Source organism: Diadema antillarum, unplaced genomic scaffold, assembly GCF_040938485.1.
Source record: "Diadema antillarum isolate AM-2024a unplaced genomic scaffold, OU_Dant_1.0 seq00000678_RagTag, whole genome shotgun sequence".
Taxonomy (NCBI): Eukaryota; Metazoa; Echinodermata; class Echinoidea; order Diadematoida; family Diadematidae; genus Diadema; species Diadema antillarum.
Window position 1 is genome coordinate 200,562 of NW_027271583.1, and position 72,089 is coordinate 272,650.

Consider the following 72,089-nt stretch of genomic DNA (forward strand, 5'->3'; position numbering starts at 1 on the left):
CTTTTGATACCATCCACTCTCCTACATACACTGTATGGTTGTGGGTGTCCAACACATTGACACCCTAATGTTTTTTCAATAGATACTTTAATAGAAATAGAATATGCCACAATTTGCCTGAAATTTTACTCACAAAAGAAAATGGGTGCTGTTCATTATTCCGAAGGTACATGTGTATGTTATTCTGGAGGTTTGTTAATCCAAAACACACAAATTCCCTATACCAGAGGTTCGTTAATCCAAAAATGAAAATGGGTTGTTAATCCGAATGTTGTAAGCCAGGGTAATGATGACACTGACAGTCTCCAGTTGACGTTGCATAGATTTTATTGAACAAATCAAACAGTCTCAGTCTGCCGATACATGTATAAACTCCGTTACTCCGTATTATCCTCATGCGTACATCCAATGCGCCGGGATTACTAGACTCTATACAGAATAACAAATATAGTCGAACTTTTGATTATTCGACATCAAAGAGCTCGCAGAGACTATGTCCACGTCCATTTGCCTCACAAGTCAAAGTCAAAGTCCAGAATCAATTAATCTGCGTCATCTTATCTCATGAAAATAAAAGTTACGTTGTGCCCTTGCCACCACACGCACACTGCGCCATTGGCATGGACACAACGCGCCTCAATGCATTGACGCAACAATAACATACCGCATATTCCATTTACCACACGAACATTTGTGGCATTATTCCGAAGGTTCATGACTGTAAAAGTGAAAATTTTTGCGGTGTTGAAATTTTCGCGCATTTCGCGCAACCAGAAGCTAGTGCGAAAATAAACGCATGCAAATATTTTTGCGTGCCACATGTTCCAGTAGTTGACATCCTGATTCGCGGAATTAAAAACATGCAAAACTCTTCTTACCCAGCCAAGCGCGAAAATAAGTCGCGTAAAAATATTCAAAATACAGTATTCCGCAGGTTCGTTAATCTGAAAATGAAAGAGGGTTTGCTATTCCGCAGGCTTGTGATCCAAAACCTGAAATATGGTTTGTTATTCCGAAGGTTCATTAATCCGAAAATGAAATAGGGTTCATTATTTCGAAGGTTGGTTGATTTGAAATGAAATAGGGTCCAAACGAACCTTTGGAATAAAAACAAGCTTTGCTTCATTTTCTGATTAACGAACCTTCAGAATAATAAACCTTATTTCATTTTCGGATTAATAAACTTTCGAACGGGAATAGCAAACCTTATCACATTTTCGTATTAATGAACCTTCGGATAACGAATCTTCCGAATATCATCGAACCTTAATTCACAAGTGCTCATTAAAATGCAATTTGCGATACTGGTACATGCTCCAGATAACTGCTTTTGAACGATGTATGGGTTGTTATTTTGACGCACTAGGTTGTGCGGCATTACGCTGTACTTTTGAAACCAACATCCCTACCCTCCACTGACAATATGTGTGAAATGCAAACTACCAATGCGGCAATTCTTCTTCTTCTTTAATCTTCAAAGGGCTATATAATGCAGATGAATATGACTTGTGTGCACGATAAAAGGAGGGGTGTGGGCTTAATTACAAGGTTGTGATTTTAAGGTGGGTCATTAAAAGTTCCTAGAACTGTCAAGTGAGTCTGCACAAACTAAAATTACAGAGCTTGGAAGTTTGCTCCACTCAGCTCAGGTATGGATCTCTGGGCAAATGCCAAATTTGTCGACGTTGCCCTAAATAAATTATTTAAATTATTTCATAAATATGATCAGGAAGTAGGGCCTGACTTGGGTTTAATAAAAAAATGCACAAGAGGACATAGTAAAAAATTATATATTTTTCGATCACAAACCACTACAAGAAGAAATTCTTGTTTACATGCGCATCAGGAAACCATGGAATAGTTTACCTAGAAATTTAATAGATGCACCCAGTGTCTTCAGCTTTGAAATTGGTTTGGATAATCTCTGGAAAATGAACCCATAAATTTAAGTTTGATGCCACGCCACCTGGTCACTACCCAGCTCATCTTAAGGACTGAACCTGATCTGATACAGAGGCTCAGCCTGCGTTCAGAATCTTCCATAGGTATCCATACATATTTTGTAGGTAGGTACATTGTAGGTAAATAGGGCAATTGTGCACAATTGCCACCAATGCTTTTCCAATGGCAATGGTGCTATGCATTGTACACAGCTGCACAAAGCACCGAGCTGCTTACCACGCGTACTTGCATACATTGCACATTATACATACCTACACTTGCTCAGTCACGAGCAATAATTACAATGTACACTCTTTTTATGGACAAATATGTCTTCAAAAACTTTTGTCGTTTGACGTACAGTGTGTATAGACTCCTCGCTATTTAAACACGCAGGTGTTTTCCGAAATGAACACGTCTCTTTGCGTGCACTAGTAACGTAGAACGTCGGGTTACTTTGCGAGAATTGACTGGGAAAAGCAAAATTATGAAGCTGGTGCATGGCCTGATTTTCGTTGCAAATTTTCGTATTGTGAATGTTGTTGCGGAGCAAGGGAGGAGCGCTAGCGCAAGTGTGTTCAACTCCTGTCTGTCTATGCAATTGTGAGTGCCAGCTACATCATGTGTAATGTTCGTTAACGGGTGGCAAGTCGGTACGTGTACATCCATGTGTTTTCATGTTTAATCACTCCCCAAATGATCGGTTTTCTTTGTAAATTAAGCAGAGAATGCGATAGCCATGGAAAATCTGACATGCATGATTTCTTAAAGTGTTTAATATGCGATAAAATGTGGGTGGAAATTAGATTAGATATCTAGAGAAAAATATTTACCCGTTTATATGGGGAGAGGAGAGGCAACCGATTATCGGGTATTTTAATTTTAATGTGCATTGCATGATTGGAACTGACTCTGACATTTAACTACCCAATTCAACGGAGTACCCGTTTAAGCGATACCCGATTACAGTACGCTGAGAGTACATGTACATGTATGTATTTTTACGGTATCATTGTTGTGTCGAACAGACATTGTCCATCCACCTACGGCCTACGGGAGCTATATGTACGACTACGTACAGTGTATGTACGAACTGCACTGCGACCAGCCCGAAACAACGCGAAGCGCTTGCAATTGCAGTAACTGTGTAGAAGGAGCGCCCACGGTTAACACTGACTACCACTAGCTAGATTTATAGCATCAACTAATCTGCATGAAATATACTGATATACGATTACCTTTTCGGGCTTTTTTTCGCCAGAATTTTCGACTTCTGCCACAGATCACGCGACCAATTAGGTGCACATAGTCAGTCAACTACGGTCCGCACATGAATGCAACATTCGACGCGTCAATCGTTTCTTTGCTTTTTGTTATGCTTCCGGGAAGCGAACGGGAATTTACCAGTCCGACTCTGTCGGTCACCAATGAATATGGTATCTTCTAGCAATTCAACGAAAAGAAAAATTTTCGCAAGGATACACTCAGGGTGATCAATAAATGAATACAGGTGTACCGGTACTTGTATACCATTTACTAGAGTATAGCCTAGCTTATACGGCCTAGGCCTATCTACAATTTTTATTACATACAGATAACATGATTTAGGAATCAAATTCTTGTACGCTTACTCCCCACCCTTTTACAACGAAAGGTTTTTAACTCTGGCAAATCCGTATAATCACACTTTTGTGTGAAAAAGGTAGAATTATTCACACCCTTTCTTTCATTTCTATTCTTGAAATTTACTGAGCATTTTAAAAGGGCAGGTATTGACCTTTTGAGTGGTGTATAGGCAGATTTTTGAAATTACTGCATGTATGGTAACGGTATAAGCTAAAAAACAAACAAACAAACAAACAAACAAACAAACACACACACACACACACACACACACACACAAACACAACATACGATGCGACTTTGATAAACAATAATTTTAATGTCAGATGAACTTTGAACGACAAATTTTCTACTTGTCTTTTATACCTTTGACATGACTGGGATAATAGGCCCTACTAAGTAGTTTTTATCTTCCAACCAAAATGCACTTTGTAGAGGAATTCATACCCAATAGGCCCTATCTGCAGCTATTAATTTCTTTTGGGGGGGGGGGGACAAACTGCCTTTTGAACTGATTTTGTCATATTTTCTCGGTACACGTGGTTCAGTGAACAGTGTCCAGGCATTAACATTGATATTTTATATATTTTTCTCCCGACCTGCGTATCTCAATATAACTACACATATATTTTTTACAAATGACTTAAATAATCTATATCAAATATAATAGCTATAAAAACCCTCGAATAATATATTATTTACTCATTATTTATCTAGCGATCCACGTCCCACAAGCTTTGCTTTTTAGTGGATCACTATTTTCCATAATCGAATTTATTTTTCGCACGTCCACGAAGTATATTATGTATTATTGTATATATATATATATATATATATATATATATATATATATAAACATATGTTGTTATATACATGTAATTTCTCTCGGATATTACATGAATCTTTTGCAAATGTTCGAACAATATCATTTCATGACATGTATACTTTGTACTATGTTTCTTGATTTTCGTTGAATGGAAATAAACTATGATTGAATTGAAAAAATTGAATTGAATTTTTAATTATTTTTTCCCTTCATTTATCTTTGTATCTTTGGTACGGTTTTGTGATGCGGTCAGGGATTCCAGTATATTTATGAGATGTGAGCCCAGTACTGAAGGTCGCATTTCTTGAATAATATTCTTTTAATATAAAGTACAAAGTACAGGATATATATTTTATGAATCTAGGATCCATTATGTACAGCTCGAAGGATTCTGAATTTCCACAAGTCATTTCGTCACTTTTTGTTATGAATGAACAAGTGCACAATTACTACACTCGGCAGTCTTCTTCTTACCACCTGCCATCCATTAGAACCAATTTTAAACACAATACACTTGCTTTCGCTGGACCAAAATATTGGAATTCTTTTAGACTATTCTCTTCAACAAACCATAAGCCTCAAAACATTCAAATACAAATTAAAACTAAGTCTTTTGAGTAAATATGTTACGATGTAACTAGTTTTTTATAATCCTATACCAAATATCTGGACACTTTTATCCAATAAGGTAATCTTATATCATTTTTTATATGGTATATCATTCATGTGGAATTCCTATTCATTCTAATTCCATTGTTTATTTTTCTCTTTCTTTTTTTTTCTTTTTTCTTCCTCCTCTCTCCCCCTTTGGTTCTCACTTTATTTCCTCTGTTTCTCTCGTTCTCTCCCTCTCTTTCTCTTTCATTTTTGCTATCTTTAAGATGTATAAATGTATAAGTTATGTAAATATGTTTCAGGAGTCTGTATATATGTTATATTCTCAATCACTCTGTACATATTATGAATATTACTCGTTGAATGGTGACCTACAAATTTTACAAGCTATGCTTTTAGTTGGGTCACCCCATTTCCGTTTTGAATAGTAACTCTACAGTTATTCTGTTAATTCATGCTGTTATATTACTGTAATATTATGTGTCAACATGTAATCATCAATGCAATGCAATGTAAATACAAATGTAAAAATGCAATGTAAAATGGAATGCAATGTAAATGGAAATGAAATGAATAAATTCAATTCAATTCAATTCAATTCAATTCAATATCACAAATCTGTTTTTACTGAGCGAAGGTATGTGTGTGTGTGTGTGTTTGTGTATTGTTCGTATTGCACAGCTGCAAGAATACACTCCTCAGCAACACCTACCCACTAAAGTCGAATATACAACAATTAGGCGTTTTCAAATCAGCCCGATGTTTCGAAACAGCGCGCTATTTTCTGACTTGGGAAATTGGAAAATATCTCGAGCTTGGATTTTTATCGGGCTGATGTGAAAACGCCTATTGAGACTTGCAGACACTCTAGGCGTACATTGTAGATAGAGGGTTTTATTAGAGGCTCTGCACTGAACAAGGCGAGTTGTCGGAGCAAGTAACTGATGATGAAATTGTGACATTGTTTTCTTCACACAAAGAGCAGTCGGTATAGGGAAGTGACTCACCTCTCTGGTATCAGGCAGTAAAACAAGGAGGTTGAAGAAAGTTACAAAGCAGTGGTCAGTGTTGACAAGCGATTTAATTTACCTTGTATATGGGATTATTATATTGGCGGCCTTATTTATGGACATTACAGCGGCGTGGACGTCAAGTGGTGTCCGTTGACAAGCCACGGGAGAGAATTATTTGTTCCAATACTAAGAGTTTGTATCCGCGGTAAGTTTGGCGAGCAGAGGCTCGCAAATAATCATTAGAGAGTTAGCTGAAATAGGCCTAGTGTACATGACAGAGAAAAATACTGTAGCATAATGATTGTTTGAGGAGGAGAACCAGCGGAGGGGATCAATGACCCACAGAGAGAGGCGGAGAGATCGGAACGGAGAGAGAGAGATTGTGGAAGAGAGAGAAACAGAGAAAAAATTGAGCTGTTACATGTTTTTCATGATATTTCGACCTTATACATCATTATATGAAAATTGCACATTAAACGGGTTGTATATAAAGCTGCTTATAAAGGAACATTTTTGAAAATGATGCACATTGATTTTGGTGTTGTTTTTTTTATATATCTTGCAGTGTCAATGTAGTTCTGTTGATAAGATGAATAAAATAGATACATGCACTTATTCTTGCATAAGGGGAATCATCATTACCTTATTTTCTACAAAGTACTGTAAAAGGCTTTGATTTATCAACCAGATTAACTCCATGTATTTTGAACTATGTTTTAGTGGTAGTCAAAACAAAGAAATACTTAAAAATCTGTATTATGATTCTACTTTATCTTATGAATTCAACTACTAAGATCTAAAAAGAAACATTAGAACATAAAAGAACATAAAAGAAAACAAAGATTGTAGTTAAGCAGAGTTAGAGAGAGAGGGGGGGGGGGGGGGGGTAGGGGGTCTTTCGTTCGAACTCTTGAACCCCTCCCCCCCTCCCCCGTCTTTTCTGATTTTCTTCATTTATTTTAGTATCTTCGATACAGTTTTGTGATGCAGTCAGGGATATTCCATTTTTCTATTATTTACAAGTGTGAGCCCTATAGTGAAGGTCTCATTTCTTACATTGTGTTTTAATATCATAAATGTGTTTTCTGTAATTTAGGCCCCTATACATAAATAAGAATTCCCATGAATGATCAAGAAGGTAGTCGCTTATCAACGCTGACCATGGCTTTGTAACTATCTTTAATCCCATTGTTTTACCGTCTGACACCAGAGCCAGAGAGGTGAGTCACAGCTTGCTGCATACGGATGGCTCCTTGTGGGGATAGTTTCATCAGAGTGACTTGCTCAACGACTTGTCCACGTGAAACCTCTTCGAATAAAACCTTCGAATACGCCATGTACGACTTGTGTGCCTCATGTCTCATCTTTCTTCGTATGACTTGTTCGATATGTGATGAGATGTTGTTCTAGTTTTCAAGCCTTACTACCGTTTAGCTAGATCATCTTTCATCACCAAAATCATATGCATGTATACATACCTCTTGAATACAATCATACATGTAATTGTGTAGGGCATATACAGTAGTCTTTAAATATTCATACCCCACGCACGTGCCTATTACGCACGTGACGTACACCTACTCATACACACCTATGCACACACTTAAATTATATCGTTGAGTTGAGCGTTGACACGTTGACAAGTTTTTCCCGGGGTTCAATAATTTATTGTAAATGATTATAAGAAAGAGAATCTCTGTGTTCTTCTTACAAAGGCCACCATTGCTCCTTGGTTTGAGTATACTCTGATGAATTTAGGAGTCTCAGAATAATATTACGTTCCTTCCTTGCAATTTGTTTCAATTAAAAGCATTGTTCTTTCTACTATATGAATCTAGTGCATTCGATTAAAATGTTTCGTGGTTTCTGGTATTCCACATCTTTCACATAACCCGGCATCATGCTTCTTTAATAATAAAAACTATATCTATTATAATTTAAGCAGTGCAAAATTGTCGCACTGTTCTTTTGATTTTCGGATGTCACTGATACATAATTCAATGTATGCATTTTAGAGGGGAGATTGTTTCTTCCCATCTCTTTTGGCATTTCTGATGTGATGTAAACTGATATTTGACCCACTTTTATCTAAGTTGTTTTGAGCATCAACTTGATTGTGTGTTAAGGCTTGTTTGGCCGTTCTATTACAAAGTCATTTGGCTTGATCTCGCATAGCAAACAGCGGCTACAGGGCAACAAAAGAGTTCGGAAAGTCAAATTTTTCTTGAAGATTCTTGTATCTCTTGCTCTTTTCTTCTTCTTCTTCTTCTTCTTCTTCTTCTTCTGGTTAAATCTGTTTCATTCGTCTAGATGAAGATTCTTGCAGACTGTGTTATTTAATACAGTTTATCTACAGATAATCATTTTGCAAGCACATAGATAGCAAATAATAAATGAAGAACAAAGACTGTCCAGCCACTGTTCAACCGTCAGCCGCTTACGGAATGCTCCCACAGATGGCGCTGTAACAATTTATGAGGAAAGGGAAATCTAGTTCCTTGAAACTGTTCTCGAAAAAGAACGAATGACGATACCATTCAGTTCTCGAGTATGGTATCCAGAGGATCCAGAGGGGACACCCTCTTTATTTATTTTTTTGTTGTTGGTCAAAACAAAAGAAATAAAAAGAAAAAAAGGGGGCACGTGCGACCCTTTAATTTTGTAAAGGTGCCTCCCCTTTACGAAATTCCTATAGATCCGCCCCTGGTATCCGATAGGAATGTGGTTGGGTGGCTCTCGTCATCTGGGTAACCTGTATGATATTATAGTCCTGTGCCGAAAGATAAGCAAGATTATTGTGTACTTTTTTTCTTTCTTTTTTTTTTACTTATGTAGATTATTGTGTACTTTGTACATCAAGGTTAGCCTGTGATTTTCTCTGCGCTGTTGCAGAGTGGTCCAATCAAGTTTTTGCAGCATTTTAGTGAAATTTGAGGTATCATGGTAGCGATTCAGACCGGATCTCGCAGCTCTTCTTTGGACCATTTCCACTTTGTGGATATATAAGGTTCTTAGGAGTTAGATGTCCGTCTCTTGTCTCTTTTAAGCGTATAGGCACCTATATATAGAATATATTTGTTGAATAATTACATGTAGTCTTCGCTGAAATTTAACCAATATGATATCATAATGTTTGCATATCTTTGATCTTCCTGCCACAATTTGCCTGCCCCCCTCCCCGTTCTTTTAAGTGTATCTTAAAATATACATTAAAAAAATCTCAAATAGAATGGCCCCTGCTGCACGGCTTTTTCATTTTCTCTCTTAGAATTTCATGTTTTGTGTTTTTTTTTCTCTCTTTCTCAGTGTGTTGATTTTTTGTACATTGTTATTGTAATCCAATGCAATGTTATTGTTCTCACCTCGTTCTTTGCATTTGAATGAGAATTTGGAAATAAATGAAATAAAATGAAGTTGGGTCCCCAACAGAGGAAACATACTTTATTGGTCGAACTTACGTTTTGTTAGCTGTGGCTTTGACATCAGAGGATATTATGCGAAGATTGCGTCTTAGAAATGCAAGAACTTTTATAATTGGCACTGTCGACAGTATTATTGATGTTATATGTACACTTCAGATCAGAAGTGATGGTTACACCCAAATTTACTTCACGGATTCATTAGGTTCAAGAGGGACGTTGTTTAGATTATATACATGTTTAATATACATGATTTGTTACGAATGACATCGGAGATTATTGTCATTATTACTATCATCATTAGCATCATTCGAGGTAATTGAATAAGTAGCAGCACCTATATCATCGCTATTTTGACAAACTTCAAGGGGCACGCCCCTACCCAGCCCGACCACAGCTCATTAGTACGACAGGGCTGTGTATTAACTCATACCCTAATCTCGTTGAGTATCTTGTGTCATTTTGATGGTGGGGGACCCAAATAAACAAACAACAAACAAACATGCATGTTTGTTTGCTTATTTGTTCGCTTTTGTTTTGTTTTCCCTATCATCAATATTGATGTGGAAACACTTCAAAACAGGCACATTAACATTTTTGGTCATTCTGTGCATAACTGAATTTAATTTTGAATTGAATTCATTTTCCACAATCATCGCATTACGTTGAAAGCAACAATAGTAAAAACTGGTCACAGAAAACAAAGAAAATAGCAATACATGATAAGTGGATGGATCACTTTAAAAAAAATCAGTTAAAAATTGACATAGTACAAACAATAACAGATGCCAGTGATGCAACGAATCCACAGCAATTGACTCAGCTGGTGTACATCAAGCGCGCATCAAAATATCAATGACAAAGAAGAAATATATTGAATCTATAGAGGGGTTTTTTTTCTGCGTTTTCATCAAACTGTCAATCTTGCTGTTGTTTTTCCAATGCGCGTGACAGGTGCGGGATCCTTATACTTTGGAATACCGATTCACCACACTCCTCCTCAGTTGGAACGATAGCTCAATGGTTAGACCATTTAGATACAAGAGAGCTTGTATACCTCCACCGTGGAGCTGCTGAGAGATGACTGGACTGATCCCATCCAACGGGTGACACAACATTTTGCTCCTGCAGAGATTATTGTCCGCAAGTTTCTCCAAGGACTTAGGGAAAGGGTTTCAGGGTTGTAATATATGGTTTTAGGTTTAGTTTGATATTAGGTTTAGGGCTATAGGGTTGTGAATAGTGTTTCAGTTTAGTTCGGTTATAGGTAGAATTTATACTTGGCTCAGCATGCAGATATTTCATGGAGCAATATTGTCCCAGGAGCAAGTGTCATGGACGAATCCTACAACGAAATACTTGGATTTATCACGATCTTTCAGCCCAAGTCTATCGGGTGTACATTTCTGGTGCAACAGCTCGTCTACGGTACGGTTAAAGGGCGCCAGCTAGTGATATTAGCGCTCTACAATTACAATCATGTGATATTCTAGTTGGAGTATAATACCACCCGTGCAGGTATACCACAATATCTGTGAGACTATTGTAGTCGCGCGATGTCGACTACTATAAAGTGTGCACTCTGAGTATCAATTCTCACCCCCACCGACCTGATTTAAGAAAGGTAAAAACGTATCTGTGTATTCTGTCATCGTTTCATCTCATGTCATCTGAAAATGATGCAGGCACCAATGTACTTACTGCGGTGTATAGATAGGTGTCCCGTCAAGCGCAATAAGGCATAGAAACATGTACGTATGATAGACCCTTTGCACCTTCATGGTATTTATAAGAAACAATTGCATTTAGCATGTTTTCACTTTTTTTTTAAATCTATGGACTTACTGTATTACGTATACGTAGATAATGATTTTGACATTTCTTATTTACAGAAGTTGGACTTTTGAATATCTTCTGTTTTTAATGTATCATGTGCTGCCAAGTATCGATTGAACTTGCTGGTGTGCTCCTTGAAGCAAGCGGTATTGGAACCAGGGAGGTGGAAGACATTCCTGGTAGAACCATCTTTGCCTTGTACAGCTTTATGCCTTTGTTGAAATAGCGGCACGCAGTTTACTTCCAGTCTCATCCATTGGTTTCCTGTCCTAAGTATAGATGTTCTACTTTGACGCATTATAATAATATTCTTATCCAATATGCTTATCCGGACATTGTATCTGGTCGTCGGGGATATGATCCGTGGACACTGCGTCTGGCTTCACGGATCCCCTCCGCAGGAGAGCGATAACGTTGAATTGAATTGAATCGAATTGAATTGAATTGAATTGAATTGAAACGTCAAATGAATGAATAAATAAATAAAAATAAAAGATTCCTCCGGACAGATTTTCTGTCTAATCCGGACAGCGCTTGGAAAGGAGAGGTAGGATATTCAGCGAATATGTGGTGTAAACATCTAAATAAATGTTCGAATAATTCTAAATTCGCCTCCAGCTTTTCCTTTCGTCTATTCCTGTAATCACTGATGGAACATGACGACCAGCGAATGTATGCTTTTAATCTTTATATTGCTCTTTGGGGGTAAATATTTCAGAAAAATTCCCAAGATCCATATAGCCGTGAGATCGAAACCCGCAGTTCAGAAGTATTGCCTTGATTAAATGATAAAATATTGCGTAATGTTTGATTAAAAATATCGAAAGAAGATTACAACGTAAATAATGTTACTTCTTGGATCAATACTTGACACCGACGAAGTACCCCCTGTTTTTGTTTTTTTGTTTTTCGTATGAGAAGGAAGTTTTCGCCAAACACTGAGGAAAGGCGCCTATAACTATATGAAGTAAGACTGTTCAAACTGACGAACACAATGAGACCATACCACAAGTTTGGCCTTTACCCTGTCCGACGTGAGTGGTGTGATAACGCAGGTATGACAACTTCCCATTGGTATCGTGAATTCTTTATGCAGCCGCCAAGACATAGTGACCTTTGCAATCGATGTTGATTCTTCAGCTCATAAGGATGGCAGGGTTCTCTATCATTATCGAAACTATAGGGGACCAAACTATCGGTGCTCGTATATAGACCCGCGCGGAAATCGGCTTATCTCTCCCAAGACCTTCTTCTTCTGGTTGTTCATTAATGAAGTCCTCTGGGTTTCCCATTCTTCAAACACGAGTAAGTTCCATTAACTCGGATCGTCACTCCAAGTTGCGGTTCCTGTTGATGTTGTGAGTTTTCTGTGTAGGTCGCAACGAAGGTAAAAATGTACAGCTGCTGACTGTATTACCCAGGAAGTAACTTGTCGATGCGATGTTCGCAGGGAAAGCGGGAAAAGTTTCGCTTTGTAGGCGGCACTCATACGTCGAAAGGTATGATTTATGATAAACTCTCCTAAACTTCTCTTCACTGAAGAGACCAATTCATCATTCATATATTGAGGAACACTCAGACATTTCGTTGGCTTCTCTTTATTTGACTTCTCCGTATTTCGTTTCTTCCAGGTTGCAAGAGCAGGTATTATCCACCGCGACAGAGTTATTGGAGTTCTAGAGAAGTGGGTTTCGAGAAGCATGCATGCAGTTGGTTCGTTGCAGTAATGAATGAAACAGTGAGCCAGTAGGCCCTACCTCCACGCACGGCTGTCAGACATTACTCCTGCATTTCGACCCAAGCTACTCGCCATGGCACGTGAGTATGTTGTGAAATAGCTCTATGCCACGTCCAACAATAACGAATGTGCCAGTTTATCATGACTTCCCGACATGGGTTATGTTCCTATCGCATCACCTGATCGTAATCGGCGACATGTTTCCTTTGCTTTGTTTCTCTGTTCCTTGTTTTTTTTTTCTCTGCGTGTTTGTAGTGATTTCGAGGGCTACTGCAGCTGCTGCAGACGAGTGATTCATATAGCCGAGCGGACTTACGTCCCTAAATATATCCCACACAGATGATATTGTAGATCTAGACCACTAATAGTATTGATGTCAGAAAGAAAAGTCATAATAATGTTATACTGCTTATATTGTCAATGTTGTACAGTGTGTACTTCTGATTGACAGAAGACAACATGAGAATATGTGCTATCTAAGTTCGTATGCAGGTAAAAAACTAAATGGAATATGTCATCATAAACATACATATGATATAAATATATATATATATATATATATATATAACTATATAACTATATAACTATATATATATATATATATATATATATATATATATATACATATACGCATATACAGTGTGCATAAAATTTTTCACTTATACGTAGTATATTTGATCAGTTTTACTGATATGTTACTCTAATTCTGTCTGGTATATAGCTTTCAATACAATAGCGGATGTCAGTGGTGAATGTAATATGATTCATTGCCAAGGTCTAAAAGTACATACACTACAAAAATTTACCGCTACGTTAGAGCAATTTTAATGGTCAATATATATATGTATATATATATATTATAGGAGATAGAATTTAGTTCGGGAGAAACAACTATGCTAAAGCTTTATTTAAAAAGTAAAGTAAAGTAAAGTAAAGTATCTACATTATGGTATTAAGTTATGGATATCATATATATATATATGTATATATATATATATATATATATATATATATATAATTATAGATATATGAATGATATCAATATGATGAAATAAAAATGGGGTTATTCTGTGAGCGAGGAATTCACATCGTTTCTCCTGTCCTACTGTTGCAGTCTTTGATGATTTTGGGATCGCGTCGGCCCCGGACTGTCGAGGCCCCGACTGGACGATCTTCATCCACAGTTCCCTGATCCCAGCGGTATGAGGCTAAACAGAAATTTGCAATCAAGCATTAACAATTTAGCATTAGTGGAAGTAGTAGATAGAGTTCTTGGGTGGATTGGATAACACTCCTGCTTTTTATATCGAATACAAATATTACCTGTTTTCATTGTATAATCTGCTGTTTATTATGTAATCATGTTGTCATTTATATATCATACTATCATTACAGACATTTATTCCAAAAAACGAATGCTGAAAAAATATCTACAAAATAAGCTCTACAAGAAGTTGTAGTGGTAACAGCAGCGGTGGTTAGCAGTAACATATCGAAGTAAGCCACTGGAAATAGATCCTGACACCTCCGCAACCTTAGATGCATCATTGTCCTTTATTACGTAATCAAGTTCCATGGCTTAACAAAGCAGAATTTTGTGACATTCGTTTCAAACCAATTTAAAGGAGAAACTGCATAGTCAAGTCTTAATCATTATGAGCGTCGTACACTGCTCTGCCTGTGTTAATTGCCTGCGAGCCTTGAGCTGAATGGTAGAAAGTTGTCCCACAGACATTATTTCTGAAGCTTATCATGAATAAAGATAACTTTATCACCTTGTGTTTTGTTTTCTCCGACAAAATTACCTCACGTTCCATTGTTGCGTCATCACAGACGGTGATGTCATTGTAATCTTCCTCTATCATGTCAAAGAGGCGAGTAGATCTATGAATAACATAGATTATGTGTTAGATATTACGTTTAAATTGTGTACCTGCCTTGCAAACGTCACTTCCGCAGTTGCTGATCGTACTTATTCTGAGCTTCTTCGGAAAGCGATACAACTTCCGGTTACGTTCTCTCTTCGGAATCAAGCAACTGGCCGTCATACTGTGAGTCAATCCCAGATCCTACATAGCTCCTGTCTCCAACCCCTTCTAATATCTGGTATCCCCCTTTACTTCTAGTATTTGGTATCGAAACGAGACGTCTCATGCATCTTATCTGTTCAAAAAGTAACATAATGATTGTTAGATAATGATCTTTGCGGCATTTTATTGTTTCTGTAATCATTTTTTCCTGTTCATCTTTTTCCCTCAAAAGCGCATAATAGACCTTGCCAAAGGTATTGTGCCCTATGTCAGAACGGTAATAATAACAGTAATAATGATACTACTACTACTACTTCTACTCCTCCTCCTCCTCCTCCTCCTCCTACTACTACTACTACTACTAATACTACTACTAATAATAATGATAATTACAATAACAACAATAATGATATTGTGGAACTGTCTCTTTACTTCATTCATCAAGGATTTAAATTACGTTGGATATCGCTGTATTATAGTGAACTCCACAATAAATATGACATGTCTTCTAACTGCCCTTACGATAAATAAGAATTGTTGCTATCCGTGACAATAAGCGTCACGTGACCAAACCAAAACCATTCTGATTAAAGATAAGGGATTGATGAGTCAAATACTGACAGCAGGTTACACTGGTTCCCAGACCCCATGACTGGCAAACTGTTCGAGCAAATTACAGACAAAACAAAACAAACAAAAATCAAGAGACAATGAAAACCCTCATTACTTATTAACCTTTGATACAATCTATTACACTATACACATGCATTTTTGTTCCTCTCTATAGTTTATTTGGAATGTTTTGTGTGGTACACATGTGTTTTTTGTTCTTGTAAACTTCATTTACAATATTTCAAGTATCAAAAAAAATATTTTTGACGTCGAAGTGAATTTGAACACATACATTGAAAACTGGAGTAAACTTAACAATGTTCATGTCAAATTGAAAAGAGAGAACTCCAATCAAAGAGCGATGGATAAAAACGAAACAAGGTGAACTTAGCGAAACCAAGGCAGGTAAACCTTGGCCAAATAGAGCCAAAAAGTCAAAGCAGCAAACTTGATTGCTGCATTCAGAGACGAAGAGTACTACATGTAAGATGTACATAACAATTAATAGAGCATGAGAAAGGGAGGGAGGTGAGTTAGATATAGCTGGCTAGACAGCTGGTAGTATGATTATATGAATGTAAATGTGTACTTGCCGTGTTTATGTTTGCTTATTATTGTTTGTTTGCCTTTTCACTGAAGTCCGATAAACCTGCTCGACGACCACGACCATCGATGGTCACATGCCCTCGCATTCGGCGCCACGGCGTCGGTTATCTTGACCCTGTTCTCCGGGGGATACACAAACCTCTACCTGCCGGACGAAACAGAAGTTGTCGAAACATGGTTAAAAAGTAAGATATAGAGAGCAGAAAGATACACTATTATGTTTGATACATTTGTTGTTCGTCCTCTGAAGCGAGAGAAGAAGGGTTTTTTTTTCACGATTTTTCAAGGCGAATGTCATTTTAATCTATCAATCTATCTTTCTATCTCTCTGCCTATCTGTATATTTGTTGCTGTCTCTCTGTGTTTCTATGATATGTATATGATTATATTGATATACATTGATATATACATGTATGTCATATATGTATATATATATATATAATATATATATGTATATATATATATATAATATATATATATATATAATATATATATATATATATATATATATATATATATATAATATATATATATATATATATATATATATATATATATAGCGGCCACTCTTTTCATCTCCCTTGGTGACCGTCATTGACAGGCTTGACTGCATTATGTGACCGTGAAACCACAAAACGAACACAAAGTCGCACACACTGATTTTGCGTGAGGACTGAAAATAGGTGAAATGGGTCAACCTAGCCGATCTTGACTTTTGCATATTTTCTGAAAGGGCAAGTCTTCTATACATTATGCTAAAATTTGGGACCATAAAAAGGGCTGGAAAGTGTGTTTTATAGCAGCTTATCTCGAACATTTTTGGTAGAATACTGCGGTAATTAGATGTGTCTTTAGAGTCCAATTTTCATTTCTGAGAAACCTTGTACACATTCTTTACTTTCAACTCTAATAACTTTTGAAAGGATGACGCTACTGCTTTAAAAGTTGGCATTAATTATTGACAGAGTGTGTTAATAAGGAATGGCCAATTTCAGTTCAATTTGATAATCCCTTCATTGTTGTTACTCCGGTGGTTTACTTCCTGTTTTTGTCCCATTCATCGCACAGGCAGCATGGCTTGGTAAAGATTATGCGGTTCAATACACACTGTACTTCAGAGCCTCTTTTGTCAGTTCACACTTTTCCTGAGTGTGTGCTTTCTTTCCAATATTTACATAGGTTAGGAGCATCCATTTGAATTGATTTATACATCATTTTAGAACTTAGAGTCTGCTTTTTCAGAATCTGCCCTTAACTAAAAATCCATGTCTGGCGACTTTTTGTGTGTTTTGTGGTGCAGGGTCACACACACACACACACACACACACACACATATATATATATATATATAATGAAGATAAAGAGAGATATATTCGAGAATAGTGACCGCGTTGTAAGCTTGTATCATCTATTACGCGAATGTTAATTTGCATCCCTGTGCATGTCTTCTTTTATAGTTCTGCTTGGGGCGATCGCAACGTTCGAAGTCGGTACCGTACTCTTCCCCTTCTTCGCCTGCATCACCTCTCCCAACCTCTTCATTGGTTCGCTCCTCGGGTTCATGTACGTCGCCGTCTGGTGAGTGATTTTTCAGACAAGAAAGTGTGCATATTTAAACTAGATATAAACAGTAAAGCGTATAGCCATAGTTTACGATGTAGATGAGGTAGATATCCTTCAGATGTTTCCAGAAAAAAAAAAACAAGTCTATTCAAATTTGATCTTCATTTGACTTATTGTTTGTTTGTTCTAGATATCCTTTGACCAAGGGTCTTTTAACCCGCAATCTGATAATATCGATAAGAGAAGAAATGATAGTGCGTCGAAATTTCATGTTAATGATGGCTCTTGACCCTTTAGTTGGAAATGTGAATGGCATATTTCAGTGGTCTGCTTTTATTGGATGTTCAAAGGTCCATATTGACTATGATAACACAGCCTCGTGACAACGAGTGTCCAAAGTTCAGTGTAGACGTATAATTAATTTCTCATTACTGGTTGTTCATAATAGACAAGCTATACTTTGCCCATCAGTTTCAGTTTCTCGTGCTGAAGTTCACCGTTCTTATTTGTGCTTACAAAAAGCTAATCTATACTCAACGCTATAGCTGAGAGAATTTTCCATGACCTTTGGGAAAAGTGATGATTCTTTCGCGAATTCCTTGTCTTTCATCATCATTATCATCATCATCATCGCATGTTTTGATGCATAAAGATAACATATTTATTTTTATATGTTTGTTGCTTTTCTGTTAGGTTCTCGGTGTTGCTGTCAACCATGGTTTTATGTCCAAACCTGGACGCAGGGGTAAGGGGCTCAATATTATATAACGGGACGTATTCACATTTGCATTTGTTTCCTGGAACCCTATTTCCTGTATATTACAGTTTTTAAATTTTATTTGTTAATATTATTTTTGGGGGTTTAGTACACGAATTACATCATTGTGAAGTGAAATATGTAAGTAAATGTTCTGCAGAACATTTACTCAGTACGAATACGAATGACCTCTTCTGCTCATACGCAAAGTATGGAACTGCGAAGTGGCTTTCTTGTTCCATGGCGGGTCACTTTGAAAACAAGTCCAATGATACGGTAATGAGATATTTACCATTCGAGGACATACAGTCGGGTAAGTTTCATCACAAGACCTTTGTCAACCAGTCATAAGTAATAGCGCTATATGAAACTATCCATTGAGACTTGAGTGTAAGACCGGTGCAGTCTCAGTAATTCAGTTCAGTTCAGTTTAGTTCAATTCAATTCAATTCAATTCAATTCAATTCAATTCAATTCAATTCAATTCAATTCAATTCAGTTCAATTCAATTAAATATTTCGAGAATTAGTATACGGTTTCAGATACTTAAAACAGTGGTATGAAGATCAGTGTTACCAAATTCAACCATCTGCTAATCCGTTTACACCAAGTATTCTCCAGGCACAAAGCTTGATATAAAAAAGTATGTCGGTATTGTATTATGTTATAGTTACCTAAGATTCTGAATTCACTGTAGATATTTTTAGGCAGTTATATCTTTCATTATGGAGTAGTCATGTGCTTGTTTATAAGCATTTAAATGATTCTGAATTATCACATAATAAATTTGTAATTTTGTGTCATCATGATTAGATACACAAATAGAATTAAATGAAATCTAATTACTTATGACTGGTTGACAAAGGTCTTTGTGATGAAACTTACCCGACTGTATATCCTCGAATGGTAAATATCTCATTACCGTATCATTGGACTTGTTCTCAAAGTGACCCAGCCATGGAACAAGAAAGCCATTTTGCAGTTCAATACTTTGCGTATGAGCAGAAAAGGTCATTCGTATTAACAGGAATGTTTTTTTTTTTAATTTCTAAATTCACTTTGAAAAGCATCTGTGATATCATGATTATTCTTTATAAATGCTTCTTGCCAGCACACCCACCTGGCAGGAAAAGCATGTATTTGGCAATATCAATGGAAAGCGATTGATAATACATTCAATGCAAAAATGATGAAATGGATGCTTTCCAAAATGTTAACTGATCATTCTGGCCATTATTGGTCTCCGCAAGTTCGTTCTTTGTTTGAACGGGATTGATAAATCCCATTGTTACGTAAAAATAATGCATTATGTCCCTCTGAAAACGACTGAAGTGCCCCTAATCAACTGAGAAAAAAAAAGAAAGGTCACAGCTCGTACCAATGTGCCCATGAGCTCACTCCGAGCTGGCTTATTGGATTGAGTGCATATTTCAGTAATCCACAAGAAAGTAAGTTCCGGAAATACTTTTCTCTTTATTGCGTTGGTCCTCGTCGTTTGACGTTTTAGAGTAAAACCGTTTCTACTAAACAAAACTCTACAACGCCCTTTCTCTTAAAAAGCAAACAAACAAACAAACAAAACGCAAAAACCCCGCAGATACATTCTCCTATTGTTCTACTACTATTCACCATTTCGACTTCAACTTCATAGCACTTCTTCAGCAACAACAAACAACAAGACACTAACTATCATGTAATACTACTTTTGTATCAATGGAGGTCTATCCACAGCGCATCTTTTCTGTCCTTCTATTTATTCTTAAAAATGTATTAGACTATCTCTCTTACTCCTTGTCACTCTAATATAGTCAATATTTGTTGTAGTTGTTGTTTTTTTCTTCTCCTACCTCGCCTTGATTGTTTTCTTTATCATGTATTATGACGTCATCATCTCTCTGTCTTCCGTGGCACCGCTCCATGATACCAGGGGTTCCCCTACGAGTCGGTGGTCCTCCAGCTACCAGTTCTCGTCTTCACATTCCTGCTGATGTTGAGGTTCCTCTACTACCTCGTTGTGTCCATCATACGAAGGGTTAAAGGAGTGAAGCTGACGGTGAGTGTATACTGGTATATTTCTGCAAAGCGGCTGTAAAGGCGTCTAGTATAATAGCCGACATTGCAATTTCTAAGTCTCCGTGATAATCTTATTGTTTGGTACTTTTGTCATAAAAGAAACAATTACAACTACAACATATACACACACACACTCACACACACACGCACACACACACACACGCACACACATAAAAATGAATAACAATCGCATTTTACTTTACTTCCAACAAAACGCCAGTGCATGCATGCTCCAGCTTGCGTTGTTAATGTAAAGCTTATGAAACGTCTTTTCATTTTATAGTATTTCATTGAATTCTCTTTATATTCATTAATCATATTTGATAAAAATAATATTGTCCACGAACATTGAGTCAATTGATATTAAAACAACAACAACAACAACAACTTTCAATGTCTGCCTATAGAGCGACGAGAAGTTGATGAAATCATATCAAGCTCAACACGTGATGACGCTCCTTCGACCACCGCAGCCAGAGAGGTGAGACGATATAGTAATGTGACGTCAGAACTCAAGTAGACACCCCCCAAAATGCTTTGTTCTCACCTCCACTTGTAATTATAAACAGTAAAACCTGTCAAAGGCATCCACCAAAAGGAGATGAAAAAAAGTAGCCGTTACAGACAGGTGGCCGCCATAGATAGGATCGTTTAACGTGCCTTTTCTCTCTGGGAGGGGGTTGTAATTAGTGCTCCTATTCGGCGGGTGGTTGCTATTGACAGGTGACCGCTGAGATAGGTTTGACCGTATGCAACTCGGCTAACTTCATTAGAGGCAATGACCATGCACCAAAGTCCATAGCCACTGATATTACGGAATTGAGTTTTTTCCAGCTGTCTTGATTTGTATCTCCGTTTTTGATTTGTAGTCTTGGGAAAAGTAATCCAGTGTAGTAAGTCAAACCAAACTGACGTCTACTGCAAACGATACAAAGAAATTCTCATGATTAGAGTGCAGACAGTTCGGTCCATCTTCTTTTTTTACCAATTATCACTATCAAATCAATAGACATTAAACGATATGGGGGCGGGTCTAGGGTAATAACCCTCTGGGCAATTACCCCGGACCCCTCCCCTGACCCCAACCTTAATTCGACTCCTGAACATAATCCTAACCCTTACCCAAACTCTAACCCTAAACCTAACCCTAACCCTAATCTTTACTCTAAACTTATCACTACAACCAGTATTTAGCCGGGGGGGGGGGGGGGGGGGGTAATTGCCCTCGGGGGTAATTGCCCTGGTACGACGGGCGCAGGCTGACACGGTACAGTGACTCCTAACCCTCAGTATACTGTAGTGAGGTGGAAACTACATGTATTTGTATGAAAAAATGATATTCGTGACTTGCCTCCACGAAAATCTATGAAGAACACCGATCATGGGTAATCAATTTGTGGTGGTTTCTGTATTTTCTAGTCTCTACGCTAGCCAGTGATATGGAATTCTTCCCGTGCATGTTTATGGTGCACCTGAACAAATACTAGTAGAGCAAAAACCTCGCGGCAGCCTGGATTTAGCTGAACATGCCTTTTTTCATTTGGTGAACATCATAATGTTATTGTCGTTAGCATGTCGTCGCTTCTGAAAGCCCATGTACCAGACAGACGTTACCATCGCATGAGATTGACTCACTTATTTACTCAGTTAAATGGGGCATCGAGTATGTTTACCGTATGATATCAGAATTATGCATAGTACTTCAAATTTATTTGCCTGTATATAAACTGGCAGTGATTCAAAATTTTGCATGCTCACGCAATGTAGCCATTCAGGCCCAATCATGACGATATTTGCGGAAATAACATTGTTGTTTACCGTCTTTTGAATATGAAATTGATGATATCTATTCAATGAAAATGTACTTTTGAGTGTGTATTTTTTTTTCAACAGCCCTGCACAGAATCAGAAAAGTGTTATCATATCTTCACGTGTGCAAAGGTGAACAGCATGCGTTCTTTTGCATAGCGTATACATGCATTAAAGACGTAGGGTGATTTGTTATCTTTGATATAGAGAATACACCAAACGATGGGAACAAATAGCATATAAGTGGTATACCCCGGCTGACACCTTCGTCTATCCAACTCGGATCATCTGTACTTTCACCGTGGCTATCCTATGCCAGTATGAGGTAAGTGATTCATTATCATAGACTTACAGCTTTTGCGTGATTTGTTTCCTTTTTTCGTGTTTCGTATATTATCTACTTAACATTATTAACTTATATGTTATATTTTGCTTGGAAATATTCATGATTTTTTTTTTACAAATCAGATTCTAAATAACTTCTTTATCTTATGTTACATATAGTTTTTAACCAATAAGCCAGTTTACAGTTCCACTTTGCGCATGAGCAGAAAAAGGTCATTTGTACAATCAGGCACGTTGTTTTTTTAATTCACTGAGATAAGCATCCCTGATGTAATAATTATTCATGCAACCCTTATAGATGGTGATTACTGGCACATCCACCTGACAGCAAGCCTGGTATTTATATAGTATTGGATGGCCTTGAGGTTAATACAAGGAAATATTGGACGAGCTATGCACAAATATTGGACGAGTCGAAGACGAGTCCAATATTTTGCTTAGCGAGTCAAATATTTCCTTGTATTGACCGAAAATAGGACACAAAATATTATCATTATTATCCTACAGAGGATTTTAGCAAAGAATATTTTCACTTACCCTTTCTGTCTCTGAGTGCTGTAGAGTCTCCTACTGTACTTGATCCTGACATGGGGTATGGTACACTCTTCAGTGCAAGTTAATCCACTTCATTCCCAGATAAAACAGTGATCTATGTATTTTGATGTACATTCCAAAGGAAACTTAGATCAACGTCGAACTAGGCCAAAACAAATCTTCTGTCCTTGAAACAAGTCTCGTAACACAATATGACCACAGAATTTTAGAAAAAACGATATCTTAGTTCATTCGTGATTGACCAACCACAGACGTTTTTACTTCATATTTCGGGTCATCTCGTATATCTCAACCAATCACGGGCAGTTTATAAAAACTTTGGGGAATCCCCCTCTTGCCGTCCAATATTTTTAATATTGGTCGTCTCGGCAAAAAAATATTAGTCGAGTTCAACAAACTTTCTAAGTGGGTCGGAGGTTATGAGGTGCGTCGACAAAATAACACTTGTATTTGGGCTCTAATATCCTCTGTATGGATAATAATTAGCAATATTGGTCAGAAGGACTTTGTTTATGCATTCAACACAAAACAGTAAAATGAAAGTCTGCCGAAGTGTTACCTGCTCTTCGTAAGTTCATTCTTTGTTTGAACGTGAATTCCATAAATTGTGGGTATGCTTATGCATCATGCTGTTTGCGCAACGAGTGAAGTGCCTAACCAATTGAGAAAAAAGAAAGGTCACTTATACCAAAAAATGTGCCCATGAGCTAACTATGAACTGGCTTATAACAGCCCCGAGGATCAAGACCGACAAGTATCTTTGTTTTTTTTTTATTTGCATGATTGTATCTCTTTCTTTTATTTTGAATGTGTATATATATAATTGTATATTATGTATTATATACTTTGTTTGTAATCTCTGTTGTTGTTTTTAAGTTTTCATTTATATTGTGGTGATCAGGCCACCCTTTGTAAAGATTCGCAATAGACATGAAATAAATAAACAATAGACCACATTATTTGTCATTCCGATAGCGTAACCTAGTGGCGTGGATCATGTTATTACATGTGAATATTAGATCATCGCGAACGATCATGTATGAGAAGTATGATAATAAAATGTAGATTGTGTAAATATGTTTAAAAAGTGCAGTTTCATTTCTCAGAGTCCAAAGGCTTCAAGAAGTCTGCAAACTTAGATGAAGGTTATGGTAGGCGTTTAGATACAAGATGAAAACAAATATCGTCCACAGGAATAGGGAGTTTGAAAAGACAGAAACATGCTCTGGTCTTCATTCTTTCTTGGGAAAAGAAACACAGTCATTTCAAATCGTAGCAACTTATGCAATGATCGATTCTTGTCTAATGTATAGATTTCGATCGGGCTCACATACAGCTTCGATCAATTTATCAATCGTGTGGCGGACAGTTTAAGGGAGTACTACGGTGTATACGTCATCAGCTATAACATCACTCCAGCAGTGGCCAACGAGACTTACCTGGCCATCACTCGATACGAAAGCGCCGCTCATGGTAATTCCATTTCTCCTGTTCCTCTGTCAATCTTCTGCTGTCTTACTATCTGGTTTATTTCAATTGTTCCATTTTCTCTCTCCTTTCTCTTCAATTTGATGTTGAGCTAATTTTATTCCTGTCGATAAAGAATAACACACTATGTTTTACAAAGGACCCTGGCTATTCGTAATATGATGCACTGCTAGCGTTGCAAATCATGAATTGAGGCCAGCATCCTCAAAGCGCTGCTATCAAAGGTCAAAGGTTTAAGGTTAAAGGTTAAGTGAAAATGTATTTTTTTTAATATATATATTTCGGAAATGGTTCAAGGTACATTCATGCAACTTAGTGAACATATCCGTATTGATTGGCAGTGATTGTTTGAAATTTTAGGGTCAAAGGTGAAGGTCAAATGTACATTTTTCCTTCTTTGTTTCTCCCATGCTTGTGCAACGCCAGAGGGTATATTTTGAAGCTTGGTGTGTATTCGTATTACTTAATGTTTTTTTTTTCCCGGGTTGGGGGGGGGGGGGGGGGGGGGGATGAGGTCAAAGGTCAAAGGTCAAGTGTAAATATTTTTTTTAAATATATCTGGGAAATGGTTCAAGGAACTTTCATGGAACTAAGTGAATATTCATGAATTGATGGGCAGAAATTGTTTTGGAAATATTAGGGTTAAAGGTCAAACATAAAGTGAAAATGTTACAATTCCAATGTCTTTTTTCCCCTCATACCCGGAAATGGTTTAAGGTACAATGTACATTCACGGAACTTAATGAATATTCATGTACTGATTGGCAGTGATTGTCTTGGAAACTTTAGGGTCAGCGATCCACGTCAATTCAAACTTTCATTATTTTTTGTGTATGCAGTGCCTGAGAGTTTCTTTCTTGTTCGAATTGTTCTTGTTTTGTGTGAGCGTGCGTGTTATTTTGATTTTGTAATTTTACATTTGTATATTTATGTGATACTATGTGTGTATATTTTTTACTTTTGTAAAATCATTTGTAATTCAGCCTCTGGCTGCGATCAATGATTTGTTGAATAAAGATACCATTAATAATAATAATCAGGTACGGCTGAAGAACTGATAGCGCAGAAAAGTTGCATTCCAGGAAACATGTTGTGTTTCCTCCAAATGTACCCATGATCTTACATTCGTGTCTCTTAGGTAGAAGGGTGGCAAATTGTTTGAGCATGCAGTATGATGCTTTTGGTCACATGGAAAGTTATAAAGTGAAAAGATAAAAAGACGCTGTCTGTATAGTAGTGACAACGAAACAAAGCTTATGTGCATGCCATGGGGAAAGAAAGTCGAATGAAAAGTAGGATGAATGTTCTACCGCCCAAACACGTATAATGCTCTTTGTAATAACATGTAGAGCGTGCAGAGCAATCAACTTGACTATCCCATCGATTCGTCTTATTCGTAACCAATTACATGTTTTCAGACTGTAAGAATTGCTATATTCCTTCAAAGGAAAAAAAGGAGCTCATTTGGTATGTGCATAAAATTATTATGTGTAATTGTTTCCTCTTTCCTTTTTTTTTCTATATTGATTCAAAATTCCAGTATCTTGGTATCTGGCTGCAGCTTTGTCTATTATCACTTCCCTCACATATATTGGCCATATCTTCGTTTGCTACAGGTAATATTGCTTCTTCTTCTTCTTCTTTTTAGTTCACCTGAGCCAAAGGCTCAAGTGAGCTATTGCGATCGCCCTTCGTCCGGCGTCCGGCGTGCGTCGTGCGTCGTGCGTCGTGCGTCGTGCGTCGTGCGTCGTGCGTCGTGCGTAAACTTTTTACATTTTCATCTTCTTCTTGAAAACCCCAAGACCGATTTTCATCAAACTTGGCAGGTAGCATCCCTAGGGGGTTAGGAACTCAATTTGTTAAAATGGGCACCATGCCCCACCCAGGGGGCCCAAGGGGGCCCAAACCCCCCAAAATTAAGGAATCTGTAAAAATCTTCTTCTCTAGAACCAGAAGTGATAGAGCTAAGTTAATACTATGAGTTAGTACATTGATGACTGTAGTTTCAAGTTTGTTCATGGCAGAATCAGGGGTGCCCCCCTTGGGACCCAGGGGAGGGGGGTGGGGAGGGGTTCTAATGGGGCCTAAATTGTGCATTTTCATCTTCTTCTTGAGAACCCCATGACCCATTTTCACCAAACTTGAGAGGTAGCATCCCTAGGGGGTTAGGAACTCAATTTGTTAAAATGGGCACCATGCCCCGCCCAGGGGGCCCCCAGGGGGCCCAAACGCCCCAAAATTAAGGAATCTGTAAAAATCTTCTTCTCTAGAACCAGAAGTGATAGAGCTAAGTTAATACTATGAGTTTGTACATTGATGACTGTAGTTTCAAGTTTGTTCATGGCAGAATCAGGGGTGCCCCCTTGGGACCCAGGGGAGGGGGGTGAGGAGGAGTCCTAATGGGGCCTAAATTGTACATTTTTATCTTCTTCTTGAGAACCCCATGACCCATTTTCACCAAACATGGCAGGTAGCATCCCTAGGGGGTTAGGATCTCAATTTGTTAAAATGGGCACCATGCTTCACCCAGGGGGCCCCCAGGGGGGCCCCAAACCCCCCAAATGAAGTAATCTTTAAAAATCTTCTCTAGAATCAGAAGTTATAGAGCTAAGATAATACTATGAGTGAGTACATTAATGACTGTAGTTTCAAGTTTGTTCATAGGAGATCCAGGGGTGCCCCTCTTGGGGGCAGGGGGGGGGGGGGGCGGTTGGGAAGGTCCAAATGGGGGCCTGAATTGTACATTTTCATCTTCTTCCTGAAAACCTCATGATGTATTTTCGTCAAACTTGGCAGGTAGCATCCCTAGGGGGTCAGGATCTCAATTTATAAAAATGGGCACCATGCCCCACCCAGAGGGCCCCAGGGGGCCCCATTCCCTCCAAATTAAGGAATCTTAAAAAATTTGGGCCCTTATTGTACATTTTCATTTTCTACTTGCGAATGTCTGGTCAAATTTTGGTAGAGCTGTGAATAATATTAGATTAGTGACTGCGTGAAAGGTGAACTTGCGATACTCAGGTGAGCGCTAGACCCGCGGGTCTCTTGTTTTTTTCATGTAACCGCAGCTTATCGAAATTTAAAATACCAACATTACAGATGGACAACAGATATGATTCGTGCTACAGTCAGAGTTCATAGAAATGTATGGTTTCGTTTTATAGTGAGCGTTTATTGATGAAAAGCATATAACTAAAAAAAAAATAATGATCATGTTATATACCTCAAAAGTGAGAGTAAGTTTTCGAGATTTTTCTCTTAAATGCAATAGTTTTTGTCTCCTTGTATGTTATTTATTAGTCTGTTCTATGGAGGACATGTTATTTTGCAGTCCTACTATGAAGCTACTATAGCTCCATGTTATCATACTGCTCGACACTTACTTCCGCAATACTAAATCGCGATCACCATTTTATGATGTTGAAAGCTTAATTTCAAGATATGAAACTAAAATACAGCCCCGGCCAGTCTCCACGCTATGGTGGTTTATCACCATGTCAATGATGAATGATAATCTGATAGTGATAGTAATAGTGTTTTTGGTTTTTTTTTACATCAAATTTTGTTGTGCGCTCTAAGTTCATTTTATTTTTGTTCTACATGTCAACAAGTTTGTTCAATGTACGCAAATGTTTTTTATACATATGCAAGTTGCTACACAACTTCTGGGCTGCGAAATATTGCAAGGAAAAGTCGTTAATCATTAACAAGAAAGTTGTGTAAGTGCTTGTGTGTGTGCGTGTATGTGTGTGTATGTGTGTGTGCGAGGGAGAGAGACTCAAGGAAATGCATTTTTGTTTTATATTCGAGTTTAGTGTGTACGTCGTTAATCATTAGCAAGACCGTTGTGTGTGTATGTGTGTGTGTGTGTGTGTGTTAGGTGGGGGCGCTGTGGTATAGTGGATAAGAACTCCCAATTCCCGATCGGAGGACCAGATTTCGAATCCCGCCCAGTGCTTACATCCTTGGACAAGATGCTTTTGCCCACAATGTCCCTCTCGACCAAGGTGTATAAATGGCTACCTGGCAACGCTATATAGGGTAATAATAATGGCAGGGCCCTCCGGAAGAGCAGTGGTTACACTGAAGAGGTTACCCTTGGTAAAATAAGACCTTAAAAAAAAAAACAGGAGAGAGAGAGAGAAAGAGACTAAAAGAATGCTTTTGTTTTTATGGTCAAGTTTTGTGACTACTAATTTTCACAAGGCTGTGAATTGTTCTTTTTACTGTCAGGAAGCATATTCTTCGTCTCTATCAGGGAAATCGACGATTCTTACCCGACATCAAACTTACATCGACGCAGAATATGGTAATCATCGGATGTACAATCATGTCCCCCAAAAAAATTACAATCGGATTTTTCTATTGATAACACACAATATGATTAAACCGTTTATATGCTACTTCAGGGTCTTAAAATCGAACATCTTAGTTCTATTTTGCAGAGAACCCCATTCAATTTGGTTAAGCGGTCACAGAGAAATGTGGATTGTTGTAAAGCATGTCATGAGTCTGATTTTTCCAAGTTTAGCACTTGGATGCTCTTGGAACTGCATATCAATATGTAAACACAATATACAGAATTTGGAGGGAGGGGATTTCTGGCATGCTCTACAAGAATCACCATTTTCTCTGACTACTAAAGCAAATTGAATGGGTTTTCTGTAAGATGTTGGTAATGAGTTATAGTTTCTTACCCTGAAATTATGTTTGGATTGATTCACCATTTTTAAAGTTATTGCTGCAGAGGCCGGGGACCGTTGTATCTTTTTTTTTGAGGAGACATACGGTGATATGTGTTCATGCCTGAAAGATATTGGTATCTTGCTGGAATAATGTTGTTTAGGATGGTTAACTGTTATCTTAATTTGACGTTTGTAATTTCTAAAAGTTATAATTTTAATGCAGGTCTACTATGTGCCTGTAGAAATATCAAAGCTGCACGCTTTCAGAATGAAGAAGAAAGAATTAAAGAAGAAATTAAACAAGAAAAACCCTACTCAGATTCAAATTTGAACATTATTTTGGACATACACTGGAGCTTGAAATATCAATAGTAATACTTGCCCTTTATCTATGAGAGTATGGTTATGTATTGATATTGATTTAAAACCCTTTTTTCATAGTTTTCATGATATACATTTTTGGAAACTAACACTGACATTCTGGGAAAGATAGCAAACTTTTTGTTGTTGCGAAACATTGTGAGAAGATGGCAAAACGTTCTCAGAATTTAGCAATCCCTTCAATTAGAAAGTCTGTATTCACTTTATATTCGTGAAACGTTATGATACTAGAGTTTTACTCTCGGAATGCCGTTAACACATAATTCCATAAAATCTTTCATACAGACGGGAAGTTTGCAGTATTGTGGATTTCAAATCGCGTACTATCTGTCAGGTAAGCAGAACATTTCGGGTGGACGTGGTAGTAGTCAATATATTCTTAGATAATGACTTACTATGCCTGATTTATTGCAAAATTAGGTGGGCTTCTTCGAAAGAAAGTTACTATGCTCCATGCTGCGATTTAAGGTAACAAATAGCCCTCTGCGAAATAAATCGGTATGCCCAAATAATGTTACTGGCATCAAAACATCTAAATTGATTTAATATGTGACGGAAATGACAAAACATGTATGCAAAAGGTCGTACCACTTGTTCAACTGTATGGCAAGTTTTCGTATGGAAACACAAATTTATAATCTACAGTCATATGACACTGATACCAACTCAACGTTTTCACTAGGCTGCCTTACTCGTTGCCAGCTATATAGTTTTGGTTATAGGATTAATTTGTCATACTTTAACCGATGATTTCATTTGTTGATTATTCCTATTCACTATGTAGTAAACGTGCTCTCCGTGGTACACCACTTCTTGATGTTAATTGAAGTCATTTTATATATTTATATATACGTCACTTGATCGCAGGCTACGTCATCATGACGATGACGATGTTCGTGGTCATGTACGTCATCAGCGGGGCCATCATCATTCCTCTCATGAAGGATGCCGTGGAGTTCATTCTCAGTTTCATCAACGTGATGGTGTACGTAATCTTTTCGGCTGTGTTAGCTTACAATGTCGTGTTGACCAGTCCGCTATTGAGGTAGATAGCTCACAATGTATACCAGTAGTTGGAAAAAAACCCAGTGAGATACAATGATGATGATTGCGTAACTTGGGAAGAAAAAAGCACACATAAATTAATGAATACATATTATGTACACACTTTATAATTATATACTTATAGATATAGATAGAAAGATAGACACGCAGATATAAGTAACTGATGTACAAGTTTAGTGTAGGTAGAATATGGATGATATTAGGTTTGTCATATGGGAACATAAACTATTATCGGCATTGATTTCCAAGAAAGCATTTCTTGGTATTAAGAATGTTTGCAATTTAGAAAATTAAAAGTTATTCCCTCTTCTAGCAGTTATGATTCTGCTGCAGCGTATCAAAAACTTGAGATCATAAACATGCCTATACATAAGAGTCATCTTTACAAACCCAAAGCATGCTCTGTTTTCAAGCCGGAATCTCGCGTCATTATACATTTTGACATGGTGGAGAAATGCCTCGCACATTAGAGATAAATATATTGAATTCAGCTAGTTTTGTTGTTTTCTAAAATAAGTGAAGATTATTATAATGAATATTTGTATTACAATGATAAGTAACGGTATCGGTCTTACAACTATTTTTCGCGTTTCCGACATACATAAAAAGTGACTAATTTGATGATCTTGAATTTGTTAACGAAGATCTTTAAATCCGATCATTCACATCCAGGCCCTTGTTAGCAGTCGCCATGTTAGTCTTTGGTAGCCAGCCGTTCCTTGCTCGGCGAGTCTTCCTCCAACCACGCATACATCCAACGGACGTTGACAAACCGCTGGCGCTCCAACACAGGTAAGAAAAGAGTGAAAACAAACAAAATAATCAACCAATTATCTGGAATCTCTTACTCATTTTGTGCGTTGAAAATGCGTATGTACCCGTGTTCTATTTTCGCGGAATAAGTTTAGCTTGTGATGATCACAACAAGCACTTGTTAATTTCCCATCAATAAAGATACATATCTGGTCTGTATTCTGGTACCCTAAGTAGGTGAACTGGTAAATGCAAAAGCCCCATCAGTTAAGGTTTATAATCTCTCCATCTCACTCACATCGATATAATCATTTTTATTCGCCATATAACTATACCCACCTCATGCTATTATTTCTTTTTAATTCATTTAGGATCAATTGTAATCGTTGTATTTTTTTCATCATCTTCTTCATTTTTTTCTTCTTCTTCGTTACCTCGAGATCCTTTATCTTTTCTCCTTTTCTCTGCTTCCTCCTCATCTCTCTTCCTTCTTCTCATCATCATTTTCCTTCGCTTCTTCCCCTTCTCTGCCCCTCCATCCTGTGCCCACCTTAATCCTCCTCCTCCTGGTCTCTCATCCCTCCTCCAGTGATTGGTGAAAAAAAAAGCCATCCATTATCGTGATTAGATGCACGAGATGGGCGTATATATAGCGGGATATTTCACGAGGTAATTATGCTGAACAGACAGCACTACCAAACAAACTGATGCTTTCTGCCCGTCGCTAGATTGGATGATTATGATTGGAGCCCAGATAAATCGTCTTCACGCCTTGATCACATGGATACGACATTACAGACACTCGAGATTGAACGCGGAACGATTTGGGTTGCAAGGAAGATTAGGTAACGCGCCAATAAAGCGACCGGGGGCTGGGCGGGAAATTGATGGAAGCGGATGACATCTTCAAATTGGACAAGACGGTAGAGTTAGAAACCCGTCATGGTAATGATAATTAACAACCTGGAAAGTGTAGTTCAGGGGCACATATTCACTCGGGATGGTATGGACAAGGCAAAATCACGTCGTTTCATCCGTACATTAGGGAACCTGATGAGGCGCCCTGAAAACTAGACTTATATAGAACCGAAGATTGTATTCTGGTATGAAAATAAAGGACATTGTCATCGTTGTTGTTGTTGTTTGTTTGTTTTTTTTTTGCAACGCGTTAAGGCGCACTGTCCCTCTACCACGTGCCATCATTCAAATTTCTAGCTGATACAATATATCACATAGGGAGTATCTCTGCTCTTGGAATTGCGACTATACATGATAATTATCGTTATGCACGGTCGCCATTCCAAGAGGTAGGATACTCCCTGAGAACTCTCGAACAGGTCGAACGTAAAGGTCATTCTACTTTGGCCTTCCACAGATTCATTCATAATCAACGCAAAAGGAATCAGTGCGGACAGCTTGTGCTGTGATCTGAATCGAACCAAGTATCGGCCTAAACAGCTTGGCAAGGATGAGAACATCAATATCAATTGCCGAATTATGGGATTTCTTGTCAGACGGATAATCGAGGGACAACGTGGTGTTATCGTTTCTTTTTATATTAGAAATCAAAGGCAAAGGAAAGACAGATCAAGCAATGCATGCACGTTTATCTGCTAGCCGGACACAACACAAAATATGCATTTTACGTGAAGAATTAAGGAGATACTTTGCTGACATGAAGGAATATGACTACAAAACCGATGAACATTGCGTTCTATTTCCTCTTCCATAGAAACATTACCGAGAAGCGCAGTCTCATGGATAAAACAATTGCCGTAAACACAGTTTATCATTGTATTATGAATCGAACTATGTAACGCAATTTGTGTAATCAGTCTGACCAAGACACTTTAGTGACGGTGCTTGCAAAAGAAGGAGGGGGAAAAAAGGACTCACCAACAGGCAGTGCTTGTGAAATGTTCATTACTTTAAAGGAAAATGTTACTGTTATTACATCGCTAGGCAGAATTTCAGATTCTGCCCTATTTCTCTTAATGCAGTCTTTCGATTAAGATTGCCGGTTCTGGCTTTTGGCTCTGTATTTGTAGTGAAAATCAATATGAACTCCAAATCTAGTTTAACCAGTCAATGTTCTCTGTCTATGTGGTTTCCTCCATCTCTTTCTCCCATCCGAGCAGGGACTTCTACCACACCTTCTCCTACTTCCTCGTCTTCCTCAACGTCCTGGTCGGGATGCTGTCCTGCGTGATCCGCATCCTCACCGGGCTCGTGGTCGGCGTCTTCCTCCTCTGCCGCATCGACCGTCCCATCCTGATGAGAGGATTCGAGAATCTCGATCAATGTACGTACCCGGGGAGTCGGAAAGGAGGAGGAGGGGGGGGGGGGGTGGGCGAGGGTCAACTGCGACATGTTCCCATGTGAATGAATGATATTTTAAGAGAGAGAAAAATGGCATACGTTCAATGTTCAAGTGAGCACTACTACAGCGTGATGAAAAGCAAACACGATGAACTGTATTGTCCTCTCTTGAGAGCCGATTTTGTAATAAGTAATAAGGTATCCTTTGTCTAGGGTGCCTCATCAGTTTTACCACTGTTCTACCAAAAGGCCATGCCATTCTTATTACCCTAGCATTGCCATGTACCCATTTATACACCTGGGTCGAGAGGGACACTGTGGGTAAAAACGTCTTGTCCAAGGACGTACGCACTGGGCGGGAATCGAACTCGGGTCCTCTGAATTGGAGATGGGAGTCTTATCCATAATGTCACATTTTGTCTGCTTGACAATGAAAAAGAAATAGTGCTTTTGGTCACCGCAGGCACCTGCTCAAAAAAAATATAATCTCCTCTTGATTTTCCTATTAGAAATAGAAAAATACCCATAAACAGTGATACCGTATCCTTTCCATCAAAATAATTCTTGTCATGGATTTTTCACTTGATAATGATTTGTCTAGTTATTACGGGGGTCTATGTTTAATTTGCTGTTATTATCGACCGATATTGTTTTGAGAACAAACCTAACATTAAGAATGTAGTGACATCATCACAATCATCTGATGTTACTGCCCCCATCTCTATCGCTTTTTTTTCCGCTAAAATGCATGAAATCGCCAAGCAGTGCCATTCATCTTAATGCCGATTGCAATCAATTAGAAAAAGCTTATAACTTTAGTGTGTATGGATCGGTATCCCTAAAATGAATAGAAGATGAAATTGAAGATTAGAGGACAGTTTCAGCTTCGGCGTTCCAACATTGATTGATGGATGTGCAATAATCACATATAGGCCGTTAGGCTATATTTCAGGCTTATGAAAGCATTAACAATAGTTGAGTGTGTGTAGTGGAACAGTTCTACCTTGGTGTCTCTAACCTCGCATTCTCCCTACCCTGTTTTCGCGCAGCCTATCTGGCATACATCGGCAACCTGAACATGATCAACGCCCACAGCCACCCCGTACTCGTAGTCTTCTGTCAGATCCTCATCAACAAGATCGTGGTTCGCAAGAAGGCTCGATTAAGGCACGCCCACAACGGGCCGGAGGACGAGAGCGCGACATACGAGATCATCGAACACGACATTGGTGAGCGCACTAACATGTTTTTTTTTTTCCATACTGCATTTGAAAAGACAAATGTAATTCTATTCATTGGTTTTTTTTTTTGTCCACAAAGAAAACATGAGCCTGTGATTATTGGTATAATGATTCTCATGCATACAATAAAAACTACCCGTACAATGATAATTATTAAAAGATTAGAGTATGGGTAGTCATGTGCCGTATTTTATACCGCCAGAATGTTTGGTTAGTCATATTGGAAGTATCAACATTTCACTCTGAATGTTTCATTTTATAAATTTCGTGTTAACGCAGTAGTGGTCGAAGCAAGGTTTTTTTATTAAAATTATTATTCTATAACCGTGATCAAGGTCGGTGTTTTATAGCGATGTTTTGTTAGCTCCAGAAAATAAAAAACTTTTTTTTTTCAACACTACATGCACACAACACGTTACGTTCGATTTGGAGAACAGTGAGCAATGTGGTGATTGTGCATCCTTTTCGTCCTGCTCAATATTTGAAGTAACCAACATTGAAAAGGAAAGCATTTCTCTCTTACGCCTAATTTCCAACTTGTGCAGTCGCCTCTGGTGGTTCGCCAATGTGCACCCCCACCGTGTCGAGTATATTAGGTTGCTATCAATTAATCTTAAGACAAATGAATCTAGTTTTTTTACCGCAGTCTATTGTGTTTCCCCAGCGACTCGTATCCCAATCACTAACAAATCAGGAGATACTTATCGACAGTCATTCTTATAATGGCCGAGACTAAATTTAGAGAAGCGCGATCGCATATCGCAGTCTGTCAAACCCCCTCAGAGCTTTTAGTGTGTCTATAACCAGGCGCAATATCACTATTTCTTTGTGGCAATGATATCGGCAGACTGGGCAGTGCTATAAACTTTTCAAATTCAAAGTTTCAAGATGTTTTGTAAGCTCTAAATAACGACGTCCTAAAAGAGGACTTATAGAGACGCACTGTTCTTACAAAGCTTGGAACGACGCTCTCTGTCCCTCACACCGCTGAGTTTAGTACAAACTGTAGTGTTTGTATGTAGTAGACCCCATATTCTGTGTGTATGTGTATGGTTTATTTTACGTAACGTGCTTTCGAAATGGCAGAGATAATATTGGTGATACAACTTCATCAAAAGTGACAGATAACACCTGTTAGTATCTTCTTACTTGTATGAAAAGGACCAGATATATAAAAAGAAAATGAAAACAGAATCTTCTTGATAAAACATTATGCACGTTGGCGATAAACACCATCATGACTTTCTGTGTATGCAGGAAGACCTACCATCGGTGTACTTAAAGGAACTATGGAATGTAAATGCATGTTCACTTGAATTGATTCGTAATGATAACCCTTAAAGTCACTTATGTTGGCAAATGAATATGTAAATACGGGTATAATGTCAAAACAAGTCAATGTGATTTTTCATTGCATTGTACCTTTAAACTTCTCGGTAAAACATGTCACAGCCAGCTACTCTTGTTATTCGAGGAGACATTTTGTTTGTCTGTTTTAAAAACGCTTGAAAAGTTGTTGTTTCATGGATTCACGTATCATGCTTTAGTAGCATGAGGCACATTTGTCATGGAAGCTGACTGTTGCCAATAACAACGGAAGTGCGACATGCTCTAATATGTATTGCATTGACATATGTGAGATGTTTAATCACGACATACAAATTCCAGTTGTGTAAGTTATAGGGAATACAAATGCGCGCCATTGTAAATGACAGTCAAGGCGATGTGATGCGGTTTGACACGTTTCATTACAATCAAAATGATTCCACGTAGATTATAGAGGAAACAACCAGTATCAAATTTTCCCAGTTGCCTATACTTTAGCAATTTGAGACATATTTGCGGCCTTACTTATTATCGAACCCATTGTGAAATATACTGCACATAATATAAACGAAAGTGTCATTGTTTCACTTGCTTGAATAAACATCCCTTCTGATATACATATATCAACCTCTCCTTTCAGTTTTCCCACGCTCAAGTTGAAATCATTGCTTTCCAAAAGCGCTTTGCATGAATGTGCCATACCGTAATGTATAGTTATCGCTCTCTCTCTCTCTCCTCTACCCTCTTTTTCTTTCTCTTCCCCCTCTTGTTTGTGTTGTCGCTGTATTAGGGAGGTCCAAGACATATGCCGTAGTCGACTACGGGAGTACGAATAACCGTTCTAGTACCCTGGGGAGTAAGTCTAGTCGTTTCGCTTTCGTGACGTCATCAGTGTTTTCACCGCCACAGGACACGACCTAGTCACGCATCACTTCTCTTTCAATTTAGAGACGAATATCATCGTGTGTTTTCTTTTTTCTTTTCCTCCTCAGTCACCAACCAACTCGCACCAATATTGCAAAGCCATTCATCATTCCAAAACTTACGCGCCGATTTAGAATTTTTGTCCTTGGTGTCAATCACCTGCTACCCATTATATGTTTCGTTCACTTTCTCTTTCAGCTGTATCCTGTATGACTGGAATCACGATCACACTTCCTACCTTTACAATTATGAAGTAAATTGCAACCCCCCCCCCCCCCCGAAAATCCCAAACCACAATAATGATGATGACGATGATAATATTTATAATGATAATAATAATGATAATAATAATAATAATAATAATAATAATAATAATAATAATGATAATAGTAATAACAATAGTAATAGTAATAAAAAATGATATAATAATTATTATCATGATCATCTAAAAAAACAAATCATATTCAGTTAACGTATCAAGGAATAAGACATTCAGGATATCTTGCTTTTGATGCTTTACCCAACTCAAAGAAATTGATGTGGTCATGACAGCAAGTCACGGAAGAAAAAGAAGGATTAAGGAGAAATGGATGAATTTCTCATTTCTCCTTCAGGAGAAGAGAAATGAGAAGGAAAAATAACGAAATAAAGAAGAGAGTAACAGGAGAGGGACATATTTAGACATTATAAATGAGAAGAAAGACGAGAAAATAAGAAGGGTATAACGCAGGAGAGAAAGACGAGAGAGAAAATACATGTGTGTGGAGTGGGCCTTCTCACACGCTGACCTATTTATTCATTTATTTTTTTTGTCCCCGCCGAACGAGTTCGAGCAGGGGACTATGAAACGGGCTCCGTACGTGTGTGTGTCCGTGTGTCCGTCCGTGTGTCCGTCCGTCCGTGTGTCCGTGTGTGCGTCCGTGTGTGATCAAAATCTTCAATTTGCTACTTCTCTGTCATTTATGAGCCAATTTTGATTCTGTTTGCTTTATATGATAGCACTACATGGGAGCTTTGAAACTTCTACACAGAATTTCAGTCGTGACCTTTGACCTTGACCTTTGACCTATATTGTACATTTTGCTACAAAATGCTACTCCTTCGCCATTTCTAACCCGATTTCGATTCCGTTCGCTTTATGTGATGGCACTAGGTGAGGGCTTCAAAATTTCTACACAGAATTTTGACCTTTGACTTCTTTGACCTTTGACCTTGATTTTTTGACCTATATTGTACATTTTGCTATAAAATGCTACTCCTTCGCCATTTCTAACCCGATTTCGATTCCGTTTGCTTTATATGATGGCACTAGGTGAGGGCTTCAAAACTTCTACACAGAATTTTGACCTTTGACTTCTTTGACCTTTGACCTTGATTTCTGACCTATATTGTACATTTTGCTACGAAATGCTACTCCTTCGCCATTTTTAACCCGATTTCGATTCCGTTTGCTTTATATGATGGCACTAGTTGAGGGCTTCAAAACTTCTACACAGAATTTTGACCTTTGACTTCTTTGACCTTTGACCTTGATTTTTGACCTATATTGTGCATTTTGCTACAGAATGCTACTCCTGCGCCATTTCTAACCCAATTTCGATTCCATTTGCTTTATGTGATGGCGCTAGGTGAGGGCTTCAAAACTTCTACACAGAATTTTGACCTTTGACTTCTTTGACCTTTGACCTTGATTTTTTACCTATATTGCACATTTTGTTACAAAATGCTACTTCCGGCGGGGACATATGTTACGCACCGCGTAATTTCTACTTTTCCTTGTTTAATTAAGGACACCCCAACATTTCGACACATGACCTTAAAACACACTTCATTCCAAATCATAGATACTTCATTGCACACACAAAAAAGTCGTTTTCATTATAATATATAGGGCATGATACGCTTTGTGTCTTTTTCTTGTTGTTTTCTCTCATTTCGTTCTCTTTAGTTCCATTCCATTGATGCCATCTTATTTCTATCCCAGTGCAATTTCAATTTATTACACTTCATCATGTATATGTATATATACATATATATGTATATATACATATATGTATATATATATATATATATATATATATATATATCATAAACGAACATTGAATGTCATGAATATCACCTATTCATCATCATCTTCTTCAACATCACCATTATTATTGCTCCAGTCAATATTATAATATTATTCTAAATCGCCCTCTCCGAGCCCAGTACATACGTATTGGTTCAATTACGCAATTGAAATCAATTAGACAAATAGGCATTGTTGAGCTTCAAATAATCCGGTGAAATTAAAGAACTGTCGTAGACCCGTTTTGTATTGTAGAAGTATAGCTTAAGTCATTAATTGCGAATAACAGAATAAATGAGTTCAAATCCCAGGTCCATTCCCTCCTTTCGTTTGGTTTGGAATTGACCACGTGATCAGCCTTACAGAGAGCCGCAGCCTAAAAAAAAAAACAATAATTGTAGGACAAATTTGTAACAATTCCTTGGTTGCCCGAGTTAATTTCTTTGGAATTGTACACTAGTTTGAACATGGAAAGTTATAGACCGAAAAAAAAAGACAACAAAAACGCTATCGTAAACAGAAATATCTGAGCTAATACCGTATAAAGCCGCAAGAACCAATGGCACAAGATTTATATCCCTTTTCCGTTTGGTGATATATATGAGCTAGTATAAGCATTTACAATATCTCATATCACTTCAACCCAACACAATAGACAGGCATCTTTTCACAAACACACACACACACACACACACACACACACACAGTGATGTGATGTTTATAACCATTTCCTTTTAGTATTTACCATACGGATAACAGATGTGCTAAACAGTAGAATTCTCTGCCATTTTGTAACCTGAATGAAGTTATTGCGCGCGTGTAACATGTGGAAGCGAGTGTTGAGAGATTTGAGGAGCAGTGTTACTGTGTCCGGTCTTTTTTTTTTTTTTGACGGCATTTGTAGTTGTTTTGTTGAGCGGCAGCAGGCGATGGGCATGCACGCAAATGAGATATACATCATACATTTTTCGTGGTAATTACGAATGTAAGAAGTCTTCGGCCATCACTGTAACCTTTAAATGCTCCCAATAGAGTACCAAAGTGACGTTTTCACAGTCTTTTCTTATAACTTGGGTTGGAACCAGGTGCGCACATAAACGCTCCGGCCAGGTGAGGATGTTTATAGAACCAGTTTCCATAGCGATGAATCGCTACAACATCACACCTGTGTACTCTATTTAGCATATATTATTCTTGCGTCGCCATGGCTACCGCCTACTTATAGATATCCTTTATACATCTCTTGTCGTGTTGAGAGTATTGATGGACTGTGATTCATTTCTAGGTGATGTTTAAATGGGTATAAATATTGAAGAGTGGCCTGTAAAGACTCTAAAAACACATATTTTTTTAAAATAACTTTGCAGTGCAGAAGTGCATTTGATGAGATCACGTTCAGTGTATGTATTAGAATCATCATGTTTTCACAGTGTGAGGAATCATACCATAAACTATAGTAGACGAGAACATGAAATTGTGGTCATGACAATCAATATTAACGTTTTTACTATGATTGTCAGTGTTACTACTACTGTACTGGTAGTAGTAGCATTAGTATTATTATTTGTATCCTTGTTGTGATCATTGTTATCTATTTTGTAATTGTGTTATCATCACAGTGTTTATTTTGTGATAGCATTGAGATTAATGAATCTTTGTACCATCATCACGCACCCACGCACCCCCACACACATATTACATGTATACATGTATATATACGTACATATCTACTCTTGTAATGTCATAATTACTGTAGCGACTCGATTGATTATCATTGCTTTATTGGGAGTAATTAGTGGTGTAAGGAGCCCTCCTACAATGCCGATGCCATGACAATCGTTCTCATCAGCACTACCTTGACATTTGTAGCAGCTGTTGACTAGTATGTGAACAGGGGCGTCACCAGCTTTTTTTTCAAGGGGGGTGCGTTTTGACACTAAATGTTTACGAGATTTTTTGGACAGACATATGGAATATAGGAAGCTCTCAATCCCTACACTTCTACTGTTTTTTGAGGGAAACCAAGCGGGGAAGGGGCACCGGCGTAGCTAGGATTTCATCTTGGGGGGGGGGGGGGGGGGGGGGGCTAGTATGCGAGGGAGCGAGCAAGGGTGGGGGAGGGTGTGGAAGTGCCGGAGGGGGTTGTACCCCCTATAAATGGATTATGGAATGACGGTGTGAAACTACAAATTTAATTACTGGCAGCGATATCAGGAGAATGGCATAACGACTACATGCGAGCGAGGGGAGCGAGCAAGCTTGAAATTTTTGACATTTTACAGTCCAAAAACTGCCGTTTTATAGCCATATTTTATTGCTTTGTAAATTAACGGGAGGCGCACCGGGCGCAACTGCTGGCAATTACTGGCAGCAACATCAGGTGAATGGCATAATAATCAAATGCGAGCGAGCGAAGAGAGCGAGCTTGAAAAATTTGACATTTTACAGTCCCAAAAATGCCATTTGGAGCCATACTTTTTCGCTTTGGAAATAAAGGAGGGGTGGGGGCGCAACTGCCGGTAATTACTGGTAGTAACATCAGGAGAATTGCATAACAATTAAATGCGAGCGAGCGAGCTTGAAAATTTTGACATTTTACAGTCCAAAAACTGCCATTTGTAGCCATATTTATTTGCTTTGGAAATTAAGGGGGGCACACCGGGCGCAACTGCTGGCAATTACTGAAAGCAACATTAGGTGAATGGCATAGCAATTAAATGCGAGCGAGCGAAGAGAGCGAGCTTGAAAATTTTGACATTTTACAGTCCAAAAACTGCCATTTGGAGCCATATTTTTTCGCTTTGGAAATAAAGGAGGGGTGGGGGCGCAACTGCCGGTAATTACTAGCAGAAACATCAGGAGAATTGCATAAAAATTAAATGCGAGCGAGCGAGCTTGAAAATTTTGACATTTTACAGTCCCAAAACTGCCATTATTTTGTAGCCATATCTTTTTGCTTTGGAAATTAAGGGGGGCACACCGGGCGCAACTGCTGGCAATTACTGGTAGCAACATCAAGTGAATGGCATAACAATTAAATGCGAGCGAGCGAAGAGAGCGAGCTTGAAAATTGTGACATTTTACAGTCCAAAAACTGCCATTTGGAGCCATATTTTTTCGCTTTGGAAATAAAGGAGGGGGGGGGGGCGCACCGGGCGCAACTGCCGGCAATTACTGGCAGCAACATCAGGAGAAGTGCGTAACAATTAAATGCGATCGAGCGAGCGAGCGAGCTTGAAAATTTTGACATTTTACAGTAAAAAACAAACAAACTGCCGTTGTATAGCTATATTTCTACGCTTTAGAATCTAAGGGGCCGCATCGGGCCCAACTGCTGGCAAATACTGGCAGCAATATCAGGAGAGCATAATGATTACATTCGAGCGAGCGGAACGAGCGAGCTTGAAAATTTTACATTTTACAGTCCAAAAACTGCCGTTCTTAGCCATATTTTTTCGCTTTGGAAATTAAGGGGGAGGGGCACCGGGCGGAACTGCTGGCAATTACTGGCAGCAACATCAGGTGTATTGCATAACAACTAATGCGAGCGAGCGAAGAGAGCGAGCTTGAAAATTTTACATTTTACAGTCTAAAAACTGCCGTTCTTAGCCATATTTTTTCGCTTTGGAAATTAAGGGGGGCGCACCGGGCGCAACTGCAGGCAATTACTGGCAGCAACATCAGAAGAATGGCATAAAGATTAAATGCGAGCGAACAGAGCAAGCGAGCTTGAAAATTTTGACGTCATCTTTTACAGTCCCCAAACTGCCGTGTGTATAGCTATATTTTTTCGCTTTGGAAATTAAGGGGGGGGGGGGCACCAGGCGCCCGGTGTGCCCCTCCCCCTGGATCCGCCAGTGGTAGTCCAGGGTGTGGGTTTATGTTCATGACTGGGGGAGGTATGGCCAGCGAGGTGGCGTCGAAGTGACCAAGCGGGGAAAGGATGTCCAAAATCTGCACTTTAGAGCATCCCCTAAAATAATTGTGCGTGTTTGTTTGTGTGTGTGTGTGTGTATTATATACATGGAAAAGTTAGGAATTAGCCCAGGTCAAGTCTTTTTATTGGCAATGCTAGACATTTTTATATAGACCAGTATGTAAAGCAACACTGCAAAATGCAATGATCTAGCTTTGATAAAACGAAGCGTAAGGTACAAAGGTGTACATTCTACATCACATTGCGCAACATTGTGGCGACTCTTCGTTCGGATGTACTGAGTACACTGCGCACATCCATGCTTATATGCAGAATGCCAACCAGGAATCACAATCTTTTGTCGGGTCCGGGCTTTTTGAACAATGTTTCACACTATATACCTATTTAATTATGGTTAAAAGAAATCATAGAAAAATATCTTATTTCTGGATCACCCTTTCATTCAAAAGCAGTTTACTAGCACTTGAACTACTATTTCGGTAAATCTTTTTTTTTTTTTTTTTTTTTTTTTTTTTTTTACCAGCGGATTGGGTAGGGGGCGCACCCCCCCCCCCCTCCGTAGTTACGCCGCTGCTTTTGGGTGAAATGATTGGACAGATTTCTTGATTCTAACAAAAAAGCAAGAAAATCTTTTCATCGCGGGAATTATGATTATGTGGGGTGGGGCAAATGGTGCGCTTGCCTTCCAATATTTTTATGGGGGCAACATTTTTGTTTTCTTTCAAAAGCAAGAAAATCTTTTCATTTCGGGAATTATTAATTATGGGGGGGGGGGCAAAACTAAAATATGCTTGCCCCTCCATTTTTTTTTATTTTTTTAATGAAGCTAAGGCTCGCTCTTGGGCTGGCAATATGGATTGGTCAGAAGTAACGTACACAGACTCTACATACTTGTAAGTAGCACACGTACATGCAAACGTTTATAAGTGGTTCGTATCGTACGGATGTACAGTACGGTCGATAAATAGTAAACACTGTAGAATACTAATAGATATGTGTAAAATCAGTGCTGCCAGAACCAGGGGTGCGAATTGTTTTTGCCGACGATTTTCTTGTGTGTGTGTGTGTGTGTGTGTGTGTGTGTGTGTGTGTGTCCCTGGTGCAAAATATGAAAAAAAAATAGAGAAGAATAATTATTTAGCGTCTGGCGTTGAGGTCGCTCGCAGACTTTTTTTTTTTTTTTAAGGATCTGAAGGGGGGTGCGTTCGCACCCAACGCACCCCCCCCTGGTGACGCCCATGTGTGAAGATTTCATTATCGTTATAGAAAATGCAAGTTTACATTATATACATGTTAGCACTTGGCATATCCCATTGGAAATGATGCGTCCGAACAGCCAGTTTTCGACTGCCTTGGTATATCACATAGTGGTTAGCCAATTGTGATTAGCTCATTCGTTCCGTCAGTAGTTCATAAAACATCAGTTTCAAAGACACGTCGGTGACATAGTTATCTTTCACGGAGACTGGTCATCAGGGAACAATTCAGTAGTCAAGCATTCAACCCAACCTGTTGCAGTGACTATTGACTTTCTGGCGTTGCCAGATAAAGTCTAAACGCTGCTAACGTAAAGTATATCAAGCAACAGAGAGTTAATTACAACATCCATTTGAAATTTCCTTTGTTTTTTACCATGTGGTCTTGCAGAGAGCATCTCTCCTCACGCACGTGCAGTGATGAGGTGGCAGCTGGCATACACACTCCTTTTCAACCCGTCTCTCCTGCATACCCGGAAGCGTTCCCGCCAGATCACCTTCAAGGAAATGGAGGAGCGCATCCTCAAAGTGGCCACGCTGCTGCCCCACCGGCAGCAGGTTCTCCAGCGCTCGCAGGCCGCCGCGGCCAAAGGTCCGAGGGTGCAGTCGGCGCCGCTGCTGTACGCGGAGCGCGAGATGGCCAACAGATTGGCAGCGGCGGCACTCAATCGCGAGCTCATGGACGACATGTCCGACCACGGCGAGGAGATGACGGACGAAGACGCGCACCATTTCAACAAGGCGAAGCTGGTGGTGGACGCTGAGGAGGATAAACCTGTTAACGTTCATCAAGCGGACAATGAGAAAGGAATCGCATCGAAAATCTCAAACGAGAGAGACACAGGAGCCCCAAAAGAGGGCACCCTTACCAGTGCAGGTCACGGTAGTGAAAGGAAAGAAAAGATTGATGTGAAAAATTTGGAGAATTCAGTCAATTCTGTTCCTACTGCTGGCACAGATAGAACAAGCTCTAATTCTCGTCATAGCGACGTCACGTCAGCGAGCGGCGTGGTCGCCGCGCCCACCGATAATGAGGTCGTCCCCAGCGACGATCCGACGGGGAATGGGAGGTCCGGAGACGAACCATCGATCGTCGACGTGCAGGAGGAGGATGGAGTCCATGTAAGATTCGAAGAGACCTCAGAATCCACCACCGATGACCCGATTGACACCATTTCTCCTCAGAAATAGATAGATTTGATATTGGTGGTGTTTGACGAGAACCCTTTGTTTGATTATAGTCCTTGCAGACTTTTAGATTCAGGAGTAGTACAACTGAGAAAGACACACATACAGGAAGACGCTGTCTATACGGACACACACTCACGCACTTGCACCATTGTTTGTAGTAAAGTGAGTATCTTTAATACTTAATTAAAGAAAACAAATGAGATAGTATATCTGTTACACCAAATATTTTAATTAATTCCATCTGTTCAAGCAACAGATGGAATTATATGAATTCTAAGGAAGTTGGAGGGGGGGGGGGGCAATCCCCACAATGCATGTTACACATTGCAACATTGCGATAACATTTCATGAAATTCGGCTATTTGTGCAGTTTTTGCCCAATTAAAAAAAAAAGTACATTAAGTTCAGTTTCATCCCATACTCAAGATAACCGCCATTATCAGCTTAAATCCAGACTTACGGAAAGGTAAAGGTTTCTGAAACAGGTTCAGCGAGAGATTTGTACGACTGTGACATCATCATCTCAATTAGGCTGTTTATGCGGTTGCTATACATAAATACTGTTTGTCATGAAATATGTGAAACTTATAAATTCGACGACTTTGGTATTTCAGGTCAGATTTAGATTATCCTCTGTCATTCTGTATATTTTATTTTACTTGATAACTCTGAAACCGACTTTGAATATGGCGAAGAATTTAGAAAGGATCCCTCAAATCCACTCATAGTGTCAAGATGATTCCTGTGCTCGTATCAAAATTAGGAAGTTGGATGATATATAAACGTAATCATCTCTTTCCATACGGTCACGTACTATATTTGACTTTTTCCAGCGTTGTCTAAGTGCTGTGTGTTTATGCATTCGCATATGTGTATTTTCATTATTGTTGGACATGTATTAAAATTTTTGACCGTGTGTCGATGGGTTACTTTATGGGAGAGTCTTGGTGAATGTCATAACACAACCGCTACTTACGTGCTAGAGACTTATACCAGAGTGTGATTAAAGTCAACGTTTACGTCCCCCTGTTTTAGAAATTAAAAAACACACACTATTACTCATAGATTTTTAAACGTAATATCATCAATGCATGTGTGCATTCATTGTTTCCTCAAAATCTCAAATTATGTAAAAGTTTTACCACGAGAGTAAAATAATTGTTTTGAACATCATCAGCTGTCGGTTGGACATCATTACAGTGAAACTGAAGGGAACAGAACATGATAAATCGCTATTTTACGAGAGAAGTGCATTGTATATGCACGAAGAAGAACTGAATCCTTTTTAAGTCGTTGTCCCATTGCCGTGTTGGGTACTCAATGAAACCCGTGTCATGATTTGTAGGCGCCACGCATGCCATATTAGTCCAGACTCTATACAGTAAATTCTATACAGCATTATGCCAACGTCATGTAGAAAATTATCGTCAAGTCAGTAAGTCTGTTGTGTTCGCAGCCCGCGTACGAAGATGTGATATCAACATTATGATTACACACAGAAGCAAACAATAGTTTCCTGTCTATTTCTTCGTTCGTTTGATTAGAATTATACGGAGCCCGGGAAGGGACATGCGAAAAGTACTTTTATCTCATTTAATGAGATATTATGTGATTTTAATGACATAACCATCTCATTAAAACGATAAATTATGTCATTTTGTTGGGATATTATGTCAATTTAATGAGCATCTCGCTATGATTGATTGATTGATTGACTTTATTTCATCACGGATAAAATCCTGCTTTCAGCTGTTAGCTGGTTTTCAAGCATGGCTGTGAACTTTAATACAAATGTACAAAGCGTATGTTTGCAAACAGATTTACAATGAATAAAATATAATCAGAAACGTGTAACATGAAAAGTATATACAATGAACAAAAGAAATCAAAATGAAAACTGAGGAAAAGAATTATACAGAAATAAACAAAGGTTTGAAAAATGGGCAATCATTATAACACAGTGCAAACAGATTAAGACTTTTCAAAATGGTGAACGAGCGTTTAACGAGACGGGGGGAGGGGTGGTCAGGTGAATTGACAGACCTGTCTGTGAGCAAATATTTGAATGTACAAAACTAGCACTTAAATATAAATTGAATATGAATTGCTGCAATCATACAGCTCTTTTCTTTATTTCTGTAATAAATAATTTGATATCATTAATTGTCCTAAGACCTATAGGGAGATCATTAAAGAGCTTAGAAGCTGAGTATAGTGCACTTTTTCTTACAAAATTGGTTCGTGGTTTTTGGAGAACAATTGTATTATTGTTGCGGAGATTGTAATAAGACTGAGATCTAAACTGAGTCCCGGAAAACAGCGAATCAGGGGCGAGGTTATGGAGCAATTTAATGTACTGTTATCTCGTTTTTATGATATACGATTTTTTCACTTGTCCCTTCCCGGCTCCGTAGAATTAAGCAGTACGATGACAGAAAAGTGGAGAAAGGAGAATGGAAATGAGACAGAGAGAGATATACAGAGAGAGAAAGAAAGAATAGTGAAGTTCATTGTGGAGAGATAAAGAAAATGAAACCAATATCCGGTCATCATGGTCACTGCGACGTTTCTTGTTACAGCCCAATATGCCAATAAATAGGTTACATACAATCTTGACCATTCTCGAAACGTGGGTAATGCTGATGACCGGATATTAGATCCTTGTTTTTCAAGAAGAATTGAATGCGTTATAAGGTCACATCCCAGGTATGAAGTTGCTTCATATTTTTGCATTCACTATGAAGATCTCTATCATTGACATTAGACTATCATGCGTCAGTCTGTGTAAGAAGATTGGCCTTTTGGTTGGCACTGAAATTAGCAGTACGTCCCTTTAATCTCCTAGTACATTAAATTATAATTTTCCAATCCACTAGGCTTACCGTGCTTCCTGTAATCCGAGTGCTTGGAACCTTATTTCCATTCATCCCCTTGCCTACATATCGCCAGCTGAATGTTCGCTCAGTTCAGTTCAGTTTATTTCTTTTATAAAGCAATATAAGAATGCAATACAGAGTAACATAGGTCAATCATTATGATCTATATTAATATAAAACATCAAAAAGAAATATGAGAGTGGAGACTAAAATAAAGTGAGATACTTTAAGAAATTTGTCCGCGCATAATATTACAAAGTTAATGTTACATGGTTGTTACGTGTTACAGTAATAAAATCAATCAGTATTATGTTCTCGAACTTGTTCTCGTTATTGAATTTCTACCTACTGCTTGCCAATTCCTGCTTTTCACCCAGCATCATGGCATTCGAATGAGGAGTCTGATGGTTTGATATTTGACTTTATGTTTGTACCTTTTCCCCACAAAGCTATCGTGAAAGCTTTGTGAAATATCCGATATGGCGTTTCAAAGAAATTGAAAGGATAACGGAAACGCTGGATGCTTTCCAAAACAATGTGGGTTTACAAGCTGGCAAGGATTATCTCCTGTTGACATTCATATTAAATCTAAATTATTTTTAATGAGACCTCGCTCCTATAGGGAAAATCACGCTTTCTCCTTTGCATTTACAGTACACGAGAGGTATTTACCCCAACTAATTTTACTAATTCTTAAACTTTCTGATCATATTATATTTATGATGATGATCGCGGAATTATAGTTCCTTGAATTGGTAATAAAATGTATTTGACTCTGATTTTACAAGAGGACATTTTCCTCATGCACGACTTTGCTTAGCTGCTTCATGTAGGCCTGTTATTGCGCAAAATGTCTTCTGCCGAGGTATAAATGCATGCACGATCACAAATTCAGATATACAAATTCAGATTCACGATCACAAATTCAGATATACAAACTGTTTATGTTTATTCGACTTCGCTTCCTATAATATTTTCATTTGAATCACATTATTTATTTATTTCGACACAAACTCAATAACCAGCTCAATGCGCTAAAATTACACGTTACCTCTGTGTCGATCCACAGTTCAATACCTACATTGTCATACAACTACCAGTTGCTCACGTGCCTTGCATATTTTGTGAAATGTGCATGCTAAATCTACCACTTTTTCCTTATCATTGTTAATAGATAGATGATTTTGAATGCGTTTCTAAACAACGAATTGTATTGATGTAAATAGTTTTCCAGGATCTGTTTTTTATTACAGCATGATGGACGATGTAGTTGCCATCCAACGGAAGTACGTGTACATGATGTGTGCGTGTTTGCGTGTGTGCGTGTGTGCGTGTGTGCGTGTGTGTGTGTGTGTGACACAAAGGTAGAGAGAGAAGAGAGAGAAAGAGAAAGGAAAAAAGAGATATTTGGGGACGACGTATTGTACAGAAAATTTTCATCGCCCACAAATAGCGAAATAATAATCATTCTAAAAGGGCGCGGGAGCACACAGGATAACGGGGAACTTCATTTGATTGAACTCAGCCCACTCAGATAGTCAGATAGAGTTGTATCGCGAAATACTTCAATTTTTTTTCTAGCTGTATATTACATGCGGATGCATGGCTTCCGGTAACACTATGTCACATTCTATGGTGAGTCCGACCAAATTACATTGAACACACGACTATCTAGACTACTGATGGCCAACCGAAAAAAAAATGCCTAATTGGTTTTCGAGTAATGATCTCATTATTAAAAAAAAAATACTGTCGGTAGTGCGTCTATGTAGTGAATAGTACGGAACCATGTTGTGTTCACAGTTTCTCTGTATCAATGTATGAATAAAGCCATGGTAAACTTTGTGACTAGGGAACAATACTGAAGAAATAGTGACGAAGACAGAGAGAATGCGAATATGGAAAAAAAAACCACTGACTAATGGAGATGCATGATAAAAAATTTTGATCTGTTCACGTTTTGTTCAGATTAGATTTCCTTCGATTTGATTGATTTATATACTTTATTCTTAAAGACGAAAATATCAGCATGTCGTGCGTTGTCACATAAATTGAAGAAACAAGTATACAAAACATGATCCTGTATACAATCGCATATAAGAACACAGTACTACACAGAACATAATAATGAATCATATCATAATGATAACAAATAAAATAAAACAGAGTAGTCTTAATTTGAAAGTATGCAAGGGGTAGTCATCTTAAGCTCCTATTGCAGCTCTTGAAACTAATCATGGAAAAAACATTAAGGCCGAATTCTAAGAATGATCAACAACGAAAAGGAGTTATGAACAATCTTTAAAGCCACTATTTACAATCTGCAGATGGAAAAATAGCTTTAGTGCTTCAAAATAATTCTAAAATGTTAGTAATGTATAGAAGCAACAACATAAAAGTATTAATCAGTATAATCAATGTAAGTATTGTTAGAATGATATACAAAATGTGAAAAATATTTTTTATCAAAATCGTTTCTAGAATAAACCGTCAATACAGTTATGGTTTATTGAGAGATTATTAGTGATATCTCTTTATATTTGCAGCTTTATTGCCAATTCTTTATATGATAGGGTGTTTTGTGATACAACTGACCTATAACTGTGCATGAAATGTGATAATCCAAACATTTTAATCACTGCTTCCGATGGTAAACAGTGGTTTAAATCAAGAGGCAACATGGAGAGAAAAAGTTAATGTGAGTTGGTTAGGGGTGCGGAAGTGCATGTTGGTCGTGCAATATACACATACATGTATGAATTGACTTGTGAGTTTTTGTATTGAAACTGAATAAGGATCATGCTATCGTATTTTGTATAAAAATGAACGAACGACCAACAATTTTTTCCCCACAAAAGGAGCGCAGAATATAATATTGTTTGAGGAAAATTAAAGATTATGCATACCATGTTGATATGGGTTTTGCTAAGGTTACTGCGGTTACTTTGTAAACAGCTTCACCCTACTGTACATAGTTCTAATTTTTACTTTCGCACTGGATTCTGTGAATCTGATGTGTGACACGGCACTTGGGTTACGTGGAATGGAATAATATTCTACGGAACTCTCGCCTATTCTCTCCACTTATCATGAAGTAAAGCATTCCCGAGAAAGTACACAAAGGGATAGATGCTTATGTCATTTATGTGGTTTTGTTTTGAGAGTATGATTGTAGATATGTCATCAACCAAAGCTTGTTCTTGAATTGGACAAAACGAGAAACCACATGTTGTTTCCGTATAACACTCATTTCCTTCTCCATGTCTTCCGCTCTCTCTCCCTTCCACTCTATCGCTCTCTCTCTCTCTCTCCCTTTCTGATACTCATATGACTGTACATACCTACTTAATCAAGGTCCTCATATATATATCTATATGTCTGTATAAGAAGTAACTATAATGTCACAGTAGAGGAATGCATTAAATGCCAATTGCGTGATTTTAATCCAAAATCCGAATTTTCGGGGGCCTCCCCCTTCATCTGGGATGAAAATGTATTTAATGCATTCCTCTATTGTGACATTATTATGGCTATTTCTAGTACTGCAAATACAATGTTTAGAACAAAATTAAATATGTATATATATGTTGATAAGGTATTCCACGTGTTGGCAAGATAAAAAGATAAGTAACAAAATTGCAACAAAGTTCATGCTGTATTCACCAACGGTTTATTTCTTCACAGTTTATTTCTTCAACGGTTTATTTCTTGAAGAAATAAACCGTTGGTGAATACAGCATGAACTTTGTTGCAGTTTTGTTACTTATCTATTGCTCAGCTATAACATGCTATCTTTTTCACAGACATAGTGTTCTTCTCGATTCTAGCATTTCGTACATTAAGCCAAACTCAAAACAAAAACTTGTTCTTTGTTATGATTCAGTTACACTTGGTCCAGGCATTTCTTCATCTAAAGTATGTTTTGCCTCATTGTAAACAGATGACGTGCATTTAAATCTCATTTGAATATGCAAAAGTTATATTGTACTTTGCTTTGCTTATGATTATGCAGTTGTCATATTGTATAATTTCGTCGGAAATGATATAAAATGAAAAGAAATGAAATTGTAGAAACTATCATTGAAAAGAGGAACCTAAATAAATTACATACAGTTTTTATTTTTTTTTTATGCGCCAGAGAATAATCACACAAACCGAGATTATGTTAAATGTGCATAACAACGAAAAAGGTCATAACGTTTGTAGGTGATACATTTGTTAATTGGAATTATACATAAAAATCTGTTTGTAATTATTATGTTCCTGTTAATGATACGTTACTCTAGTCAACTGGATTATTGCTGTGAATTATAGATTTGTATCGCATATTGGAAAAGAAAACTATAAAACTACTAAATATACCTGTTCGTTCAAAAGAAACTATTAGCATACTCTTAAGAGGAACTATTACACGTTCGAAATAAACGGGTGCCATGTACTGATGTGAAGATTGTTCTGATCTTTTTTTCTTAAATGTAGGGATTATAATTGTACATATTCAGGTTTTCACTAAACTGTTTAAGACATAATAAGATGTAGGCTTACGCGAAATGCGATATGATGTCAAAAAGGAAAGGTTCCGCTTGCAACTTAACTCCTGCGAGACTCAAGATCATGCTGAAGAAAATTTCATATGAGCATGTGCAATTCTATCGAATAAACTAGATAATTTTCACTTCCGATCCATATTCTAACAATATATGTCTATCAGTATCATTTCACTGTTGCCGTCGTGAATCTGTTATGCACAAAATAAACAATTTGAAGATATTGATTAGCATTTTAATTCAAAGTTTCCTTATGACTATGCCTTTGGTGATTCTAGATAGCGAAATGAGACACATTAATTCCAGCGATTATGACGCAGAGAGCTTCGGGCAATGGCGGTCCACTGTCGCTGCGGACGCCACCGACCTGGAACGACAGCTAGGGCGGGGAAGGTGAGGCTTCCTTCACGGCAAGAGTGACCGAGGACGCGTTCGTCGACGCCTAGAGTCCGAGAGCTTGCGATCACGGTCAATAGTAGGGCCTAAGTATACCAATCATACTTTTTTATGAGGGGACTGCATTCTACAAGCTCTGCTTTTTAGCAGTCCCCTCTATTTCCAGCAATTTTGTTTCTGCCTTTACCACAGTGACGTAACAGTTATTTGTATCTCTTTTGATAATTCACCTTTATCTCTTTGTCAATGATATTCTGTTCATCGCATTGTGGTACTGATTTCCTGACATCTGTATATACGAGTGTTTCATCGTATTTCTAATTATTTGTTTGTTGGAAATGAAATAAATCAACTTGAATTTGACCTCCGACTGCGCCGATGACTTAAATGAATAGCGATATGATAGAAACGACGATTTGTCGGCTAGTACAATCGTCAGATATAATATCCCAAAGAGATAACACGGCAATGAAGTCGGGATTATTTCCAACGATGACGGTGGCCATCTTGAGTCACCATCTTAATGGCGGGGCAGTTCAAAGAAACGGTAGAAGGAAAAATACATTTTTTTTTCAGATCGTGTGAAGAGTTCATGGCAAAAATAAACAAAGTAATCCAAACAACGAGGAAACGCCAAAGCAAATCATCTTCTCCTTTCCTTGCTATCGTATAGGTTTACCTCTCTGCGATTATTGCGAACATCATTCATTTTATTAGAGAAACGTATTTCATGTACTAGTGTCATGTGTGCTATGACAAAAACCATTGCACCTTCTTCCAGTAGCTGAGGAAGCTCTCCTTTTTGAAGAAAAGAAGAAGAAAGTCTTACTATAGTATGTCGAGTCATTCAATTGAAGTGACCCTGGCTGAACGCATGCATCCAAAACTTGCGATTGACATAGATTAGATACCACATTCATAAAAGTGTCACTTTCTTTTTTTTTTCTTTGTCACGGAATACAAAATCCAAAAGCCTAAAATACAAAGCACGAGGATAAAGCAGTGACAAATTGAAAGATTTATAGATATGAATACAGCCTTGAAAATGGCCGGAGAAAAATCCAGAACTACCATTAGTTTGTGCGATGACATGAAGGAGTCTTGATAATTTCGTGATGGAACATGTTGTCAAGAGGACTTTATTGATGGTGTTGTTATCATTGTTGCAATGATAAAAATGGCAATAGCACTTATAATTATCATCATTGTTACAGATGGAATGATATCATCATTACATCATTTGACAGATTTTGCTAAAACAGCTCTAACTCGTGAGAAATTATGTATCATCCTGCACAGTCGGGTGAAGACTGCAAGAGATAAACTAGAGATAAAGTTAATCTTTTAGATAATCATTTGGTATGCGTTTCTCACGGACTACATACCGAAATCATCTATATTCTTGATCATCTAAACTCGCAGATGACTAGTAGATCTACCTTCCTTTCTCTAATTCAAAAACTACTAGTAGTAGAAGAGCTAAATATGTGGGGGCAATAATGTACTACAGACAACAATATATGTGTGGAGGACTCACGATTTTGAATTAAGTATTATTTGCAAGATATATCCACTTTACAAAAAGACGCTCTTTTTTGTTTAATTGCTTACATAGACCACGGAGGCACTTTAGTTATTTGACATCTTACGATAATTTACGATAATACGATAATTTACTAGTGCAAGCGAGGTACTCGATCATTCATATTGGCAGTTGCCATAACTTTTCATTAGAATTGTTGATAAGAACAGCCTGACCTACAGAGGTTCACACGCCAAGGTCCATGGCCTTGCAACACTGAAGCCATACTGATCCATACTCCTTAGACTGTATATAGTGCAACCCATTATTACGAATGCGGTTATTACGAAATTCCGGTTACAACGAAGTAAAAATTCAGCCCGCAACATTATCCGCTAGTGATTATATAAATTGCTTATTTATTCGGTAATAACGAAAGAAAACTTCGCTATAACTGGAGTCTACTCTGCATAGAGGCCTTAAAGGTCTGACGGAATTAAGACCAGGGCTAGACAGGGTGGATCTTTTATATCAAATATTATCGTCCCTTACGGTCAATATTGTCTGGGACTAACAATAACCAATGTGATCATACCATCCCCCCCCCCCACAAAGAAGAAGAAGAAGAAGAAGAAGAAGAAGAAGAAGAAGAAGAAGAAGAAGAAACAGCCTTATTCACAGCTTTCTACAGACGGGAGTTGAATCGCGTCAAGCACATATAGCTCAGGGAATAAAAAATAAAAATACAATAATAATCAATACAATTATCAACTCCATCACAGTAATGGGAATGAATGGAGGACTTATAGACTTTTTGTCTCTCTGCAGATGCATGGTATCTCAAAAATTATAGAATATTTAGAATAGGTGCAAAATAATTTGTGCCCGTCGCTGTGAAGCCTGATAAAGTTGCCAAACGTCGATTTTTTCTGATTGTGGCATTTATTTCATTCTTCTGACCCTGAGCTACAGAAAGATATACAATGTGTCCCAAATCAATTCACTTAAAAAATAAAAGAGAAGAAGAATACGAAGAAGCAGGAGAAATTCGACCTCTACAGAAACACAATATTTAGAATTCGATTTTCAAGCTGAGATTCATAAAATATTTCAGACTGAGCATTTCAATACAGTAGAACATATGAACACACACCGGTTTAACATGCTTCCTAGCTTGAAAACGAAATGACCAGGATATTGCGTTATGATTGAAACTTTGCCACGCAGACAGGAAGGAGTTAACGTATATTATCAGCTTTCGATTTCTGGACGCATTATTTTTTTGTTCAATTTTTCGACCCCAATTTATTTACTCAACAGGGTAACTGGGAAACGGGTCACAAAAGAATTTTGTTTAACAGATATTTTGCAATTGCTCAGGTGAGTCAAATAAAAAAAAAACGATCAATTTTTTAACGATTTCGAATATGGTGTACTGTGAAAAATAATTTCTGATCTATTGTTGTCAATAGGACAAACAGTCAAATGGAATGACAAGTTTGCAGTGTGCCAAAAGCAATGTGCCAAAATGTCCGACATTTTGGGAGTGCATATGCTTCATGACTGCCGTAGCTTTCGAAGCCAGGGTGACGGCTCTGTTATCTGGTCGAAGTCGCGTCGAAGAAGAGCCCTGAAAACGACCCGGAAATGTGGGTGGTTGAAGCCGTAGATGAGCGGGTTGATGAAGTTGGAAGCACACAAAAAGAGATTCATGAAGAAAAGTGCCTTATTACTGTGTGGAATAACGACTGTGATTGCGTAGGGGACGAAAGACACGAAAAATCCGAAGATGACCCAAAAGAAATTTCTCGTAATTTGAATCTCACGCTTTGAAGGCAGCTCCCTTCCTACTTGAGCGTTTTGTCTGTTGTCAGGCTGGTTCTCCTGGGTCGGTTGTGACATCAGCAGCTGGGGGATGCTGGCTGCGCTTGGCGTAGTCGGCGGCATGCGGTGTTTCCCAAAGAAGTTTTTTCTCAAGAAGATGTAAATCAGCGCGTATGCTACCACGACAACAACGAAACAACAGATTTGAACGCAAGCTGTTATGATTAAGTATATACGCGCATATTTGGTGTCTAGATCCATAGCGCAAATCCCGTGCTCCTTTATGTAGCCCAGCTTTCCTTTACCTGCCAGTTGAGGGATTACCTTGGTTGAAAGTGGAATGAGCCACGACAACACAATCATGATGGCGACATGACGGGCAGAGAAGATTCTTCGATACGTACTCCGTTTGGCCGTGATGATGACGAGACGATTGACGGCGATGAGAGCCAGCGTGATGACGCTAGCGTTGGCGGCAGTTATGGCGATTCCCCCAATGACTCCGCAGAGTTTATCATGCAGAAGCGGTCCGCTCTTGCTGAGGGTGTTAGTAACCTGGAAAGGGATGACGAAACAAAAGAGTATATCCGCCACGGCAAGATTGACGACAATAGCGTTTGTGGACGTTTGGAGCTTCCGGGACACGGCCACGGCGATCAGGACCAGCGTGTTGCCTACCACCCCAACAATGAATGTCATAAGCACGATCAAAGCGACGACTAATCGAGCGCTGTAAGCGATTAACTCCTCCTCGTCTGTTGGTGATGGTGATGGTGATGCATTACCCTGACAGTTATCACACCTTAGGCTGTAGTTTTCAGGCTCCATTGTAGTAGAGGTGTGAGATACAAAAGAATGCACGATTCTGTCAGTGGTCCTGCCACTGTCGATGAATATCACTCACTCTCTGTGACTGTCATCACCACAAGCGACACGACCATGCGGGAAAGTTGAATCAGGAAGTTCTGAGAGATATACAAATCTGCGAAGACCTAGAAAATATACCACTTACCCAGAACTCTGGGTAGTATCCGCAGAGTTCATGTTTTAGGTTTCGCTTTCGTTTCTTCTTGTTGCTTTTTTTTTTACACTCTCACATTTCCTTATGACTTAAAAGAAAAAAAAAACGAACCACGAAAAACAAAATCCAAGAGGTGTCTGGGTCACATTATCCAGCATCATTTTATTGATACAGCGTTGGTAAAATGACACAGATGTCAGATGATAACTAAATGAAAGCTGTTTCTGAGAAGAGACTACCGGTAAACCGACAGAGAAGGAAAACCCCAGAATTAACATCCGAACATGATTTCCGGCAAAAGAGTGACTCTGAAAGTCAGTAGTTTCCTAGGAAGAGGGGAATACTAGAGGATAATAAAGCGTAAAAGCAAATTGCACGTTACCGCAAAATTTATGCCATTAGATAAAAGAGAAATTATCAACGCAAACTAAATGATAATGCTTGGAAAATGATAAGAAAAATTTCAAAAACTTATGAAGTGTACTGCTTTAAGACAAGAATTGATTAATAAAAACTGACAGGGTAAAAGACGAAAAAGCCAGATCCTGAGAGGGTCACAATTTGATATGCCAGAAATGTTAATTCTATCAATTCTGGTAACTATGTGTTCATGTGTTCGTCCTACACTTTTTATCAGTCTTCACGAACAGAGTAGCAATAATCATATCAACACGGGGCTGCATGCACTTCGTAAAATAAAGTATCCTAAAAATCATTTAGTAGCAGTGTGTGTGTGTGTGTGTGTGTGCTTGTCTGTGTGTGTGTGTGTGTGTGTGTGTGTGTGACTTAGCAATTATCTGTACAGGAACCAATGAAACTACTTCTAATTGTCATTCATCTTTCCAATTAGTGCAAAACTTTACAGGTGAATTGAAACAAAAGATGAAACGAACAAATGTAACAGTTTTGATTGATGTTCGTCCAGTCCACGCTTTCACCATCATGTAGCAAACTCCTGTATTGCTTAATGTACAAAGCATACTTGATCATATCCCCCTCGTTCCAGTGTTGACATTTATTCCAGACAGTAACCGAGAATGTTTGTCAATTCATTGGTTGGTAGGTATATAGTATGTCCCCCCTCAAAAAAAAAAAAACAGATTTTCGCATTGATAAGTTCCAATACAATTAAACTGCCTAAATGCTACTTCAGGGGCTTGAAATATATCATCATAGCTATATTTTGCAGAAAACCCCATCCAATTTGGTTTCGTGGTCACAGAGAAATGTAGATCATTGTAAAGCATGTCATGGGACTAATTCTGCTGCCGTGTTTAATTGGTTAGGATTTAAGTGGATGTACGTAAGCAGTGCGTGGATTAGGTTGTTACTGTGTGTCCTGATTGCTGCCACACCAGTCCATACGAGAAACATTACGTCTAACAATTACAATTTTAAGTTTTTTATGTACGTTTAAGATGACAGTATAGAGTCCTAATAACCGACGTTTAAGCTATTGCATCCTTGTTGTGATAGAATAGATTACCGTCTCAGCATGCAGCCTGAAAACAGTACTCAGAGATTGAGAACACGAACGCACGATTTCATCTTGGAATTCGTCATTCCACTTGACAAACTTTCTTTCACCAGCCAGACAAGTCTACAGACGTGTCTACGGCGAAGAGAGTCTTTTGGGAACACTAGGCGTTTTCACATCAGCCCGATGAAAAATCCAAGCTCGAGATATTTTTGGTGATCGCAAATTAGCGCGCTCTTTCAATTCCTATTCACATCAGCCCGAAGAGAATTAGCCCGATTTTTTTTTTCGAGCTAATTCGACAGCTGAGCATGAGCAAATAATGCCGTGTATACCAGTAGAGCGCATGCTTTCGGGTCACACACAAATGCTAGGCATGATGGGATGCATCCCGCTAATTTCTTGAGGTGATTTCACATTAGTAAGTAGCGCGCTAGTTCGCCAATTATCCCGCTATTTCCGAAATTTCCCGAGTTGGACTGGAGAAATTTTCTCGATCAGAGCGATGCAATCAGCGCGCTAATTTGTGTTCACATTATCAAATAGCCCGCTATTTCGTGATCGGGTTAATTTCCCACGTCAGAAAATAGCGCGCTATTTCGAAACATCGGGCTGATGTGAAAACGCCTAATAAATCATGCCTGTTTCGAATTACATGGAGCAGGTTATGTTACACAGTTTTAAGACAACCACGAAAAACATCAAGTTCCCCCCCCCCCCCGTAGATACATGAGTAGGTGACACTTGAAGGCACTTAATTTGCTTTTGATATATTATCTCCTTAATCGTTCACTGATCATATTACTGCAACATTTGGGAATACATAATGTCCAAACATAACACAACACATGCATTTCTACGAAAAGAAATACATGTATGCATTTCATCTTGATAGACTCACCGTTTATCAATTGCTTACATCATTGACTAATGAATTAGACATGGAAGTCATGCGCAGAAAAAAAGTGACAGCAGAATCAAGGGTAATCTATCACTTGGCCTACTCCCGCTACGTCTAATAGCCATTAGTCTCAACCCACATGGTCTAATCCCGCATCGTCTACAACCATTTCGTCTAATGACCACTTAGTCCAATATTGCAACTTATCCTCATTACCAGTTGGTCTACTTCCAGATGAACTATGCCCATTTCGTATAATATCCACAGTTTATCAGACAAAATGGAAATCCAAGAAGTCAAAATTGGAATTAGACTTTCTGGTCATTAGACGAAATGATATTTATCCAAACTGGAAATTAGACCAAGTGAGGATTAGATAAAACGGACATTAGACAAAATTTATAGTTGACCATGCACATGAGATTAGCCCTATAGTGGTCTTAGACGAACTGGGAAGTAGACCATCTGATATTAGACCAAGTGGCAATAAACCAAATATTCAAAGCACTTGTTGTCTACACACTGTAGTAGGTGCACACTACAAATAATTACAAATAAAGGCAGGGCGTCTCCAATGCAATGCTTTCATTTTCTTAGTGCGCGGAAGAGTGGAGACGGTTCCGGTATCCGGTCGAAATCACATCGAAGGAGCGTGCGGAAAACGACGCGGAAATGCGGATGGTTGAAGCCGTAGATGATTGGGTTGATGATGCTCGATGCACACAAGAGCAGCGTCATGTAAACAAGCACTCTGCTGCTGTTCGGGATGGATACGGCAATGGCATACGGTACTATGGACACGAAAAACCCGCAGATGACATAGAAGAGGTTTCGAGTGATCTGTATCTCTCGCTTAGACGGCATCTTCACGCCATTCCCTTCCCGCGCTTCCCCGTTTCTCTCACGCCATGGGGTGGTCTGTGACGTGGAGAGCTGATCGGTGAAACTTGTTGTCACGGTTGGTACAATGCGGTTCGTGTTCCCGTCATTTGAAATGCGCGAAGCGCTACGCGCAAAGAACATTTTCTGTCGTAAAAACCTATATATCTTTCCGTATGTAACAACTATGATGATAAAACAGGTAAGTTGAATGAAAGCAGCGAGGTACTCATAAATGAAAGCGTAACTGTGGTCTCCATCCATTAGGCACAATTTGTATTTCTTGGTGTAACCAATTCTCCCGAACCCTGCAACTTGAGGTAACACCATAGAAGCTAGAGGGAAAACCCAGGAAAACAGTACCATGGCCGTCACGTTACAAGTAGAATAAATTTTCTCGTACGTCCTGCGTTCTGTCGTGATTATAATGCAGCGATTGATTGCTATGAGCGCTAGCGTGATCACGCTGGCGATGGCGGAGGAAATAGCGATTCCACCGATGATGCCGCAAAGTGCATCAGGAAGCAGTGGTCCTGTGGTGCTGAGAACATTGACGACTTGGAATGGCAATACAAGACAGGAAAATAGATCAGTGACACTCAGACACACCACAAATGCGTTGGTAGAGGTTTGAAGCTTCTGAGATACAACGACTGCGACCAAGACTAACGCGTTACCGACCACTCCTATCAAAAAGATGGCAAGTAGCATCACAGAGACAGCGATGCGCTGACGGTAGTCGGTGAACTCGAAGCCCGACGAGGTCGGCGGTGCAGTCGAAGCCGACAACGATGTATTGCGATGATGGTGGCCACTAACTTCGCTTACAATGTCAAACTCCATATTCAATATGATTTACACAAATTCAATCACTTGTGTAAGCACTTGATAACCCCTGATCGTCAAACGATTTTCACTTCATAAATTCGAACGTATGACACTTGCAGAAGAATACTCTAATATGCATAATAATTGTGTTGGTGTGTTACCATTTCACAAGGCCGTCACCCGATTGTCACAGAGACCGTCGTAGATGGAACACATTCATCTCGCAGTTAAATCCTGCCAAGCATGTCAGAACAAAGGAATTAAATGATGTTGTGTTGACCGCTCGTGTGTTCTCTGTTTTTGTAATGATCCCAGTTCCGTCTTTTTGTCAAGTATGTCTCTCCACTCTGCCCTGTGGATACATTTCACTCTCCGTTTAAATAATTGTCTGTACTTTCTTGTATCAAAACAAGCAAATCAAAGGGGCCATGCAAGACATATTTTGTGCCACTTCACTGGCAAATAGGCGTTTTCGGTAAATTCGTTGAGAGCTCTTCATATAGCGACACTAATGAAATATTTCGGTAGAAATCGTCAGTGCACGAAGGTTTGTTACAGTCCTGTCACGAACTGTACTCCCATGTCCAACGACTATTATGTCGAAACGCAAACACGCATCGACTTAATCCTGTTTGTCCAAGCTTCCAGCGGGATGTCGTGTCAGTTCGAGATGCTGGAGCTAAATGTCAAATACCTGGAGTTCATTACTTGGACTCTTCACCCATTGACAAGCTCTTCCGACATCCTGATTAATCATTCAACTCAACCTAACGGCATCCACTACCGTCCCGATTCAACATCACGTTGGCGCGTGTGGAGTTGTGAGCAAAATTCACCCTCACATCGAAAGTCTCCCTTGCAGTCGTTTATATGTCACGTTGCGTACTTTATCAAATTTTTATACCACCGACGCCGACAGTTTGCCTTCTTATAGAGAAAAATACACCATAATCAGTTTTCTCTCCATCACAGACTAAAACGCAATCTTTATAGATGACCCGAAAAAAAAAGTCGTGTTAGGACACTGTCTTGTAGAATGTATGTCTTGTAGACGGTGTATACAGAGAGGCTGGACAATCACGATGAAAGCAATACTACTGCACGGCTCCATGTATCATCGCAATATTTCTTGTCAGTTTGCCTTCCAGTCCAGTGAAAAGGCTTGGAATGAGTGAACAGTTGTCGCCCGGCTGGTCCCCAATGATGCTGTATCCTGCACACTGGTCTTTGGATTTAATGATGAGACTGACGCGAGACGCTCCTCCGCATTGGTCTGCAGCATCAGTCTCACTGGCAGTGAGCGCACACGGGCAGCAGATCTTGCGCACCAATACGGATACATCACAAAAGTAACTGTGTAACGAATTCTCGGCCATTATAGACTGACGAAAAGAAAAGAAAAACGAAACGAAACGAAACGGAAGCTGATCAACAACAACATCAATACAATGCATATCCGCTCCCTGTTCATGTTATTGCGGTTTCGATGTAAAGGGAAAAATGTTGCTAGAAAGGTTGCTTTTTTTACAGTTTTCTCAGCTGCTGGTGAAAACTACTAACCACACTCTTCTTATTTTTCTTATTAATCTTAACCTGTGATTACAAACCCTCATGCACTTTGAATCCATGGAGTCAAGGATGTTTTCGTATTCTTGACATAGCATAATATCATAGAATCTTAAAGGGACCGAATAGTTTTGGTTGCTAACATTTTTTGGTGAGATAATGAGAAACCTCTTATAAACTATGAAAGAGCATGTAATTCCATGAGGAATTCAACGTTTATTTGATGAAAATTTGTTTTGAAATGGCTGTTTTACTTTGTTTTTGGATGTTTCAGTCATTCCAAACCCGATTTTCATTGAATAAACTATGAATTCCTCTTAAAATGGCATGCTCTGTACCATTTAATAAGTGTTTTCTTGGTATCTCGCAAAAAGTTAAAAGCCCAATTCTCATCTCCAACAATACTGTACCATCCCTTTAGAAAAAGTGAAAAACAGAAACCTTGTTTCACATCAACTCTGTTAGCTGGTTAGCCACAATATTTTTTTAACCGTCTCATTTGAAAAAAAAAATGATACAGAATTTCTGAGATATGTGTGCTAAATTGAGAGTAAACATTATTTTCATATTGTTTTAGAAAAAGGTCACTGTGTGAACTCTGTAAGCAGAGAGTAATTTTTCACCATTTCTCTCCATCCAGAGTCCACTATGGTCCGATGGCAACACCTCGAATGACATAAAGAACAAGTCCTGGCAACAACATGGTGATGGCACCAGCATCAGCAAACGACCTGTCGCTAAACAAGACCTGAAATCTTGCATCATATTTGCGCCCACCGTATTTGTTCCCAGTTGAGTTGCTCCCTTGAGGTTTCCTCCAGAAATAAACGCCCTGACAATCGAAGCGGCTAAAGAAAATAAAAACCCTAATCAAAATACATTTCTCCCGCGATATCGAAGACAATTCAAATGAATGTGACTCAGCACAAGTTATGTTAATATCTGTCACGAGCGCTGCAACCAGATCCACTCCTTTTGTTTGAACCCATTCTCACAGGTTAGGCTATCGAATCCAACAGACTGGTTGATCCACGCCGGAGAAGCACAGGATATTATTTAATTGAGCCGGGGAAAATTATCGAGACGAAATCTCTGGACACAATTGCCTCTAACAGTAAAAGAAGAAGAAGAAGAAGAAGGGCAAAAAACAACAGCAACAAAACAACAAAAACAAAACAAAAACATACAAACAACTTTATGATGACGCACAATACCGCAGGATCGCACTGTTGAGTCTTGACCCGTCAGAAGAATTGAATGACTTCAAAGCACGTTTTCTGGAGAGAATTTCATTGTCAAGAATTGGGTGGGGAGGAGGAGGAGGGGGGGGGGGTAGGCTCGTCTGCCTACTCCACACCTTCATTGCCTCTGATGGGCTTCTAATCCAAGACAGGGGAAAAAGGTCGTCATTGCACATGGCCTGAAAGGAACAAACGACATGTCATGACATGATATTACAAAAGTTAGACTTCTCGAAATTAGTAATAAGACGTCAGTATTTTAGACTCATAGGCCCGAATTCACGAAGGTGGTACAAATGAAACCATGGTTTAAACCATGGACAAAAACCATGGAGCGCCATGTGTCGCATGGAATATTTCGTTACGAAATCTGTCATTTCGTCGATGAAATGATTATTTTGTAACGTAGTGACAACATTTTGTAACTAAATGGACATTTCGTCCACGAAGTGATAATTTCGTTAACGAAACGGTCATTTTGTCGACGAAATGACCAATTTCGTAACGAAATATTCCGTGCGACACTTGGCGCTCAGTGGTTTTTTACCATGGTTTAAACCATGATTTCATTTGTACCACCTTCGTGAATGCGGGCCGTAATGTTTTGTTAGCTGGCAAATGATATGGTAAATACCGACAATGCATAATCACGCCCGCTAACAGATTTCAAAAGAACAGACCATAGCAACAAGATATTCCATCTGCAAGAATAGATCATCTTAAAAAGTTCTTTTACTTTAAAACTTCACAAGAATGGAACTAATAACGTATATTGAAAAGAGCACATCTTATTTTCGTTTTAAACGTAGGCCTATATCAGAACAGTTTTAATACATGTAAATTTAGCATAGTACTCTAATACACAGTATGTTTAATTTGGTGCATGTTTTTTAACCCTATCTATTCCTCAAAATTATATCAATACAATATCCATGTTTATACTATGTTATCTACTTCCTTTTTGATACTCTACTAATTTAAGCTTGATTTCACTTGTATAGTGTAATGTAAAAGCACTTCAGATTATTTTATGTCTTCTAACTTTGCGATTTGTACTTATTGTATACACTTGCGCACAGTGCATTTCAAGAGTGCAGACGAGCATGGGTATTCGTACTTTTTTCTGCTCCCCTAGACATGTCGTTTTAATTTGTCTGAATAAATACAATACAATGCACCGTCACACACGTAACTCACACACACATCGGCACATACTCAAATTGTTGTTCACAAATCGCCTCAAGATTCTAATCATTGACGGGAGGGAACTGTTCTTAAAGGCGAAGGATTATGTTTCGTCGGTCTTCTGTCACGTCGAATTTGACTCAGGATCAAATTGTGACGTCAGAGTTTAGAAACCGATGTGTCGGAAAGCCGTTTCATTCTCGACGGACAGAAGCCAATTCCATGCAGGACCCATGATTGGTGACGATCAAATCTCAGTTTTTCTCCAAACTTAGCATGAGTATAAGAATGAGAAACTATAGTCAATAAAACCTGCCATAAAAAGTCCATCGATTAAATCTCGTTAAGCTATCTGTTTATCAACGCAAAAACACACTAGATTTAATCTACCATGGTTGTGATGACTGGTCGCAACCAGTTGAAAGCTCGCAAATTCGGATAATTCGATTCGAAGAAATCGGATAATCAATACAGGATATTGATGCCATTCTGCTAGTTATTCTGTATATTTCGTGGTATAGTTAAAAATGTTAATTACATATTATGCCACCTGCTTTTATTATGTATTTCTGGGCTTATAGAAACGTAAAAAAAAATATCAATTCAAAACAACTACTGGTGATGTACTGGTGATGTATTGATATGTGGGTAAAAACAAAGAGATCACCTCGATTGAAATTTTCAAAACATCTTTTTTTTTCCCCTCCTAAAATGGAAAGATAGATGATTTAACACATGTTGCCATGATGAAGATCCACACTTCAGTGCATTACTGATTTCCTCGCACAACGTGCTCAAGTCAACATTTACGCCAAAAAAGTGCTTTCAGTAGGATTTCCAAACAGATGCCATTCCATAATGATGGATCAATTAAAGTCACATTTTACTGCTATGTTTGTGTATAATTCATGTCAGTTTTATATTGTAAAAGCAGACAGATCTCTTGATCTCTTTCACTGAAAATCGTATTATATTAGCATAATACTTTAATAAGTAATGCCCATACCATCAGAAGAGGTGGCGATCCTTTTCAAAGGATTTATTCACCTATAAGTTTGACTTTGGGTAACATATTAGATGAAAGTGTAGATGCACATGATATACGAGTGAAACATACTGTTTTGCCGTTTTTAAACTGTCTTTAATTTGTCAACATGGAAAAACAATTTTTTTTTTTAGTAATTGGTTAGTTGTTAGTTAGTTTATAGTTAGTTGTTAGTTGTAGTTTTCCCTCTCAGGCAAGAGAGGTAAAGACGTTCTCCTACTTAGCAATCGTTGGTTTTGTAGGCAAGATATGCCAAGGTATAAAATCATGGAACCAATTTAACTGGAAGGTATACGTTATGCCATTTCATGTTTTCAGAAAAAAATATGATATCTTTAGAATGTAATCATTCCGTGTAGCGGTGAAATGTTATATATCTATGTCAATGTGACTGCAATTTTCTACCGGGGAAAGAACACAGTCTCTCACATTGTGTTAACAATGTGTTCACATAATGATTATCATTGTAGTCGTCAATGCGAAAACGTTCGAATCTAACAGTGTGAAGATGATTCCACGCTGTGGAGTGGGTTTTCACATAGTGTTCACATGGTGATGTTCTATTTCACACTCTAACTTGATGAATCACAATGTGTTCGCAATGTTAAATTGTTTTTGAAAAACAATGTGAAGAGATTTTACACTGTGTTTCACATTGTGCTTCACACTGTTAGACACTGTTCTTTGCCGCAGGGAATTTCTCATTCCTTGTATGAGAAATGAGTCTTATTGTATATGGATCCCACAAAATGTATTTGTTCGTTCTTTTTTTTTTCAATTCTAATTTTAGTATATTGTCATATAATCATAAGAATAGAATTATACAACACAAAAATTACGAAGTATGAATTATAGGTAAAACTTTCACCTTAATGTAAAGCATTTATTGTCTCGATATGAAAATAAACAGAAAGGCATGTTTACAGTAGTATTGGACAATAAATCTTACAAAGTAGGATAGATATGATTGTGCCTCCACAAAAGCAAAATTGTTCAGTCGTAGGTCCCAAAATGAAATCAGGTATAGGGAAATATGGAGCATGCATATCTATTCAGACCATTCAGCAGAGGAAAAAAAAATATGATTGAAGAAACAGACAAACTAGTGTTAATACAGTATGTAAGACTCAGAGAAGCCACATGATGGAAAAGTAATACATTACTGAAAAGTAAAGACATTGAAGGGAACAGCAACCGAGATTATGATGATTCAAATGGATATGAGTGGCATAAATGCATATAACTTTGAACGTATGATAGTAAGAAACTGTCGGACACGTATAAACATGACACGCAAAAAGAACATAGCGCAGGAACCGCATTCCAGCAAGGGGCCCGAACTAGGCCGCGTGATTATTATGATGCTCAATGATCTTGTAACTTTTTTTCCACAGCTAATCATAAATATGTTAACATTTTCACACCTCTTAAACTTCAACATTTTCTCAGCTAAAGCATGCACGCCATTTCTCGAACGGTATGCTTGATAAAGACCGCATTTGAAGATGGTGGTATTACAGTTTTACAGTGAGTAGGACCTTGACGTGCATCTCTCAAGTTCAAAAGGATGAAAATGGCTTGCTTGACGCATGGTTGATTGGTTTGTTGGTTGATTGACAATGTTGATCCTTGGTCTCGCATTAATTAATTGGCTGACAAAGAAATGTACTACAGAAACGTGTTCAGCAAACAGCAAAGCATCAACACTATGGCCCGAATTCACGAAGGTGGTACAAATGAAACCATGGTTTAAACCATGGACAAAAACCATGGAGCGCCAAGTGTCGCACGAAATATTTCGTTACGAAATCTGTCATTTCGTCGATGAAATGATTATTTTGTAACGAAATGACAACATTTTGTAACTAAATGAACATTTCGTCCACGAAATGATAATTTCGTTAACGAAACGGTCATTTTGTCGACGAAATGACCAATTTCGCAACGAAATATTCCGTGTGACACTTGGCACTCCATAGTTTTTGTCCATGATTTAAACCATGGTTTTATTTGTACCACCTTCGTGAATTCGGGCCATAGGTCTTGATATAGCATCCGCGTGGAAGAAATTAGTTAACTGCGTCATAGAAAAAGTATTAATAAACAACGTATAGTGTGGTACATACACTTGGTTGACGTGGTTACTTTACAAATCTGTGCTGGAGTTCAGCCAAACTGGTCAATCTTTGTCATCATCTATTCATCCGCAGCTTTGAGAAGAGAAACTGAAATCCCCCATATAAAAACAATAGCTAAATACCAATATACTACCAAATATGGTCTGCTGCCGCTCTATACAAAATCTATTTTGGTATAGGGAAACAGGAAACACTTATGCACAATATTGTTGTCACCTTGTTTGGAGATGCCATCTCGGACGCCGCCATGGGGGGCATTTCATGAAGCATTTTGTCCGACAAAGTTGTCAGACAAATTTGCTCTCAGTCAATCAGATGCAAGGATTTCAGTAGCTTGTAACAGTTTGTCTGAAAAATGTCCGACCAAAACGCTTCATGAAATGGCCCCTTAAAGTTGCCTTCTTGGTGAGAGCACGAACCATACAAATGTTGTGGTTTTTGGTGTTGTTGTTGTTGTTGTTTTTTTTTGGGGGGGGGGGCGATGTTCTTTTCTACAACAGTCGAGTCAATCGCGGCGATGCCTCCTCCAGTGAGATAGGCCTTTAAAGATCTCGACGTTATACATGTGTATTGTGTATATTTGCCACCAAGTATGCGCCGTTGCGTGTTATTCTTTCGAGTAATTACGCTAAAAGCCAGTGACCAACCCGTTTCCACCAAGGTCTGTTAAAATCGTATGCCAAAATTGATTGATTTCATCAAAACGCCGCGGGTACAATAGTTATTTGGTGGAGCCTTTTAGTGTACTAGTGTACTAGTACTTGTCACTGTACTGTGTAGGAGTTGTAAAGACATCCAAACCATCATTTTACCTACCTGCCGTATGCAAGCCTTTTTCATTACTGATATTACAGTACTGTCGAGTACATTATGTACTTAACATTGGACCCCGTATCGTGAAACGCTGCAATCGACCTCAGGCTTGCTTACAATCCTAATTAAAAGGCTAATTACATATTTGATAGGTTGTGCTTATTGAAGCTTTTCCTGCTATAAGACCGTATATAGATGCACCAAAATGCACTGTAATGAGTGCAGAGTATAATCATTGTACTTGGGTGGAAACATTTTCTTTCTTTATTCTTTTTTAAAGGGAGGGGTTACAGAAGAGCAGGAGGAGTAACATTGAAATGAAATTGGGGTGTACCATTGTTCATCCATGCATGGAGCTGCAACACATGTAGCTTCATGGTTCACCAGTGGAAGTCATCAAGTGCCGGCCACGCATCTGAATTGTAGATTTGGAGTTGGTGAGCCTGAATCGCAACACTTTATTAAATGAGGGTATAGGAAAGTTGAATACAGTATCTGAAAAAAATCCCTTTAATCATTGACAGCTGATCAGTTAACTCTTGTTGATCTTGTATATCTTATGGATATTTCAAATGTAATACCTTCCATGTTTTCTTTGTTCCTTTCCGATGAAATGCATTGGGTCCATTTCATTATCCAACTGCAATTAATTCACAATGACCGTATATAGCTATTATGGCAGTAAGATGGGTAGCAATTTACAAAACGTGATAATCTATGTCATTTCCATGATACTCTGCAAACACAAAACACCTTTTTATGAAACAACGCTATGAAACAACACCACTATGTCACGTGAACTAGAAGAAGCAATAGCAATAAATGATTGCAATGAATAGTGTGCCTTTCTTCACACTTACACAAACATCCCAGAATCCCTGATTATTTGTAGAAAAGACAGCATCATTATCATACCGTCATTATTATAATCATATACTGTCATACAATATAGCATTATAATATAATCACATAGGCCTACTTGCACAAATACACTGAAATCCTGAACATATAAAATAAAGTATTGTTGTACACCCACACATCTTTTGCAGCATGTCTATTTTATATACCACCCTTTGACAGATACACAAGGCACAATTATATCCGCGACCATGAAAACACCGCAACATGTCAAACCTAGATATATCGCAACAATTTATCAAAAATGTCTTTCAATTTAAATCACATATAGGTATAGGTCCATCTAATGTTATTATTGTCATTTTTTTTATTCATTTTTCATTAAACCATCATTATGATCATCAGTGTCAGCGTTCTGATGGACAACTCTCCCACAACGTGTTTGCCAATTTGACAGAGAGAGAGAGAGAGAGGGGGGGGGGATGGAGTGGATTCGCCACCGGCGTGTAAAGCAGAAAACGCTTCCTGCATGATCATGCATGCATGACTTGTTCAGCAATGACTTTGATTTGCCTCCCGAATGGTTGTCATGGTGAATGAAGTACTACAGCGTAGCACGACCATGAGCATGACCTTAATCATCTGACTGACTACCTCTCTCCCTCCCTCTTTTTCCCTCTCCTCCCCTTCCTCCTCTCTCTCTTTAACTCATTTGTTTATCATATTTCATTGTGGCTCTCAATTTTGATCAAACTCAGATAATGATTATCTTGTTTAATTATGCTGCGGAATCACTGATAATAGTATTTCAATAATCAACCAGCAGGAAATGACCTTGATATCATTTTATCTTGCTGATAGTGAATACTTCTGCATAACAAAACGATTCGATAAGCAAGGAAGCTGAGACTAAAAAGCGATCATTTTAAATCACGAAGTCACTGACTGTTTCTGTTAACGTTAGCTCCAATGAATTT

General features: G+C 38.4%; 2 protein-coding genes across 2 annotated transcripts; one reads left to right on the forward strand and one right to left on the reverse strand.

Annotated features, from left to right (window-relative positions):
* Positions 1-12,431: 12,431 nt before the first annotated feature.
* Positions 12,432-46,326, forward strand: LOC139737055 (stimulated by retinoic acid gene 6 protein-like). The gene is made up of 21 exons (XM_071647733.1): positions 12,432-12,578; positions 12,905-13,091; positions 14,126-14,211; positions 14,971-15,062; positions 16,293-16,444; positions 17,717-17,837; positions 18,516-18,567; positions 20,025-20,027; positions 20,507-20,632; positions 21,060-21,133; positions 22,669-22,786; positions 24,675-24,834; positions 26,390-26,465; positions 29,083-29,158; positions 30,201-30,249; positions 30,783-30,900; positions 31,653-31,772; positions 33,872-34,035; positions 35,102-35,334; positions 37,421-37,475; positions 45,196-46,326. The coding sequence occupies exons 2-21, from the start codon at positions 13,085-13,087 to the stop codon at positions 45,993-45,995; spliced, it is 2,682 nt and encodes an 893-aa protein (XP_071503834.1). The 5' UTR covers positions 12,432-12,578; positions 12,905-13,084; the 3' UTR covers positions 45,996-46,326.
* A 14,818-nt stretch (positions 46,327-61,144) lies between these two features.
* Positions 61,145-62,281, reverse strand: LOC139737047 (G-protein coupled receptor moody-like). The gene has a single exon (XM_071647725.1). It carries the CDS (start codon positions 62,279-62,281, stop codon positions 61,145-61,147), a length of 1,137 nt encoding a protein of 378 aa, XP_071503826.1.
* Positions 62,282-72,089: the final 9,808 nt, after the last annotated feature.

Coding starts and splice junctions, on each gene's coding strand:
- LOC139737047 (XM_071647725.1), bottom strand. CDS start 62,281: ATGGAGTTTGACATTGTAAGCGAAGTTAGTGGCCACCATCATCGCAAT.
- LOC139737055 (XM_071647733.1), top strand. Junction 16,445..17,716: donor TGTCGAAACATGGTTAAAAA/GTAAGATATAGA, acceptor CTTCTTTTATAG/TTCTGCTTGGGGCGATCGCA. Junction 29,159..30,200: donor TTACATCGACGCAGAATATG/GTAATCATCGGA, acceptor TCTTTCATACAG/ACGGGAAGTTTGCAGTATTG.